Here is a 72,089-nt window from a genome sequence, read left to right as displayed (position 1 = left end):
TCTCTATCTCTGTTAAATAAATAAATAAAATCTTAAAAAAAAAACAACTATATAGCCTTTATTTTGACGTAGGATACTATGACCTCTGGAAAAAAAGGAGTTTATTCTAAATGTAAGAATAACTCTGGGACAGAATTTTCAATTATCCTTTTTGTTCCCCATCTGTTACTAGTTAAGGTAATTAATGCTAGTGGCCACAACAGAGAAACTACAAAGTCTTTGTACCATCACACAAAAAAGTATCCCACACTGCTTAGCAGAGAGTTCGTTTCCATTTGGTAACTCAAGGATCCAAGTTTCTTCCATTTTGTCCTGTCCCCTTATCATCATATGACTTCCAAGTTGGTTGTAGAGGGAAGAAAGTAGGAGGCCACTGACTCTTACGTGCTCTGAATGAGAAGTGACACATCACTTTTACTCACATTTTTCATATGCAAGAACTCACTTCTGTGTCTCCAGCCCAAATGCAAAGCAGGCTGGGAAGTGTGAATGAGCACAGTGACCCTTGCTGAGCACTATTGGTTCTTATATGCCATGCCAAACTTGCTCTACCCTCACTCCAAGCTGGCTAACTGATCTTCTGTCCTTTTATTTTTTCTGTTTCTTAGCCCCTGAAGTATCTCCACATGCATATATTCTCTCCCATTCCAGGAAAGAAAAAAATAAATATTTGTAGATTGAGATGTTTCTAGAGATACTTTTAGTTTAAAGTATTCACCCAAATTTCCTGTTTCTTAATGCCAGTATCATTCTTTATGTTTTCAAAGTGTCTGGTATTTCTCCTTTTCTCCACATGTCTTATTTGAAAGACATTATTGGAAAGACTTGAATCAAGAGAAAAAGTATGATAACAGTGGGAAAAAACAGTTATCTTTAAAACATCCAGCACCTCTCGCTTCTTGGCCTTTTCGCTAAGATCAAGGGTAAAACATCCAACACCTAAAGACATGCAAACAAATAAGTGAAGTAACTAAAAATAAATAATTATATTTTGTCTCTTGTAAAAGTTGAATGTAATGTGATAATTTTGGTCTTGTCATTAGAACAAAGTTTTAAATTTGCTCATTTCATAGCAGGTGACAAATCCATTTCACCAAGTATATTGGTTTCCTATTGTTGCTTTAACAAATTACCACAAACATAGTGGTTTAAAATAACAGAAATTTATTCTCTTATAAAGCAGAGAAGGTAAGAAGGTAAGAAGTCCAAAATGAGTTTTATGGGGCTAAAATCAAGGTGTTGGCAGGGCCGGTTCTTTCTGGAATTTCTAGGGGGAAAAAAAATCTGGTTTTTGCCTGTTGCAACTTGTAAAGACCTCCAGCATTCTTTGGGTGGTGGTCTCATCTCACTGATCTGTGCCTCTGCATTTATATCACTTTCACTGTCTTTGACCCTCCTGCCTCCCTCTCATAAAGACTCTTAAAAAAATATGGGCCCACCCTGATAGTTCAGGATAATCTTCCCAGTTTCAACATCCTTAATTTAACCACGTCTGTGAAGACCCTTTTAGCATGTAAGAGAACATATTCGCGGGTTCTAGGGATTAGGGTGTGAGTGTCTTTGAGGGGCCATTATTCAGCCTACCATACTAAGCCATGTAGAATCTTCCTTACATACCTTACACTCTGTCAGTAGCCCATGCTTGTTGATCAGCTAGGTGAAGATAGGGATATAATTCACAGTCATACAATGGATTGATTTTCATGAGACTGAATTCGACTGATGGAGTAGCAGAATCTTGAACATTAGCCAACTATGAATTGGTTTCTGAATATCCACTTAAAATTTGCATGAGCAAATTTGCATAAGTCAAGGAATCTTTTAGGAACAAAGAGATCAAGACCTCCACTGTTTCCCTCTTGGGGCTCAAAGTTCAATCATCCTTAATGGATTGTGGCAGCTAGACAATAGAAGTCCACAGGTAGGATAGGTTCCCCAGGGGCACCATATTCTAGGTGGTAATGTGTTAGGGACAATAAAAATAACTTATAGAGAAGGGATTGAATTTTTAATTTAAATCACAATACCTCTGTCCCTGATGACAGATTGGATAATCAAGAGGTGAAATTTTCATAAAATTATACAACCTCAGTAAGGTTAAGACTTTAGTAGACCTGATTTTTTTCCTGGACATTAATCTGATCTTTCCAAACATAGAAAGATTTTTCCTTGTAAGTGTTATCCACCGTGATATTTTCTATGATCTAATTGTTACCATTGTAGTAGTGTTGCTGTAGAACGACTCTGAAATCTTTTAACCAATGTAATGGAATTATAATGGCATTATAATGGGCTCCCCACAATTTCTTTTTACTATTGTAATGCTGTCATAATGGCATTGTAAGGGGTTCTCCATAAACATACCCTGAAATCATTTTGCCACCATCATGACAGTGAAATGAGTCCCCATAGAGTTTATTTGAAATTGTTTTGCTCTTCTAATGGCATTATTAATGCAGCCTTCATAGACTTAGAGGGAAATTGTTTGACCATTATAATGTGGTCTTCGTAGACTTACAATAAAATCGCTTACCAGTATAATGTGGTTTCCATTAACTTGCACTGAAATCATTTTCCTACCATAATGGCATTATAATAGGGTATCCATGAACTTGGACTACCAAAGTTTGGTTCTCTTGATGGCAGCATAGCAGCCTTGCTACAAAGACAGTTAAAGTGATGTTGATGCTCTGTTGTGTCATAAGCAAAGACTGTAAGTAATGCACATCTACTTTTCACACTTAAGTATCATGTGGTTTTTCCTTTAAAAATTATGTCCTTACCACAGTATACTTTATAAAGCAACAACAATCACTTCTCAAATAACTAGATGATAGAACCCTAGATTCTTGGGGCAGAAGATCTCATTTCAGTTACCCTGTGTATAAATTCTAATGGTTTTTGTTAATTTGTTTTTTAAAACTGTGATACATTCTTTTCTCCCTGGTCCTTCAAAACATAAAAATATTATTTCTATGAATTCTATTTTATACTATATGATTTTTATGAGATTGTATGAAGTATAATCATTATTTTCTAGTTTTTAGTATGAGCATTCTGAAGTGCACAATGTTTATATCAAGTTTTTCATTACCTTGGTCCCTTCTTTTTTTTTAAAAGATTTTGTTTTTATTTATTCGACAGAGATAGAGACAGCCAGCCAGAGAGGGAACACAAGCAGGGGGAGTGGGAGATGAAGAAGCAGGCTCATAGCAGAGGAGCCTGATGTGGGGCTCGATCCCATAATGCCGGGATCACGCCCTGAGCCGAAGGCAGACGCTTAACCGTTGTGCCACTCAGGCGCCCCTACCTTGGTCCCTTTTAAGTGAAAGAGACAACACAAACATAGAGAACTCACTGGCAACGAATGTATATAGTATAAAGATAGATTTAAAACATGTAATAAATAGAGTGGGTTAAATATTTAATGGATGCACAGACCCAGTGTTAGGTACATTATTACTATATGCAGGCATAGTAAAAGGTGTGATGTTGAGGGAGATTTATGTTTGCATAGAATACAGTCAGATTACCAGCAATGCAACTTCATAAAAAGCTTTTGTGGACCTATCTACTACAGATGGTTTTCCAGAGTGGAGAATTTTAATCAGTCCTTCTCTGAATTAGCAATAGCATAGTGAAGACATATATGATTTCAAAAGCCTGTGTTTTCACATAATGCTATTTACTATTAATAACAATAAATAATAACATTACTGTAGCAAGGATTTTTCTGTGTGTCTCATATAAATCTGCTCAAAACAACTTTTAGATACACATCTTGCCCATAGGAAAGTTGGGAGATTGACTTGACCAAGATCACACAGCTATTAAGTGGTTGACCCAGGGGTCAACTCAGGCAGTTTGACTCCAGGGTCTACCAATTTTTGTACTACAACGTTTTGGGATCCCAAGCTTGGGGCACCCTTGTCCTTGCATGCTCACACCATGGGATCTTACTTTCAGGGCTGAGATCCAAGATGATGGGAATAATTTCAGAACTGGGACTTAGGCTTGTAGTGGTTAAAGAAACATTTGGTAAATATACCTCCTGCCCTTTAGACCATGAGAAAGTATTGCCAGAATGCCAGTGATATCAGCAGCAGACAAATTTAGCATCCCAATATATGGGTCCACATGTGTTCTATAATGACAAATGTGGCTAAGAACAAGGTAATCGCATCAGAAACAGGGGAACTGTCTTCCATTGAACTAATAGATTTTCTAGTTCTTTTCTCAAAGTGTGAAGCAGAACTGATCACTTTGAGTGAGAAAGTCTCCAGAGTTCTGAAATATGTGGGGAGCTGGAGGTGTCCCAAGAGAGATACTTGAGTTTCTGCTAATGGGCGTGTAAAGGCTCTACAGATTAATTTGAATACTAGAAATAGAAATGACCTTATTTATATCACAAACTCATGAAACAGATTATTTTGCATATTCTGCAAAGACCTCTGGATTAATACATACCAGTCAGATTTCATAAAATAAAAATGCAACCAATGATTATCTCCGAATTACTTAATGAAAGCCACTGGCTTTTACTGCCAAGGTTCAGTTACAGACTTATGAATAAAGTAGAAAAACAAATCACAATGGTCAGAGGATGATAGCACAATAATATGGGGATAAAGTTAAGAAAATCACTGTCTAAATTATAATATGGATATCACATAACTGACACTAAAAATGTCAAAAACAAACACAGTCTTAGCATTCTATCATTTCACTTCTGTGAAAAGATTAACATCAATGCTAAGCACATCATCATTCCTCAAACGTTAACAAGAGATCTTGCAAGTCAGTGGAAAAAACATTCAACCTGGCTATCAGAGGATGTAATAGAACCTACCTTGTAGATTTACTGTGGGGATTAAATGAGATAATTCACCTACAGCATTTACTGTAGCACTTGACACATTGTGGGCATGCAACAGATGTTGGCTCTTAGTTTTTATTGTTGTGTTACTGTCTTCATCTGCCAGTGAAACATATGGCTTCAAACAAGTCACTTAATTTCTCTAGGTCTGAAGATGACCTTGAAGCCTTCTCTAGCTCTCTTAAGATGACTTTAAGATGACTTTGAAGCCCTTCTTAATATTCAGCTCATTTAAATATATAAATATATGCTGGTAGAATTCTGATCTGAGTATTTTCTTCAAGCTTTGTTAAGATAGCTCAAAATTATTTAGTCACTGGTATTAAATCATTAAATTTTGATGAACATACAAGTTTGAGTTATTTAAACCAGTTGCAAGAAAGGCACTTAGAGTGACCTGCTGCATAGCAGTCAAAGATGAGGACTCTGAGTTTAAGGGTTATTATGGACTTTAAGAAGAAAAAACCTGGTAGCTAAATAGGAAGAATTACTGCCAGATACTGGCTAATCGTGAAACAGTTTGCCCAGTAAGTTCTCTAAGACCCCAGAGTAGCACCATCATCAGCGGAATCCCCTTCAAATAAAAATATTTTTATGGCTAGTAATACCAGTTATATGATGAACTGTGGATGTCAGTAGTCTTTAAGAGGAAGTCTTTTGAGATATTTTGATATGAAAAGGAAATAGTTTGTCAGTCAGTCAACATGATTTACTGTGATTATTTGACCATAGAGCTGTCAAAGTGCTATGAAAGAGCAAAATGCGAGCTGTGTAAGATCAGACATCCAGATGAACATTAAGTAAGTTGAATCCATTGGAAGAGGAAAAGCAGGGCTAACTATTTTTATGGCTTTTAGGGGCAAAACATGAGATACAACAAGGTCTACTCATAGTTTTTGGACTTGACAACTGACCAAACCTTCTGGCTTATTATTTCCCAATTTTTAAAAAAGATTTATTTACTTATTTGAGATGTAGAGTGAGAGAGTAGGGGAGAGTGGGGCAGAGGGAAAGGGAGAGAGAGGGAATCTCCAGCAGACTCCCAGCTGAGTGGGGAGCCCAATACAGGGCTAGACCTCAGGACCCTGAGATCATGACCTGAGCTGAAATCAAGAGTCAGATGCTTAACCAACTGAACTACTCAGGTATCCCCATTATTACTTTCCTTTTTTTTTTTTTTAAAGATTTTATTTTTTATTTATGTGACAGAGAGACAGCCAGCGAGAGAGGGAACACAGCAGGGGAGTGGGAGAGGAAGAAGCAGGCTCCCAGTGGAGGAGCCCGATGTGGGGACTCGATCCCGGAATGCCGGGATCACGCCCTGAGCCGAAGGCAGACGCTCAACGACTGCACTACCCAGGCGCCCCCCCCATTATTACTTTCCTATTTTGATATGATCTTATTCTGAGAGGTAGGGCAAGTCTCCAACAAAAGTGGGATGAAAAAAATTGGTGTTTGTCTTTTTGACAAAATTGAAACCTTAGGCTTTGTTCATGAACTGTAAGAAGAGACCCTAAACCTGTGGGCGTGTTCTTCTCCATGTAGAGGTGCCTAAGAAAATTATGAAACATGGTGAGAGGGGATGGCAGTGTTAGTGACAACATCTCCCATCTTAACCCCTAAAATCCCTAGAATTGCTCTGTGTCTTATGTTTCCTTTTATTCTTTGAGCCATCTCAGAGATGGCTTAAGTTGTGAGTCAAGACAAAAATGCACTGACAGTACATCACCTGCCCATGCTGTCTTTCCTCTTAGTTCTTTGAGTCATCTGATCCTTTCCTTAACCAGCTCTTCTTATTCATCTCAACTAGTATAACTCATCTTAAGATTACATTTTCTGAACATAAGGAGCAAAGGTGAAAGAATACAAAATATTTTAAAGAGATGACTTTATTGCCCTTTGATGGATTATTATAACTCACAGTTTTAGTACTATGGGCATCTTTTGCTTCTGTAGGTTAAGTAAATAGCTATCCCTTTAATATGTCATTCAGTAGCCCTCATTTGTCCAACACTATTTTTATTGGAAAGATTACTGTACCTTTATGTTCAATGAGAATATATACAATTTATATTTTTAAATTGTTTTCAAGATAAATATTTTAGACACAGACCTTTAATTGAGGTGTAAATATACACAATGAGGGGGGGAAGTGTGTAGGCCTAAAGTGTACAGCTCAATTGATAGCCATGGTGTGTATTCTTGTGTATAGCTGGGAGTGGTTAAATGGACACATAACACATATACCATATAGATAGATAGATGAATAGATAGACACATGCATACATACCTACGTATATTTAAATACTACCCAGATTAGGATATAAAACATTTCATTACCCTGGAAGGTTCCCTATTTCGGTTCATAGCCAATACCAGCATTGATCCACATCTCACCACCACCCCCTGCCAAGGAGTAACCATTATTTTGATTTCTGTCATCACTGATTAATTTTGCCTGTTCTTAAACATCACATAAATGAAATCACATACAGTGGTTGTCTCTTGTGTCTGGCTTCATTCATTCATTATTATTTCTGTGATAGTCATCCAATTGTTGTATGAAGCAGCAATTTAGTTTTTATGGCTGTGTAGTATTCCATTATAGGAATATAACAAAATATATTGATTTAGCATCCTATTAGTGGACATTTGGGCTCTTTTTAGTTTTTGACTTTTATGAATAAAGTGACAGAAGCATTCATGTTCAAGTCTTTGTGCAAACATGCTTTCATTTATCTTATTAGGTTTATGTGTTGAAGTGGAATTTCTGGAATTATAGAGTGCTATATGTGTAGCTTTAGTGGGTACTGACAAATATTCTTATGAAGTGGTTGAGGCAGTTTACATTCCTACCAGTGTATAAGAATTCCAATTGCTTCAAGTCCTTCCCAAGTCTGTTTTTGTATTGTATTTTTTATTTTACCTATTTTGGGAAATGTGTAGTGTTATATATTCTTACGTGCATTTAATCTGAATTTCGGTGATTGATGATGGCGAATTCAAAAATCATAATTAAAATTTTATTTTTATAGAATAGGTTTCTAGCTTCTTTGGCAAATGTGGTACAGTTCTTTATAAAACAATACCAAATGTTTACCACATTAAATTTGTTGGGAATTAAGAGTTGGGTTTTAAATTTAGGTCTGCCAAGAAGCAATAGAGTGATTTGGACAATTTATTTTTCTTATCTGGCTCATTTGTATTGTTGTAAGTTTGTTTTTATTTCTCATCTATATGGTTTAATAAATAGTTTATTCTCTGTTGTAGTCTGAGTCTCTGGCTAGGGAAGGCCCCTGACTTTGTATTCAGTGGAGAAAAAACATATGTAGACAAAATAAGCATTGTACTCTAGGTTGTTTTTCAACCTGTTTTCGGATTTCTTTGGATTCATTTAGATTTTTAATCCTTGTCCTTAGCAGAAGGTGATAGGGCCTAATGGTCTAAGTTCCTACATATTCCTTGAAGCATTTCTTCCTATATGATTCCCAGAGAAATTCCTTCTCGGTCCTCTTGGCAGAGGGACCTTGCTTCAGAGCCACCAGGTTTCTCTCATTTGATGTTCTCCTGTCACATCAAATCTTAAAAAGGGTTATGCCCTTCCCAGAGTAAATGGCTTCCCATCTGCTTGAGGGAAAATCCATAAACGCAGGAGTGTTGGTGCATATCATGTGGTCACAATAACAAAAACAAATTCTTGTTACATGTAGTGAGGGCAATTGTAATCCAAATTAATGTCTTCACTCTTACCTGTGTTGGAGCAAGAGCTGAACAGAGGAACATTCTTTGTCCTTTTGGTCTAAACTTAAAGCCATGGTAATTGATGGCCTAAGCCATACATTTTGTTTTTCTTTTAATGTTTCCTTAATTTTACATAAATAAATGATTCCATTGGAAACTGAACTTTGTAGTGCCAACATTGCTACCAAGTGTAAAGTTAGCCTCTTGTAAAAGCTGCATTAACTCTTCAAAGCCATTCAATTTCTAGTTACTGTAGCAAAGCCATTATTTACATGAAAATGAACCTAGTGCATCGTTGATTTATGGACTTTGCAACATTAAACTGTGCCAGGCACTATGATATTCCTGAGAATACACTACTAAAAACAAAAGTCATCTTTCTCTGCCCTCATGGGCTTAGAATCTTGTAATGTCATTGTGCAAAGTTCTTAAATTTCTAGTCTTATAGATCCAAGAACCTGAACTGAGTGGCTTATAAAGATATCAGATTTTCAGAATGACTGGACATTCAAAAGGACCCTTCACTTACAGGTAGAAGGATTTTGTTCAAACATACCTTTATTCACAAATATATATATATATATATATTACTTCATTTGCTTTAACTGGCATTGTTCTAAGCCCTGAGGTGTCAGGAGTGTGACAGATGTGCCTCTCGTCTGCTGGAGTTTCTGAACTGTTGTTCTTAGATTCTGCTTGGAAAACTCTCTGTTTAATGGCTAAGAGCCTGGTCACTACTAAATTATTGACAACACAGTTTTAATCTTTGTGTAAATGATCTTGCTCATATGTATCCTCCTCTCAGGGAACCTAGGACATGGTTTTTCTTTCCCTTTTCAGCCTATAGACATGGAGTATGTATGTGCGTGCACACCCATGTGTGTGTACTTGAGAATATTTGGTTAGTTAAAAATTTTCACAGCTCGGAGGGAAAGGTAATGAGAGAATAATTCACACCTCTTCAAATATGCCTCTCAAGCTTGCACTTTAGTTACAACCTGCTTTCCTTTACCTCATGCAAACCAGTAAATGTTATATTTAGACTATTAGATTTAAAGTCTCAAATAAAGAAAACTCTAAGTTTGGATTCTGGCTCTGCCATTCAATTCCTGGGTGACCTTGGTCAATTTACATCTTGTCTCTGGGTTTCAGTAGTCTCATCTGTAAAATAAAGATGGTAATTCCCATTGTCTGCTTAATCAAATTTTAAAAAACGTATTGCACAGGAGATTCAGTATGATTTCTAAAATTATGTAACATGAGCTATTTTCTATGTAATGAAAGGAGCTAGTACTACAGTTACTTCTTACTGTCATGGCAATTGACAAAACAGGGAGGAGTGAGGAAGAAAGCGTGGTGCTTGCTCACAAAACCCCTATACACCATAACCTTCTCTGTTCTTTGCCTCTCATCATATGTTCAAAGCACTATTTTCCAGGGATCAAATCATCCTTTGAGCAAAAGTATATCAGGATTGCTAGGTACATGGGCATTCAGAATATACCTCCTTTCATAGAGGGAAGACTTTTACAAAGTTCTCTCAACCCGTGCTTCACTCCACCATGAAATATTTCCTTTCCCTATGGGTCAGTTATCCCATTTCATTAATGAGGCATGGATAAGCTAAATGATATCACTTAGGCACAAATGATAATTAGATGGCAGAGCCAGAATTAGAACCCATTAGACAGTTTTACTTCCAGGTCTGTTCTCATGTCATTGAACAAGTCTCGTGCTCCATTTCAGCTCAGATTTCTTATTTACAGTGATGTTTTGTTGTGTAAAATTTCACAGATTAGCACTTTGACCCCTTAAAAACAGGATTATGTGATTGTAGCACTCGTACCTCACTGCACTTTTATTTTTACTTAGTTCATCAAAACTTTCTGTTGTTAGCAGGAGAAAGAGACCAAAAACTTTCATGACAGCTCTAAGCACTCAGTTATTCATCAGAATTGGTAGTGTTTTATGGAAGCAAAATAGACACAACCAGAATTATCATGATATAGCAAGGAGCCACTCTAGATCTGACCATGAAAAGAATATGGCTGTTCCTACAAAAGCAAAAATATGGAATCTAATTTTATAATTCTGTTTTTCCCGTAAGAAATTTTATTTTCCACATGCACTTAGTTTGTCTTTTTATGTCTATATGAATTAGTACTGAATTCATCTGCTATAGCAGAAAATCCAAAAATAGTGGTGATTGAATACATGACCAAATTCATCCCCTCAGATAAAAGAAGTTCAGAAGTAGGCAGTCAAGGGTGATAATTGGAACCATGGAGTCACCAGAAATCCTTCCTTTCTTTTTCTTCTCTATTCGTCCTCACAGTGTCTTCCATCCTCAGTGTCACCCTGTGGTTCAGGGTCGCTGCTGGAGCTCCTGTCCTCACGTTGTTGTTCCATGCAGCAGGAAGAGGCATGATGGGAAAGGCAAAGAATGTACACAGGCTGCCTGATTTCCTTTTTAAGGAGCTCTGCAAGCCCTACACAACTTCGTTGTATGTCACTTTGGCTAGATTTGACTCTCATGACCGCCCTTAGTTGTGTGGAGATAAAAGCTTCTATTTTGTTTGGATTTTGTTTTGTTTTGTTTCATTCTGTTCTATTTAATTTTTAATTTCTGTTCTATTTTTTTTTAAGCTGGCTACTGTTCTAAGGTTTCATACAGTAAGGAAGAAGGCAAATGGTTATTGGATAGACAATTAGCAGTGTCTGTGACAGTGTTTGAACTATGCATAAATACCAAACATGAGAATTAGTTGACTATGAATGAGCTTCCAAATAATTCACATGAAAGATCAGTCCATATAAATTAACAGTCCTCCACAGTAACTGTAAGGAAGTCTTTGAATAGTTTTTTAATTACTACTTCACAATAAAGCAATGCATCGTTATTATAACAACATAGAAGTATGAAGAAAAACGTTAATAATTTCCCCCATTTCTCTTTGCCACTCGGTCTCCCTCCCTACCTCTCAGAAAACCAAGACTAGCAGTTAGGTGTATTTTCCCACATTTCTCTAGAATTATACAAATAAATGATACACATGTTGTTAGTAATCAAAATTGAATCACACTATATAAATTATTCTGCAGCTTAATTTTTAACTTCATCTAGGTTCATTAGATATACATGTTCCCATTCTTTTTAATAGCTGCTTAAAATTGGTGAGTGTGGTTATGTCATAACAATTTCACAAAGAAGACAACTTTAACTGATTAAGATATCCACAGGGGCAGCAAAATCTGCTTGATGAAGTACTGAAGACAGCTGAAAAAGCAAAGGCCTGAGTGGCTGAGAGCGAGTGACAGGGTGTAGGGTTGAGCCCAGTAAGTGGGTTATTGTGGCTAGCTAGGACACAGAGCATGCTCAGAGTGTGACTGCAGCATTTTCAGGACACCGGGGGCACTTTTTAGCATAGCTTCTTCTGCCACAAAATCCCTAAAGATGCCATTTATGCCATCTGGCTTTGTTGTTCCTCTCAATCAGCATCTTTAGACATTTCTACTATTCATTTTTTCCCTTTTCAAAACATCTCTCCAATCAAATCACCATCTAATTTCTAAATTCTGAAAAAAATTTTTAATTAAAAACTTTGCCCTTAAAGCACTTTTTCTAGTTATTAGTCCACCTGTTGATGGCATTTCTTTTCATTCTGAGTTTGCATTTATTTTTATTCTTTCTTTCATACATTTTTCTTGTCTATATTCTGTCTTCTTGTCCCTTTTTCTTCTTTTTCCATTATTATCCATCCCATCCTGTAATGTTCATCAGATAATTAATGAAACACAAAGCAGCATGTATACTTTAATCTTGAATTTGCATAAATATTTAAAATTTTATATTGAAAGGAGCTGTGTTAGAGTCTGAATCTCCAGGTTAGCTCTTCCTCCTTTCACAATTTCGGTCTCATGCCATGAACTGCTCTGCTTCCCAGCCTTGCCCTGCCTAGCTTGTGAGACCTGAATGTACAGGATGAATGTGATGGATAAGTATGGAAAGTAAGTTAAAAAGCAAAGGAAATTCTATGAAAGAGACTAAAGAAACACTTTTTCTGGAACACAAGCGTGTAGGTATCTTGGCATGCAAGGTAGACAGATAAGACCCAGGAACTCACGCCAAGCTGCTCAGATTCTTTTGGTTGAGCCAAGCTTGAGGGATTTTCTGGGGCAAGACTGGGTAAAAAAGGGTAGCAATGTAGATATTCATTGGGAAGGGCTCACGTACTCATCCATTCCTTCATCTATTTCCTCATATCCTCAATTTACAGTGAAGTTAATTGGAGATGCCCACAATTTGGCAAGCTAGTTCTAAAAGCATCCAACAGCCGACCTGCATATTTCCATTGGTCTTTTATGTCACTTTTACTAAGGAACATGATCTGTATTTACACAATAGTCAGTGACAGTATCAGTCAGAACATAGATCTCAGGCAATCTCATATATGGGAGTGGAACATGATCTGTATTTACACAATAGTCAGTGACAGTATCAGTCAGAACATAGATCTCAGGCAATCTCATATATGGGAGTAATTTGCATGTGAGGAATCCAAAGCAATAAAATGGTTTGTTGCAGGTTATGTTACTATTTTCAAAGCCAGAATTGAGCTCTCATCTGTTGAACAGGCTTCCTTCACTCTGTCCTTGGCCCGAGGCTGCTTCAGATATTGAGCCGATGGGTGTATAGTAAACCTTCCATTATTTCGAAGAGAAAAAGTCACCTAGTATTCTGTGGAATGCTGATCACATATCAGGCACCACTGTACAAATTTTTCTGTGCTTTCACTTTCTCCATGAATATTTTCCCAGAAACATTTTTATGCATCCTCTTTGTAGGCACTCTGGACAAACCAAAAGGGGTCTCTGCCTCATGGAGCTTAACCTCTGGATGTGTGTGTGTACAGAGGGTAAAGGTGGGACGTGAAAGAATAATAAGTCAACATATAAATATATAGGAAATTCTATATCTGATAGTTTCTATGTTAAATGAGCATCAGAGGTAGGATGAAAAACAATGCAGAAGATGAGGGAAGAAAGCTACTTTACATTATCTCATTTAATCCTAATATCAAGTCTGTGAGGTATGATTCCCATTATCCCTAATACAAAGATAAAAAAAATTAAGGTTCTCAGTAGCTTGGCAACTTCTTCAGGTTCACACACCTTGGGTGGGAAAGAGCTGGCATTAAAGAAAAAAAAAATTTGCTTGAAGTCATAGTCAGAGTAGGGATTGTTAAATGAGAAAATCCAGTTGGTAAGTGCTGATGATTAAGTATCTGGAACAGTGGAGCTGAGTCGTTTAATGATGTAAAGGCTCATGGCATCAGAACTTGAGTTATTTCATCTTGAGAATTGGCAGAAAAGAGGCCAAATAAAAATGCATTATTGGATTCATCTGGTTCCTATTTTCAAGGATCAAAGAATCAGCTAATAGGTACACAATTCTTGAAGCCATGCTGTTCAAAGCAAGGTCAGCACCTAATAAAGACATCTACTGTTTAATCATGGATCAGACCACTTGACTTTGCTTGTATCACTGATACCAGCCATTATTGGCTGAGAACCAGCGGAGTACTCAGTACAGCATGAAATAAGAGAGGTTTGGGGATCTGTTAATTGCATCTTGTCTCAGCTGTAGGAGGTACACTACTCCAAAATCAGTCCCTTCCAATTATTCCAGGTTGCAGCTGGCATGGTGAACCCTGGGTTGTTTTCGCCCAATGAAAGAGCCTAATTTTATCGCAGAATCACAGGACTGGCAAGACCTTGAGAGGTCAGCGGAGGCTTTCAGGCAAGACTGCGCTGAGTGAATATATCTAATCCTATTTTAAACCATTTCCAGAGGGGAGGTTCCATGATTTCTCTTGAAAGCCAATGCCAGCATTAAGCAACTTTTTCTGTAGCCAGTCTAACATCCCTTGTAATTGATTTTAAATTCATCTTTCACTGCATTCATATTATTAATTTATACTATCTCTATTTTCTCTGTTTACTTTAAAAAAAAGTATTGTTGAAAGTTAAAATAACTCTTATTTTTGGATAGAAGGATTAATAATTTGTAATTGTGGTTTACTGGGACATTATATTAATTATTTAGCTTAATGTGCCTGAATTGAGTACCTATTCCATAGTAGCTTTAAGAATTCCAAAGAAATAAAAATGAGTTGGCAGGACTTCCCACCTAGCTCTCATTTTCCCCACTGTTTCCCTGATTCCAGGCACGCTGACCATTTTATATCCTCAAATTTGCCGACCTTATTTACTTCTTACTCAGGGCTTTTGAACTTGCTATTTGATCCTGTGCTTATAACAGTCTTCCCTAAATCTTTGTGTGGAGGGGGCCTCCTACTAAGAAGTATCATCCCTCATCAACCTATTTAAAGTTTCCTCAAAGCACATATGAGTCTCTAAAATTACCTTATTTATTCCCCAATTGACATGTTGTTGTTTTTGCCTTCCATGGGAGAATGTAAGAACTATGTGAGAGCAGACCTCACCTGACTTTTTTTTTAAACCATTGCAATCTCAGTGTCTAAACAGGTGTGTGCTAGGGAATCAGTAAATATTTGGTCAACAAATGAACGAAAGGACAGTTGAGTAGCCATAGAGTAGGGTAGCATGTTCCGTAAGTCTCCGTTTCGTCAGAGATCTCCCAGTGGTGTGTTCAGAAAAGCTGTAGTGCATGCCTCCATGAACTTGAAAGTCAGACCAAGAGGCTTTGAGTCCCAGATCCAGCGTTTATTAGCTGTGAAACCTTGGTCAAGTTACATAATCTGTGAGTTTTAGTTTGTAATCTGTGACATGGTGACAATAAAACTGACCTCACTTGTCAGTTATTAGGACGAATGGATTATTTTCTAAAAATTTTCTAAAAATTATTTTACATAGTACATAATTCATTTACTTTTTAAAATGATATTTATCAAGCATCTGTTCTGTGCCAGGCACTGACCCAAAAACTAAGGATGAAGCAGTGACCAGGCAATAAAAATCTCTACCCTCAAAGTTTACGTTTCGGTGCACATATATACATGTTTTATAATCATTTTAAGAATAAGAACAGGCTTCTGATTTTAACCTTCAATGGGATTAAATTTGAACTCTGGTCAGCATGCTAGTGCTGGCTCTTCCTTCAGTAGTGAGCGCGTGTTTACTTTGTGCCTATTATGGACCCCTAGCATAAGTATTCAGTTAATTCAGTTAATTCAGTGTATTGAGAGGGTTCTTAGAGATGTCTATGTGTAAGAGGTTGTGGCCAGTCTTACCCTACAAATGGATTACTTGTATTTGCAACCTACAGTGCATAAGGAGATCTAGAAAGAGGTACAAAAAACATGTTTGCTTAATATTGATTATTTATTTTTTAGAAAAACTATCAGTGCCCAAACAAGTGCATGTTTCTTTGGACTCTTGATGAAAAAAGGCTTTTTTTTCCTGGAAATAAGGATGTTTCTTGATTTTAATCAGTGAACCAGGTGCATTGGTTAAAGAGTTGGGCCTTGATTTTTTTGAAAATCTTTTTCTACCAAGAGAAATTCTTACTAATGTATGAATAGGTTTAGGTAAAAATGTAATTCACATGTTTTTTAAACATAGTGAGTTTGTATTTCCAAGTTTTACCTTTGTATTTGCCGGTATGACATGACCATATTCTCTGTCACAAAATATAGATTGCCCATCATTTCTGAAAGCACTACAAGTTCTGTGTATGAATATATCACAATATATTTGTTCAATTCTTAGTTGTTGAACATTTAAATTGCTTCTGGTTGTTTTGCTCTTCTAAACAATATCGGTACAAATGTACTTGACCAAACATCTTTGTGCAGTTTGATTTCCTTGGGATACATTTGGAAAAAATTATACCAAGGAAGAAGGTATATATCAGTGTATTTGATTATATAAAACCTATTTTTTAAAAGATTTATTAATTTGAGAGAGAGAGGGAGAGAAAGCACAAACAGGGGGAAGGGCAGAGGGAGAGGGAGAAGCAGACTCCCAACTAAGCAGGGAGCCCAATGCAGGGCTCAGTTGCAGGACCCCGAGATCATGACCTGAGCTGAAGGCAGACGCTTAACTGACTGAGCCACCCAGGTGCCCCTGAAACCTAATTTTTCACATATGTAATAACAAACAAAATAAAATGGAAAATGTGAAGTTTGTGGAATATTTGTAAGACATATGTAGTATAAAAACATGATGGCTCGAACCAGCCTGCCTGAGTTTGAACTTCCTTACTCACTAGCTCTATGAGCTGGGGAAAGTACTCACTGTCTCTTGTGCTCAGACTTCCTCATCTGTAAAAATAGGGATAACAATAGTACCCATCTCTAGAAATGATTGTGAGGGACAAATATAAAATGCTCTGAACTGTGACACTGAGGAATGCATATGTAAAAATTTGTTTAAAATACGTCAGTGATGGGTAACACCCTAAATAGCTCACAAGTTTAGAGATCAGTAAGATTAGCACTAATACCTAAGTGATAAACTAAGCAGTATAATAAGAGTATTCACATAAGAATTAATACAAATAGCTAGTTAGTAAACTAAAAGATGGTTGTTATTTCTAAAATCAAAAATATGAATATTAAATCCATAAAATACATTTTGGCTTCTCTATATAATAACTCTTAAATAAAGTGAGACTAACTAATACTAATATGATCCCCTGAATTCAGATAGCAGTGTAAATTTGATTAACACATATGGAAAATAGCTTGGACAAACATATTTTTTAAAGATTTTATTTATTTGAGAGAAAGAGAGAGCACGGGGGGTGGGACAGAGGGAGCAGCAGACTCCCCACTGAGTAGGGAGGCCCAACGCGGCTCCATCGCAGGATCTTAGGACCCCAGGATCATGACCTGAGCCAAAGGCAGACGCTCAACCAGCTGAGCCACCCAGTCGCCCCCATTTGGACAAACATATTAAGAGCTTCAATAAGGATTCACACCTTTGACTCTCTTAATTCTATTACTGAGAATATACTGAAGGCTATCACCCAAAAAGTGCACAAAGTCTGTACCACAAAGATGCTGAACAACAGGACACATCTAATATGGGGCCAAAACAGCAAAGTGGTTAACAGGCAAGATTGGAAGTCAGATAAAACCTGTCTTAAAATCCTGCCTCCACCTTGAACTAGCATTTAGTTTGAGACAAATGTTGAACCTCTTTTAACTGAAATCTTTCATCTGAAATTGAAGATAATTTACCTAATATCATGGATTTGTTATAAAAAGGACATGGTAACTGACAGAGCAAACTCTCAAGAAACGATTGCAAATTGCTACTATCAATGAAAGCCCTAAATTTTAGATAAACTTAAATAATTGTAGAGATATAAATTATCTATTTTTTTCAGATGTCTTAAAGACATGTATAAGTAATGTCATTGAACATTCTAATGTATATAATATTTAGTTAAAAATGAGATTCAGAAGTGAATCTATTAGATAACCTTAGCTATGTGAAACTACACATTTATAAGGCAAATAATGTCAAGTGGTAGTTATTTCTGTATGGTAGAATGAAAATTTTATTATTTTATTCTCTCTCTGCATATACACACACACACACATATATATGTTGCAAATTTTTGTGATAGCTAAGTTTTCAGTAGTGTGTGTGTGGTAGTCTTAGAGAAAACAAGTATTTGTATTAATAATACAAATTAATTCCTAGCTAAAATATTTTTATAGTTATAATGGCATGCAAATGAGAACATAATAAATATAATTTCTTTAGTTAAGAATCTGGTTTTTCAGGGCACCTGGGTGGCACAGTGGTTAAGCGTCTGCCTTCGGCTCAGGGCGTGATCCCAGCGTTATGGGATCGAGCCCCATATCAGTCCTCCACTATGAGCCTGCTTCTTCCTCTCCCACTCCCCCCTGCTTGTGTTCCCTCTCTCACTGGCTGTCTCTATCTCTGTCGAATAAATAAATAAAATCTTTATAAAAAAAAAGAATCTGGTTTTTCCTCTTATTCTAACATCTTGCTGTCATCAAATATTTATTATATGTTCCCAGGCACTTAGTGCTTGCTAGAGGCGAGCCTGAATAAGTCCCTATCCTCAAGGTATTGACACATATGAGATCGTCTCCCCAATAACATCCCCTTAGGTATAAGAAATGTACACATATTCATGGCGACTTTTGAATAAATTCAAAATGACAGTAAATATTTCAGAGTAGATTTTTATGCCCACTGGTATACATAGACGAAATTTGTTAGAAGTTTAACATTTAAAAATGTTAACAGACTAGAAGCATTTTCTTCAAGAAAACAAAAAATCCAAAGTTTCAAGTTACTATAAAGTTTGTGTCATCAAGCTCAGAAGTGTATACACTGGGCAGAGCTAGAGGTTTTACTAGTTGTCAATATGTAAATAATTAGCAGTTCATATTTTCCACGAAATGAGAAGAATCACCAACTCCCCCTGTATCTAAAAATCTTCTTTCTGTGCTTGGCTTTGCTTATGAAGTCAGCTGGAGTGTGCTAAGCAAAACTTAAATGAGTTGACTACTTGAATTCTTATTAGGTATTAACCAAGATCTTTCCAGAAAATCAGCTAAGACATGAAAATGTAATATAACATGAAATTTTACCATCCTTAAAAAATAATAATAAAAAGCCAAGTGAAATGAAAGATCTGAATGATGTTCTGAAACAAAGTTGGGTCCTCTGCCCCTGTCTGTGCTTTAATCAGGTTAGGACCGTTTTGCTCTTGCTCAGTAATCTAGCCCTGTGTCCCTGATACATAGTGGGTTTTGCTTCAGAAAATATTAACACAAAGAATGAGAAGATGGCATTATAACGAGGCCCTAATATATAAATTACTAATATTAGTCACATTAACTTCCCATTTAAAACATTAATGACTGTGAAGGTATATAAGAAGCCTAAGTAGCCTGACATTCCCTGTCATATTCAAAATTTGATGAAGATGATTCTGGAGCCTTCATTTCGTCAGTCCTCATCCCTGCGTGTGTAGGACCCAGGCAGCCCCACAATCATATGGTGAAAGAAAGGAGTTACTCCTTGGAAGTAAGGTGACAGGGCATAGTCGTTTGTTGTAGGAGCAGACAAGTATTTATGAAAATAGAATGTTAGCATTTAAAATTCCTTCATATTAGTATTTCAAATATATAGGTAAGGCATACTCATTATAGAAAACCAGAACTTATGGAAATTCAAAGAGAAAATCTCACTTTTTCCAGCATGCATAGACAGACACTGGACTATTTGGTAAATTCTCTCTCCATTTTTCAGCAACCTCCCCTCCAACACACTTGCCCGAACATGCACAACGGTAGCTTTTCTCTATATTAAATAGATCTAAAAACCCACTGGTGTCTCTGCATTTCAGTCTCTTGATTTCTGAATTCCTTGCCTCGTACTCAGAAGAGTTTGATACACTTACATGAACACTCTGGTTCTTTTTCTCACGGCTCCTAATGAACATACAAGCTATGCCTCTCATCTGATAAGCAGGTGGAGATTATATTTAACTCCCAAAGTGGAAGTAGTCATAATGTACAATATTCTTTCAGTGGTTCTGTCCCATTCTAGGTAAGGGTCATCTGTTATCTTTAAAACGGGGGAAATAATAGTACCTCCGAACAAAGTTTTGTTATGAGAATTAAATGAATTGAAATAGGTGGAGGAATTAGAACAATGACAAGCGCGTAGTATAAGTTCAACAAACACCTGCTATTATTATTGGCATCATTGTTATTGTTATCTTTCGCAGGGTCCTGGGGTTTTACAGAAAGGAATAGGGCAAAGAAAGGAGAAAAATGGGGGCCACATCAATGTCAGCTGAAGCAAAGATGGCAAAGCTAAAGAGCTGTGTTTTTTCCATTATATTTTTACCACAGTATTTGGGAAAAGTCATTACATACGTGCATCAAGAAACAAACCCTGTTTGTGAGTATGCATGGCAAGATTGGGCTCTAAGACTACAAAATATTTAAAAATATTATGTAAATGCAATATAACAAATTATCATAATAATATTGTGAAACCTCTCAAGATAATTATTTCTCATGATCATTGTGTAACCAAAGCTAATATTTGCTATTCAACAGAAGAGTAAAATAAATAACTTCATGGAATTTGTAGTATCTTAATTAATCTAATTTCATCTATAAAATATGAGTCAACTTGGCGAGGATCAAATGCATTTTTATTTATCAGTTTAAAATTTAAAAATCCAGTTGACTATTTTTAAATTGTATAAAAGTAAAAAGAAACAAAAAAGGAATTATTGCTTTCAAAGGCATCCTTTTTCCTTTTCCTACTCAAAAATGGCTCTGATTAAAATTTTTAGCTTTGGCAAGCAGTTATCCAAAAATATGATCAAATGATAAATGGATGAGAGATTCATGAGTAAAACCCAGCTTTATGCTGTGCTTTCTAAGTAATATTTTTCAACCAAATTTGAGTAATTATTTTTACAATGCAGACTGATGTGACTAATATTTGAGCAGTCTGTTAAAAACATAAAGTGGGAGAAATGCTCCTATTAGAGGGATCAAATGTACAAAGATAAATTCACAATCAAATTCTGTTAAATGCCTTCTGCTTATCATACTGTCACAGGTTGGGTTTTTCAGAAAATGGACTCTGAGACAGAAGTTTAGGGGATGTTTATTGAGAAGGGCCCTTAAAATCAATACCTGTGAAAGGAAAGAAAGGGAGCAGAGGGAGAACTTGAACTATGTCATAAGCCTCATGTCAACCTTGGTTGACCCCCCTGGGAGCTCTGGAACTCGATTGGCCCTTCATTGTTGCCCCATCTTGACTCCAAAATGGCCAAGTCTTTGTACCCAGATGTCATGGTATGTTGGCCTCCCAGACAAGGTGTAGCCATAGATGAGGCTGCTCTGTCCAGATGAGACAATTTCTTGAAGGGCCTCCCAGCAAAAGTTTTATCTTCTAATAGCATGTCCAGTATGTGGACCACAAACTCCTCCTCCAAGGATGAACTGGGCAAAACGTCCACCTCATATTCTCTCATGTTTGTCTAGACAAGTAGTGTGAGTTCAGAATAAAGCTTGCAGGGAAAGTCGGTGGACCTTTTTCCCCCCACACCTCTCTCCCACTTGATTTCATCAAGTTAATTCATAACTGCCCTTGAGACAAAGCTTCTGCGTCACCTCCTTCAAGAAGCCTTCCCCACCGGAACACAAATGTGTTTATTACTACTCCCACATTTTGTTTTAGAATTGTCTTTTACTGTGTCAGTTTCCCTGAGGGAAGGAGAGTTCCTCTAAGGCAGAGATTATGTCTTAATCATCTTTCTGTGTTAACTTTCTACTACAGAATCTGCATTACAGTGGTTACTTGGTTGAGTATTTGTTGAATGGATGGATGGATGAATTTATCTTGTGTCCATTGGCTCTGTCATTTTAATCTCTCCTAATATTTCTCACATAGCTGAATTAACACAAGCTGAATTAACACAAGACGTTCTCCTTACCATAAATTGTAAGCTCTGTTGTTTTTTGTTTTTTGTTTTTAAAACTCCGTCTTTATCACCAGTGTATCACTGGGGACTGGCTTAAAAGACCTTAATAGTCATTGAGTGGGTGAATGTTGATTTAATAGTTCTGGAGGTGACAATAATGTAGTCTGTATACAAGGAACCACATGATTTAGAGATCCATTTTACTTAGTGTTGGAGGCTTCGGTAAATGTCAGAAAAAATTACCAAAAATTTTAATAATATTAAGTAAAAAATAAAGGATTTTATTACTTTAGAACATTTGTCACAAATCGTACCATATGATACTCTTGTTGATATTAATTTAGAAATGTCTGGATTCCTATCTCTATAGTCACAGGCAGTGCCTACACCCAGAGATAACAAGCCTTTTTTGAGATCCTAAAAGTTGTTTGGTTTCATTGTTATGTATCACTTAACCCGAGGCACCTGGGTGGCTCAGTCGTTAAGCATCTGCCTTCAGCTCAGGGCCTGATCCCAGGGTCCTGGGATTGAGCCCCGCATCAGGCTCCTCCGCTGTGAGCCTGCTTCTTTCTCTCCCACTCCCCCTGCTTGTGTTCCCTCTCTCGCTGGCTGTCTCTCTCTCTCTGTCAAATAAATAAATAAAATCTTTAAAAATATATATATGTATATCACTTAACCCTAGTAATTGCATAAAGCATATATTATTTTCATAATTTTCATATTATTTTCATTTTGTAGATGAAATTATTTTCATATTTTAATTTTGCAGATGAGAAAAAATTGAGGCTCCAGGGATTTTATAAAGTTCCCCAATGTTCACATCTAGTGAGTAGAAAAATGGATTCAAACTGATTTATCAGATTTCAAGAAAATATGGTTTAATAACCACAATCAACCAGCAGTGCTTTAGAAATCTATAGATATTTTCAGATTTTTAATAATATTTTTATTATATTTATATGCACATATTTTTATTTTCAGAAATTGTGTAAAGTTGGGCTTTAAAAAATGGAAGAACTGACTGTAATATTTTGTACAAAAAACTCGTTGCCCTTTGCATTTTCCACAGATGGCCGCAACTGTAGTCTATCCCACACGCTCCTCTGCAGTGTGACCTTACCACTCCCCATCAAGTTGTGGAGTCTTTTTCCCTACCTCTTGAATCTAGGCTGGCCTTAGTGACTCTTAAAACTAATCAAATGTGGCAGGAGGGAAACCACGTGACTTCTAAGGCTGTCAGAGGAGCCTTGCCGCTTTTTCGTTGGTCTTTAGACTACTCACTTTCTGGCTTTTCTTTCTCAGATACTGTCTTTTGGATCACCTGGTTTTCAGGCCTTCCGTGGCTGTTCTGGTTCTTTAACCTTCATCAGGCAGATCAAGGGAATTCTTGGTTTCCAAAATCAGTGAGCCAATTCCTATAATAAATAAATGATCTATTGGCTCTGTTTCTCTGGAGAACCTTGACAACATTTTCATAATTTCCTCTCAGAATTTTTCTTTGCTTACTGTATGATCGTTTTCCAGTCATATAGATGGTCCCTAAACCGATCAAGTCATAAACAATGCAGTCTAAGTTACACAAGTTAGTCATCCTCGACTAGAGTGAAATATAGATAGGCTTTAGTCCCCTTTTTACCCAAATTGATTTAGTAAAATATATGTATTGAGTTCTGGAGAAAGGGAAGAGGCCAAAATTTCTAGAAATAATTTTTAACAATTCAATTTCTATATATAATATTCCCTAAAATATATTTGGTTATAACTGTCTTTAACAGTGCTACCAACATTTAAGGACTGTGATTTTTTGTTGTTGTTGTTACATTTGATTAGCTCTTGGGTACCATCTGTCCATCCACATTCAAAATATGTTATGTGCTTATATACATGTATGTGTGTATATGTGTATACATATGTGTGTGGGTGTATGTATATGTGCAAATGTGTGTGAATAATTAAGCAAACCATATAGTACAGTAGGTAATTTATCTTTGTCTATTTTTAGAATTTCACAAAACACATTGAAATAAATATTAGAAATTAGAACAGGGAATAGTTAGCATTGATCTATTAAGATTAATTTTCATTCTTATTCTCTGTAAAGTGAATAGAACATTTGTTTGCATCAACTTTTAAAATCATTTAATTGCTTAGTGCAAAGCAAACGAATAACGTTACAAAGCAAATGAACAACGTTAAGTATATATTTCTTCAAATGGTAAAACCAATCATTAATTAAACATCATTCACCTTTGCTTTTTTGGGGTTCTCAGTTCTGAAGGCAGGCTAAATTGAAATTCTTGATGCAACTATTTCTATTTTTCTTTTACTGCAAGGAAGTCAGATAACAAGAGCCTTTAGCTGAGGGGAAATAAGTCAAGCCTTGGATGTAGTTAACATTTAAATTAAAAGAACAATTTGGCAATTGATCTGCCATTAGGAAAAAAAAAAAACAAAAACAAAAAACAAAAACAAAAACGGACAAATGAAAAACCCAGTGCCTGGAAACAAATTTGTCTTCCTTAAAAGCTCACTTTGAAGTGTGTCTGGTTTCTAGCCCAGTTTGTATCAAAAGGGATCAATTTTCCCCCCTTTCCCCTGTTCCACTTTTGCACTGGTATTGTTTGAATCCCAGAGTGAGCAGCAATACATCATCTTGCTTCAACATCTGCTAGAGCCCCCTCTCCTCCTAATCTGCCCAGATCCCCAAAGCCTTTTCCACCTGCTATAGCACCAAATGCTCATTATAGCATACAGCTACGCCCTTCACTGTCCTTCCTCCCAGATCCTCAAGGTTAACGTGGAACAATGACTATTATTAAGTGGGGGCTTTAGGAATATAAAAGCAGACTGGGCAAGGAGAAAGGGGGAGGGGCAGTGGAAGCACTGGGTAGAATGCCAGGATAGCTGGCAGGAAAGAGCTGCTAGAAAGCTGTGGCCAATTTTCCAGTCCAAACATGAGTCACTGAACAGAGATGCCCTAGAAATAAATAGCTTCCCTATTCATTGCCCAGTACAAGCAGAGACCACACCCTCCAATGGTTTTGTGTCAAAGTACTTTGGGGTATGGCTTTGAGCAGCTTACGGAGAGAGAAAGGGAGATAAAAATGGCCAGCGTAAGGAGGCTGGCAAGTCTAGAAGTTACATTTACTGCTCGGCCAACAGTAAATTGTAAGCAATTGGAAGTTGTTCTGCCTCCTCTTCTTTTTTCTTCAAACCACCAACCTATTCCTTCTTCTTTACATCATCGGACCAACCCCCACTGGAAAATTTGAGGTCCATTGGATTAGACTGCTTAGAAAATAGAGAAATTCCACAATCTTTCTGACACTCTGCATTCATCTTCTATTATCATGAGAACTGAAAAAAATATAAAAAGGAATCTAATCGGGGGGGATGGGGGAAAGCAGCTTTAATTTGAATTTCCTGTCTTTAGCAGCTGTGTACCTCGCTCCCAGATGCCATACTTGGTACAATTTCCTTTTAGTTTTGTACAGGATATTTTAAGAAGTGAAATGCTGCTTCCTCAGTGACAGTCATAGGGGTGATCCTGATACACCACATGAATGCCTGCTGGCCGCTGGCAGAGTTGGCCAGTTCTGTCCTAGACACTCTCAGCTCTCCTGCTAACAGACCACTGGGCAATGTCTCCAGCAGGATCAAGTCATTCCCTGTTGCTCCTCAACTCTTGGAAAAAGTATAAAACCACAGATTCCCCCAAAGGCCACCTAGTAAAATTTTACTTGCCTCCTCAATCTCCGGGCCCCAAGGAAATGTGCCACGATCCTACAGCCACACGATGTGCTGATCTAAATAAGGCACAGGCCACCTAGCTCAGTCACTGCTCTTGCCAAGAGATGAGGGGGGTTGAATGAACACTCATTAGTAAAAACAACTCAATGTAAAACTGCTGGGCTAGATAGAGTAGGAGCTTGTTCCTTGCTCTGTGAAATGACAGTGTACCAAACTGTAGACTTACACTTAGAAGATCATTGTATTTCCCTTTTCTTTTTTTAAAATCCAAGTTTGAATGTTACAGCTAATTTTGGATAGACAGCTTTTTAAAAACTTGCAATTAAGAGAGAAGAGACATTTTGAGGGTTAGAAGTTCTTCACTGTCACTTGGAATGATCAAGAAACTAGATCTTTGCTGAGGTTTTGTGTAGGATAAAAAAAATAAGAGTTTAGCTAAATAATGGATGTTTCAGAAAACAATTCCTAACAGCTTTATTGACATATACAAATTATATATATTTAAGGTATATAAATATACTTTGATAAATGTATATACCATATAATGATCACCCCACATGTATCAACATATCCATCACCTGTGGTGTTGTAGGTGTGATGAGATTTAAGTTAAGATCTATCTTCTTAGCAAATTTCAAGTATATCTATACTATTGTTGACTACCATCACCATGCAGTGTATTAGATCTCCAGAACTTTTCATCTATCACGACTGAAATTTTGTATGCTTTCACCAATATCTCACCAATATCTCCCCATTTCCCTTCCCCCCAACCCTGCCAACCACCATCCTGCGGTCTGCATCTATGCAGACCACATATAAGTGAGGTCATACAGTATTTGTCTTGCATAATGTCCTCCAGCTCCAGCTGTGTTGTCACAAGTGACAGGATCTTGTTCTTTTTTAAGGAGTAATATTCCATAATGGAGGGAGGGAAGGAGGGAATGTGGTAGATAGATATTTATATATATATATATATATATATATATATATTCATCTGTAGAAGGACATTTATGTTGTTTCCATATGTTGGTTACTGTGAATAATGCTGCAATGAACATGACCTTGAAAATCCAAAATCTAAACCTTGTTCTAGACATTTCATGTATATGTTAGTCTCTACCCCTGCTGCTTACTGTCTCCATTTTGAGACAGAGAGATAGTAAACAAATGCTAGCATGGAATATTTTTTATAAGTGTAGCTTTATATGAAAGTAAGAAAATGAAGGAAAATGATTTTTTTTAATTGAAGTAAATCTTCAAAGCATATGGATACTGTAGAAGGAAGATTCTAGCTCTTTTAATGGCATGTGGGTAATATTGGGCAAGTTTCATTTTAGTACCCTGGCTCTTTTTTCCCTTATGAAAAGTGGGTAGCAGTGGTGTGTTACCTACCTTAAAGGGTTCTCCTGAGGATTAAATGAGATGGTTTGGGAAGGCGCTAGAACACAGGAAAAGATCAAGTTCCGTTATTACTATTCTTAGCTATTTATTTGAGGACATTTGCAAGATGTTTAAAAATTTTCCAAATTACTCTGTTTCTTTGCTCCTTCCTTTCTTCCTTTCTTTCTTTTTTTTCTGCTTCTACTAAATTTCTCTTCAAACCTTACAAAGAGTAATTTTCTGTTTTGTTTTTAAAGTTTCATAATCTTAAATTAGATATTATACTTTAATTAAATATTATACTACAAATACCCTAAATTAGGGGTAAAAATCACTAACTGTGTCATAATTAACTCGGGCTGCCATAACAAAATTCCATAGACTGGGTGGCTTAAACAACAAACTTATTTCCCCACATTTCTGGAGGCTAGAGATCTGAGATCAGGGTGCCAGCATGATCAGTTTCTGGTGAGAGCTCTCTTCCTGACTTGTAAATGGTTACCTTCTCCTTATGTCTTCCCATGATGGGAAAGAGAGATCAGGCTCTCTGGTGTCTCTTCTTTTAAGGGCACTAATCCCACCATGAGAGCGCTACCCTTATGACCCTTAAGACCTAATTTAAACCTGATTATCTAATTAGCTCCCGTAGACTCCATCTTCAGATGCCATCACATTAGACTTAGGGCTTCAAAATCTGAATGGGGGGGGTGGTACCCAGTTCAGTCCTTAGCAGACTTGTTTCAAAATTCGAAACCTGATTTCATCAGATTGTTGGGAAAGTTTTCAGCAGAACCAATAAACATTGATCACAGAGATTCCACATTATAAGACATTTTGGCATTGTAACTGCAGATTTTATTTTGATTAGCTCTATATGTTAGTTTAATCAAAATCGCCTTTATTCCCTAAGAAGTCCCTGCACACTGCTCCAATTAACTGTTATGCACAATTACCAGTCTGATACAAATTCTGACCTTTTCTCTCCACTGTTTTTTTTTTAATCTTTCTTTAGCCAACTTTGACCTATCCTGTCTACCCATCTCCTCCCCACCTAGTGCTCATCTTATCCTACTCACGCTTAGTCAATATAGTCCCCAATTCTCCCTTTAGTAACTCTGAAAATCTTGCCTTGATTTAACCTTCTTATAATAACTTCTCTTCTCCGTTGCTTTTCCTCAGAACTCTGTGCATGAATCTGCCGGCAACATTTCAGATTTCTTGACCACTTCTCCTTTCTGCTCTTCAGGAAACTCAGCTTTCCTGATACTTTATCCCCAGATCCTCCTCCAATGCCTCTTAGCATGCCGTCTGTAATTTTTCCTGCTTCTTCTGCAGACCTAAATCTTAGTGTTTCCCCTAAGGCCACTTCCCTTTCCTCCCTGTTCCCTCTGCTTATAGTGATACCATCCACTTCCAAAAGTTTTAATTTTGCCTTTGTGAACATGACATCCCCCTCTTTTCTTTATTCTAACTTTGCAGCTCCAGACTAAGATTCAGACCATCAGCAGGAGCCGAGTCCTGGGAAAGGATCAGGCCTGAAAAGGGAGCATGTGAGCTTACAGGGCAGGGAGGAAGAAGACATGACGTTTCTGATTGATGACTGAGCGCTGAAATAATTAAGATGAGTCTCTTTGACAGCCTTCTTTTTTTTTTTTTTTAAAGATTTTATTTATTTATTTATTTTACAGAGATAGAGACAGCCAGCGAGAGAGGGAACAAGCAGGGGGAGTGGGAGAGGAAGAAGCAGGCTCATAGCAGAGGAAGCCTGATGTGGGGCTCGATCCCACAACGCCGGGATCATGCCCTGAGCTGAAGGCAGACGCTTAACCGCTGTGCCACCCAGGCTCCCCCTTTGACAGCCTTCTTAGCTGATTCATGATCTGACCACTTCATTTAACACTTTAAATTACTCTTTCAGGGTTAAAAAAAAAAAAACAAAAAAACAAAAAAACTCAGGCTTCCCTTCCTATCCTGTATCATAATCACACTGGTACAGTTGACTTACTTTTCAAGTTGCCATTTGGATATCTCCTAGAGAGTGTGTGTATAGAGTTGATTTCCCCCATCGGTCTTCTTTTGTAAGCACCCCCATGTTTAATGTTAGTAGTTTTATCTCCCTGCCCATAATCCAAACTCAGACCTCTTCAGCGTCCTCATATTCTCCCCAATTCACAATATCTATTGGTCATCACAACTCTGATCCTGTTGGAATTTCTCTTGTACCCTATCCTTCCATGTCATTTCTCTTTTCATTATTTTGTTCAGACTCTTGTTTTACATGGCCCACATTTGTGTTCCTCCTAAATGATGCCTCTGTTTCTGTTCATCCTCTCTTGCCAAGATCACCGTTGTCAGCCACTCCTTTTCTTTTTTATCTTTATCCCCGTGAATAAGTCCTCAGGGCCTATCAAACAAACCCTGGGCATCACTCTGGCTTTCAAGGCCTTCCGCAAATTAGGCTGTACCTCATTTTTATGATGCTCCACTTAGAAGTCCCCTTCAGTCACCCTGCGCTGTTACAGCTAAGTCAGAATTGACCGCTATTGAATGAATGTAGTTACAAACACCTTGGTGATGCTACTGCCTTCACATGGCTGAGATGCTTCCCCACTCTTCCCACTTGTTGACTTGTTCTTCCTTCAAAGGGCAGCCCAGACTTCAACCTCAGTTGAAATCTTCCCTGTTTCTACCTGCCCAAACGTTTGTCATCACATGTGCGTGTGCGCACATACACATTTTTAAACTTCAATGCCTTACCAGATTGAATCTTGTACTAAAGCTATTTATACCCCCTCCTTATCTCATCTAATATATTAGAAAGATCTCTGTGTCCAGAGTCAGGTCTTATTTATATCTTTCTCCTCCCCACCAAATAAAATTGCATGGCTCCATAAATATCTATTCAAATAATGCAGATTAAGTCTTGATAAATATATTTTGAATAAATATAAAAGAAAATAATTAAATTACTACTAAGAAAAATTCTTACTTCTTATCACTAGGTGTTATTTCTGACACGATAAACTATTTAAATAATTATTATACTGTTAATGGTTAGAGGAAGAAGCCTTTAGTTTTTTAAATTTATTTTGTTGGTAGGATGTGACATGGGCAGCTGCATCCTTCTGTTTTTTAAAAACCTCCATGTTTGCATGTAAAATGGGTAACTGTAATTTTGTTTGCATGAATGTATGTATCTGCATTAGGGGTAGAATTTTGAATAGAAAAATAATTTTAAAAAAATAGAATATGGATAATATTTGGTCATAGTTAATCTGTAATAGAATTATAGTCCAGTTAATGAGTGTCATAATATATGTAAAATGTATAGTTTATTCCATGAAGGCAATATAAGTTAAAGAGCCTATATTTAATAATTATTTTTGGCAAGAGATAAGATTATTTTAATAGAATAAACCTTTCTGCTACTTCTAAAAAGTAATTTAATAAGTTATACATAAGGCAGAGGTTTTTTTTCCTATTTAAAAATGGGGAATAACATTGTTATGCTCAAAACTGATTTTCTTAATAGAGGTTGCAAAGTCTTTCTTTTCCCTCAATTCCACTGAAGTCCAAGAAATTGCAAGTAGTGTAGAAAGCCCAAGGTTAAAAAAGGCCTTAAAACCTTGTCAGAGAAGCCAGTTATTTGAAGGTATACGGAAGATACATCCTCAGCAAAACACACATCATAAAAGCCTATATTTAGTAATTATTTAAAAGAGAGAAGAGACGCTGGCTGAGGTGATGGCAGCTGTGGGTGGCCATGCTTGGGAGATCCCATAAAAGGCCTCGGTTGGCTGCAAAAGGTTTCAGTATGGGTGACAGGATATTTCCATGTGTGTTTCCTTTCAGTTGATACCTTCTGGTAAAGCTTCCTGTGTGCTGCTGGAGCTCACCTACACCACCCACAGCACATTTCTTGATTTGAATTAGGGTTTCATGGAGTGTGGGTCTTAGGGGTTCGATTCAGTACCCAGACATCTGAGAATGTAGTGAAGCCCTGATTGTTGATTTCAAAGATTCTCATCACTGCCAAAAAAGTTTTCACACAGAGAAAATAAAAATCCACAGAACTTAAATGTATGACTTTCAATTCTTAAGTTGTAAGGGACATTTATTCTAACTTTGTGACTTTGTGGATAAGGAAACAGACTGAGAAAGGTAAGTAAGTTGCCCAAGGTAGAATCCCAAGATGAATATAGGTTTCCTGACTTCTAGTCTTTGGACTTCATAGGCTGACTTCTCTAAAGAAAATTACCACCTTGATATTAAGCAACGAATGTTGTATTTAATAGCGAAAATACCTTTTTCCCCTAGATCCTTTTTAAAAGAGCAGATTAAAAGTGCAGGAATGTATGTCAAATTAAAATGGACCATAATTATTTGTTTACATATGATTTAGGTCTTAGAACCCCAAAGAAAATTTATATAGATATAGATATAAATATTTTATATAATTAAATAATTTATATTTATATATTTTCATATAATTAGATAAATTTATATATATATACACACACACACATGCACATACACAATTTCTAAATGCTAAAATTACAAATGGTGGGATGAGATGGAATATGTTTGAATTGCCATTGGACGTTATTGCAATAAGCTTCACAACAATTATAAAATGTTCTCTAAAAATTGGCAGCTTTTTTTTATGTTATTTCCTTAATGAGTTCATGTGGGATGAAAAAGAGTTAGTGGAAATTATCTTTGTCATACACTTGAAAAGGCAGAGAGGCAAGTCAGAAAAAGGATAGATTTAAATTATCTTTAAATCTATCTCCTATGTGGCTCTGTTTAAACATCCTCAGGCCAGCTGAGATGAATCATTAAATAAATTCCTATATTAATACAAGGAAGGCAAAGTGATTTTAAACTTCAGTGTTACCTTAATTTGTTCATAAATATCCTTGACTCAAAGGAAATTTAAGAAGAACAGTAGAATCTGTAATTGAAATTCATTTCAGTAAGTAAAAACAAAACTGAGATGATCTTGCTAATAGTTTAGCTGTCCCATCATTGATGAGCAGTTGTTAAGTGGTGACCTTCTAGGTTATGATTGTATCTGGTCACCGTAATGATTACCTACTTGGGGTCTAAGCCTATGCTTAGGAAAAGGCATAGGACAAGGAAAAGAACCCAGAGTTGAAATATGATCACAACAAACTTGTGAAAAGTTGTAATCAGTTGTATTATTAGCCAGATTAGCTGGAATAGAGAGTTTTAGGAAAGCTATCCAATATGAACTGGACTAGACAAAAAGCAGGAAGTTAAATATCATTAGGGCAACGCATAAAATCCTGAGGATTGAGCCAATGGAAAAGAAGGAACAAAATAGCATTGCAAAAGAATGGTTAATAGAAGGTGGAGAACACAATGAATAAAAATCCAGTAAATGTAGGCATAGAAAATAATAAAGGTGAAGGTCTTTACGGTTAAGTGGCTAAAAATGGGTATTTTTGTGCCACAGTCCTTGCAGGATATTAGGGAATTAGATTTTGTTCTCAATATTGTAGTCTAAATGATGAAAAAAAAAAAGATACAGGACAGTTAGAGGTGTTTACAGTTGAGGTTCACAAGGTATCATTCAACTGATTCATAAAACTCAGTAATCCTCACGTACCTTCAGCTATGATTCCCTCATCCCTGTTCACACACACACACACACACACACCTTCTGCCACTAGCTTCATTGCAGGCATCCACAAGAGTAAATTAAATAACCAGAGCTTTTTGACATCTCGAGACAACTAAACTGTTCCCTAAGACATGTGAAATGACACTGTGAAGCATTACAAACCTTAAATATTGAACTCAATTTGACCCCCAAATTGAGCAAATTACATCTAATCAATTATATCTCCGTAATCTTGATAGGTAGGTAGATAGAAAGAAAGAAAATATTTCCGTAGAACGGATGATTTTTGCCTAGCTAATACTTACCCTTTCTGAGTAAAGTCCTATATCTTGAGCAAGGCAAGATTTTCACCCCACCTTCCTTTCAACCTAAGCAATATATGGGCTCATCAAAATATTTTTCTAAAGAAAAACAATTCTCCAAATACAGTATGATTGTAGCATTCATTGTGCTTAGGGATTACATTTGTTAAATTCAGAAGAAGAGGGGCGCTTGGCACTTGTGCATTATTGGAAATTCCCCAAACACAGACAACAAAAGCTCAGTCAGTTTAATCAAATTATCAGCTTTTCCTCAGTCTGTGTTTAGTCTGTGTTTGTCTAATGTCCGGGTGCATATTTTCTACTTAAGAAAATCAATAAATCTGCTGCTTTAAAAAAAGGCACATTTCAAATGCAGTATACAGCGTATTGCACTCTCTGATCCAGCAATCTGTCTGCCTCTGCCCCACAGAAGGAATGAACAAGAAATACGCCTGACAAGCTTATGAGATGGTTTCGAACCTCATGTAGGAAGGGGGGGAAACGATGCCATTGAGAAGTGCACACCATTCACTTCTGATGTAGAAGGATGGCATGAAATGTGTCCCCGAAACTTCTTTCTGCTCTTTTGAATGGTTTTAAGTATAAGGGGCAGGACTGATAGGATCTTAGCAATGAAGTAGCCAAAGGTGTTTTCTTAGGTAGAATATTTATTCTTGTAATATTCTTTCGTCAACATAGCTGTTACTTCTCCGTATATCTTGAGGTCTGACAGCATGTCCTCCTTTATTATTTGCTTTTGTTCTATAAATATTTGAATTCTCAGTCTATTGTATGATACTCAGTTTTTCCAACTGTGGGAAATGATAACGTTACTCCACAGTTTCTCATGTCCTTGTGGCTCTTAGGTCCTCCTTTGTTGTATCTTTATTTGCCATAATACTTCATACGTAAGCAAGCACAAACAAGCTGTTGACAAAAAATCTTCCTAAGTATTAATACTTCTGATAAATAACTATTTTATAAATGTATTCTATAAAAATCACCTTGCTAATAAAATTGAAGTTCAGGCTTTTCTTAGATGCAGACAGGAAAATTCAGAATTTTGATGATAAGAATTTGGCTCTTGTATTTCCATGGATTAATTCTGACTGTATTAAAATTAGAGCGTGTTCTTGCCTGGATGGCTGGATCTGTAGTAAATAAAATCTGAAACGATATAAAGAAGACAGACATTTTAGAAGTAAGGTCAGTTTTTTCCTATCGGTTGAGACATTTAAACTTAGCAGAAAATTGACGCTGCTTCTCCCCAATAACAATCAATAAATTATAGACTGCTACACACGTTATGTTAGAGCTTTCCAACCTAAAGATTTGCTCACCATTAATCCTCAGAAATGAGCTTGTCTTGATATAAGTCTTTAATCTCATTACCAGTACTGATGCCTCTAAATAAGTTGGTTTGAGCAATGACAGTACACTGAGATTGGTTGCTAGAGAAATGTTATTTACTCTTTCTCCTCCTGCGTTTTTTTGGTAGTGAGGAGATAGGGGGAAATTATGAAATTCACATTCCAATGAATTTGTCAAATGTTAATAATTGCCCAAGTAATTCACAACATTTTCATTGATGTGTGTGTTTATGCTCATAAGGGGACAATAAGTGAGCAAGTACCAGGGAAAGAAAAGAAAGACCATTTAGAGCAGTAACCTGAATTCATTCTCAGTAAAGAGAAATTTTGATTAGCTGACTTCCCTTTCCCCTACAACATTTGATGGCAAATGTTTGCTTTGTTTATTATAAAAATGCAAAAGTCATCAATGTCAAATAACTTTCTTACTTATTTCTAATAATTCTGGGGGAATATTTTCATTCTTGGTGTAAAGCTCCCTGGATTTGGTTTGCTGTTTTCCCCACTGTTGTTTATGTGAAGAATTTCTAGGCAGGGTAAAAAAGGTGTTGCTTGTGCAGAGAATCCGTTTAGTGGAGCAGGCTAATAGGCTGACCAGTCATTAACTAAAACACAGCTGGGAAGAGGCTATAATCCCCCAATTTCCTTCACAAATGCAGTAAATAAATATTCAAATGAAGCAGTGCACACATTTGCATATGTGTTAAACAAAAGCCCAGCTGAAAATCTGGTTTAAAAGCTCTCCCAATGTTCTTCCCTTTTCTACCTGCAGTTCCTCTACCTGAAGAGTTTGCATTTCACAAATGTCCCCACACTTCTTCCTTTTACTTCAAGAATTATCGTAGAAATCTTCTATCTTGCTGACCCTCATGAATTCCTTCATTGAACCCCATTTTAAGAGGAATGAAAGCCTGCTATCAAATTAAGTCTATTTCATACTCTTTGGATGATTTAAATTTGAGTATCCTTAATGTGTAAGAGGCCATCGTTACTCTCTGTGTTCTGCTGGTTTGTGAATAAAATTCTTTTTTTTTTTTTTTTGGACCCCAAGCAGTAAATACTTGGGAAATAAAACTTGGAGGCTTGATCACTGTTACAACTAATTTGTTAACCTCATGGCTGTAGGAAACTTATTCAGATGAGCTTCCTAAATTCTTCAGTCTGTCCTCTGAGATTTCAAGCAAGTGATGTAACATAGGATGCTGTTCGGTTAATTATTCCTCAGAATGAGCCTCAATATCATTAGAAATTCCCTCTTCTGCCTCTTCTTTCCCTCTCTTGCTCTTATTCCGTGATTGTAATTTCTAGAGTTAGATTCTAGGGCACACCTGACCTTAGGCTCTTCTGGGTTGCTTATCCTGAAGCAGTGTGAGTCCCTCCCAAGGTGAAGAAATATAATTAGAAGAAAAAGAGATCATTCAGTGAGGAGCCTAAGGTAGGACACAAGGGGTTACTTTCTAGGGGAAAAAATAGATTGCAAAAAAAATTTTTTAAGTGATTCTGAAAAGAAAAAGAAAAAAAAAAAAGAAAGCTCCTGCAGTTAAAGAAAAAAGCGTATGAAAAATTAGCAAGGTACTATTGACTCACACTTGTTTTCAACACTGCTTGTGATTTCAACAGATTTGTCCCACCCCTGGAGAAAGAAAAATAAAAGTAGCCAAAGACCCGCGGAGTTCCTAGGTTACAGTGAATTTGTGCTTTTTTTCCCTCCTAGTTGTAAGAAGCGCACTATAATTATTATCATATATGTAAAGACATATACAATGAGATAAATATATATAATCTGCATTTATACACATGTATTTGACTACTATATATAAATATGTTTGCATACATTTAGAAAACACTATTGACTCACAGCAAAATGAAATGCATAGACTTGAAATATGTGAATCTTAGAAGGAAATGGGCTAGTAATAGAAACACTACATCAGAATTTGGGCCTTCAGCATTATATTTTAAAATAAATAATAGAAATTATTTTTGCCAACCTGTACTTAAATGCATGCAAGGATCCTTATTAGTGCCTTGTTAGTTGCTTGCTCTACAACATCCTGACGTGTTGTAATTCTGCTATACTTAGGAGCAAGTGTGGCTTAAACAGTAAAGCTTTTGAGAGCTGAGATAATAAAAGATTTTTTTCTCCTTCTCATTCAATCACGTTTTCAAAGCATACTTGTGGGAGAAAGTCACTATCACATAAATGATAATGCTTTGTATTTTTTAACAAAACCATGTCGGTATGTTTTGTATTACCCATTTTTTACAAGTACATTTTTTCTCTGAAATAAGAAAATAAAAGCATTAATACTGGGAGGCTAGTTCAAACACAGGCTTTAACTGATATTCTCCAAGTACAAAAGGCACTTTTAAGAATCAAGTTGTGCAAATTGTGCTGGATATCTATGAGCATTATTTTGAAGAGGCTTCAAAGCTTTCAAAATGCATATAAAACATGGCAAAACAACAATAGAGATCTGTTTTTTTTTTNCTGGATATCTATGAGCATTATTTTGAAGAGGCTTCAAAGCTTTCAAAATGCATATAAAACATGGCAAAACAACAATAGAGATCTGGTTTTTTTTATCTAAGTTTTATCTTTTGCTTATTTCCTTAACAGGTTGTTAATTTTTCTCTTTTTTTCTGTTCGAGCCACATTGAACAAGACACTGAGTTACCTTACTTGTAACACAAACNCAATAGAGATCTGTGTTTTTTTAATCTAAGTTTTATCTTTTGCTTATTTCCTTAACAGGTTGTTAATTTTTCTCTTTTTTTCTGTTCGAGCCACATTGAACAAGACACCGAGTTACCTTACTTGATAACACAAAGNCTTGTAACACAAACGTTTGACAAGATGAAGGTACCCAAAGGACACCTGTTGAATTTAAATAGAGTTCTTGTTTGTTTGTTTGTTCTTCCATTTGAACTTTTCAGGAAAACTGGCATCTCCTCATTTTGTATTATTATCCTCAAAGCTGAAAGCTTACCTAAAGGGCTGTAGTAAAGTCTGAGATCGTATGCATTCATCCACGGCCACTTTAGGGTGGCTCCACCATGAAATCCTTTCCCGTTTGTATAGGAGATAAACTACAGTTTTCAAATAACTTGCCAGTGAATTATCTCTTTTGATTTGCACATGTTACTTTTTGTCGCTGTTGTATTTATTGCTTTAAGCATAGAAAGTTATTTTATAATGACCTTTCCCCCCTATTTTTTTCTTTTCTTGATTGTAAAAGCTCCACGTGACATGAGATTGTTATACATTGGGTTAGAGCTTCCTCATCAGCTATACATCAAAGATTCCTTTTTGTCGCTGTTGTATTTATTGCTTTAAGCATAGAAAGTTATTTTATAATGACCTTTCCCCCCTATTTTTTTCTTTTCTTGATTGTAAAAGCTCCACGTGACATGAGATTGTTATACATTGGGTTAGAGCTTCCTCATCAGCTATACATCAAAGATTCTGGAATTCATGCAAGTAACCGTAAGTTAGGAAGTGACAAGAACCAGCAGAGTGAGAATTTCAGTCATCAAGGCAGGGAGATTTTGATCAGTGATTCTGTCTGAGCAAATGCAGCATGTCCAGCAGTCCAGTCTGAGGTCATGGCTGTCCCAGAATTTGGGCGGTTGGAGATATTTTGGGATGCTTTCATTAGAAGGTACAGAGTACAGTTAAGAAACAGGCTTGGGGCGCCAGCATATGATTGTGGCAAGACGGGCTGACCACTGGTAAATTGCTGAGCCAACAGGCCGAGAGTCGGGTTGACCTCCCCTGGGGCCAAGTCCATAGAGAGCCACCTCCCAACACACCTTCTGAGGGGTAATCTGAAGCACTCAGTGTTCCACAAACTCATCTGAGCAACAGATGTTTTTGTAAGACAAAAGTATTGTACATTTTCAAAGGTTCTGTTTATAAATCCTCTTGCCTTTCTATTTTTAAAGGTGCTTGTATCCAAAAAATATCCCTTATATTTACTTTAGAATGATCCAGCATCCTTGATGCCCATTTCATTGGTAGTGGTGGTTGGTGGGTGTGTTGGGGGGGTGAAGTGGGGGGTGGCTGTTGCAGAGAAGCTCTAACCACAATGCAAGAGTCACTCACTTAGCAGGCTGCAAGTTACCAAGAGCTTGTTCAGAGAACCATTATATGAAGCAGGTATTTTTTAGACTTATGTTTAATGACATTTAATGCTTCTGGATAAAATCTTTCCACTTTCAATTTGTGGTTAACAAAATATTTCTTTCCTTCTGTGTTTCTTGCTTCTTATAGCACCCAAACTTGATGGGTTTTTTTTTTTTTTCTTGATTTTCAAGCAGCCTGTTTATACAAAGCACGAAAAAGAGTTAAAATGGGAGAGAATTTAGAGAAGGTGTCATTTGATAACCATGACAACTCAGAAGGCAATAAGAAATTTGGAATCTAATATTTGTTTTATGAGCATTAGAAAACCTGGCAATTGAAGCAACAGCCCTCTGTTACCTGGCATAGTCAGAGCATGGTTGAAATAGAATAAATCTGAAGAAAATGGGAAAATGTTAATTTGATAACTTGGAAAGAAAAAAATATGCAGTAAAAATCCACTAATGTCAGTTTTTAATCATCTCACAACATCTCACACAGTGTATTTGAAAAAAACAAAAAACAAAAAAACAAAAACAGTTTTACCCACTGCCGCCTCCTTGCCTGTCCGTTCTCCATCCTCACGTCCTCTCCCACTCCCAGTACACAGAAAACAACCCTTCCTGAGATTTGGATTGGGCAGTCATGTGTACATTTTCTTAAAATAACAGAAAAAAATGAAATAAAATGCAGAGCAGGATAAATTAATTACGATAGACTCAAATTGTGTTAAAGCATTGACTCTTAGGGTGTCGGGGATTTCAATTTAATTCAGTTTGATTTAAGTAAATCCCTTGAGCTTTTCTGAATCAAAATTTATATTTCAAGTTTGGATGCTATAAGAAGCAAAAGTGCAGTTATATATCAACTAAAACAGACTAAGCCCAAACCAGCAGTGACTATGATTGTCAGGTTTCTCCTAAAAAGACAACAAATCAACAATAATGAAAATTAAAGTTTCTACAGAAAAAGCAACTCTATAAAAAATCAGGTCCTACTCACCACTTTATAGTTTGCCTTCATTTGTGTGCATGTGCGTGTGCCCGTGTATGTGTGCCCGTGTGTGTGTGTGTGTGTACTTTTCCTGGCTACATATTTGCCTCTTCTCTAATTTATTTCCTCCCTTATTGTTTCTTTCCCTTTCCTCTTTTAAATATATCTTAAGGTCTTCTTCAGCAATTCTAGGCCATCTGTGCTCAGCGTACTAAATAAGCATTCATGGACACATGGCTGCCTCCTCCAGACTGACAAAGGCTCTTTAGTATAGCTAAGAGAAATGACCCAACAGCAGTGGTAAAGAGGCCTAAAAATATTTAAAGTAAAAAAAAAAAAAATAGCAAGACCCACCAACTTTCTCTTTGCTTGACTCCCCCATTTTTCTTAAGTTTATTTTATGTTTTACCATTGGAATCTGCCCTAACAGAATACATTTGCATAATTGCCTGCCAAATTGGATATAAGCTTATTTTTAAAGGTAAAGAATCCTTATATCAGAAAAAAGAAATTAATAAAGAAACAACCTCTAACTTCTTTTTAAGCCATGGCTGCATATATTGTCGGGTACTATAATTGTCAAACATTTAAAAGGCAAAAGGTGATTATGTTTCAGCAGCACTCCTGAAATTTCTGCTTGTATAGTAGATATGAAGGGGTTGGTGGATATATATTTTTTAGTAGTTTAATAAGAATGCACCCAGTAAGCAGATATGCTTTCAGATAACTTACATAAATTGTAAGGCATTAAGGACACACAGTTTTTTAATAAGTATTCAGTGGATTAAATTTTTATATGAAAGACTTGGGCTCTTAATTCTATTTTTAGTTGACCAATTTTGGATTTTTTTTCATGCTCTATAGAAAATTAACTTGTTTTATTTCCAATGAATTCTATTTTCTTATATGTTTGTTAGTTTATTAAAGCATTTTATCTAATGAAAAATATTTTAATTGGATGTAAATTATCACTTTATTTTTTCACAACAGATGCTGTGTGAATTACATGAACTTATATGAATTTCTGAGCTACTCATAAGTATTCAGAAAACTGCTAAAACCTGTTAACTGAATAGAAAATAAGATATTTCTATCCTCTTTATGGCCTAAACCTTGCTTATGTAAAAATTGCTAGGCTCTCCCCCCTCCCCAAAACGTAATAATGTATAAGCAAGTGGTTTTTTTTTTCATTCTTACACTATGTTATATGTGCTTATACCTACACTAAGTATAGCCCAAAGTGATATCTTCTGGAGTTTACATTACAAAATGGCTGAACACTACCTGTCATATATTTTATGTTAAAAGAAAAAACTTTGCTCAACACTGCTGTCATCTATAGTCCATCGTAAATCATTCCTTAGTGTGTTTCTGGCTTAATTCTGGTTATCACTAGTTAATTTGCTGAAAAAACTACATTTCTTTAAAAAGTCTACCATAAAAAATTTCGGCAAATTATATTTTTATAATTTCTAGAAAGAAGGGAATATTTTTTAAATGGTCCTTAAATTAGGAGGGCACAAACAGAGTGAATCATCTAGTTTGATGCCACAAAATGGAACACAGACATCAGAGAAACTATTAGCTCATCTATTTGAAACACAAACCAAGTTTTCCAGTTTTACAAACCCTCTTCGAAAAATGTATTTTATGGTGTAGATGCTGTTAAAAATGATCTTACGAGGGCTTTTGTGTGTGTGTAGAGGGGATAGAAGCAATGAAGTGGGGCAAGAAGGAACTGAATTTAGGTGGTGATGAATTTCATTAAGCACTAGGTGTTCATCAGTGTGTGTCTTACAGCAGTCAGTGTTTTTTTTATAGAATGTTTTCCCCCTTCAAAAAAAAAATCTAGGGGATGTTCAGTGGGTTCTTTTGTTGTTCAATCTGTTCATTAGAATTTTGCCACAAATCTTAGTGAGGAACAAAGTATTGCAGAAAGGCCTTATTTTAAAATTTAGAAGACGTGAATGCCAAAATCAAAGTCAGAATTATCAACATGAGTGGAAAGATACCAAAAGATTTTATGTGTTTGAAAATAAGAAGCACAGCACCCTCTCAATAACATAAAGTGGAATTAGTGAGATGTCCAGGATCTGATCTGAGAAGGAAGCAGGATCAAAGCAGCAGAACTCTGTATGGATAGTAGATAAAATGCCCATATATTTACATTTTCATTTCAATTGGCAGTGAGAGAGTAAATTACAGTTCTAACTCAGAGTTTTCCAAATCTGGGATAAATGGGTAGAGATCAAGGAACTGCTTCATCTCTAGTATACTAACCCGCCCCCCACCAAAGAAAGGGAAAAAAGAAAAGGAAAAAGAGAGAAAGGAAAGGAAGAAAAGAGATTGGAAAGAGAGACCACGGAGTAGAAACAGGGTCAGTCCAACCCTTCCTAAATAGGACGTAAGCTACAACTGTAAGGCATGACTTGTAAATTTTTTGGTCTTGTTAATGAAGTTTTCTTCAGTAATTCTTTCCAGTTCTGTCAAATTATCTTTTGTTGTTGGTGGTGTGTCAAATTCTTGATGAATATCAATGATGAAAAATTTGAACCATACATCTTTTTTATATTTTAAATTAATTTCATAGGAAAATAATTGGCCAAGTACTTATAGACACTGCATTTGAAAATAAGCCCTAAATTAGAGAAGCAGCAATTGCATTCTCTGGGAAGCAATGTAATGGAATGGAATAATACAGACATTATAATCAAAAGACCTAAATTATAAATTCTTACTCCATTTCTTACCAGGCATGTGGCCCCTGTCAAATTACGTACCTCCCTGAGCCTCAGCCTCCTCCTCTGTAATCAGGAGATAATAATTGCTTCATCATGGACTGATTATGAATACTAAACATGATAATATATGTAAAGTGCCCAAAAGAGGTTTGGGCCCATAGTGGGTGCTTAGAAAACGTCAAGTCCCCCACCCCTGCCTACCTCATCCTTTACTGTCTAATGGCGCGTGATCAGCTCGATCACCGGAAAAGTGATTGCTCAGAAATTTTCTGGAACAATGAGGCATTCTTTGGGATGTTTTTCATATTGAAGTCAACAGTCTACTTAATAAAGACTGTGATCAATGCGAAGTAGATTTTCATATTTTAAAGATGTATGTGGGTGACTCTCTTAGGGGAGTTTTCTTTGAAAAATCCCCTGTTGAAAGCCATAATTATCCTGAGTTATGAGTACACTAAAAAATTATCAAAATTATTAGTTTGCTAACAAATTCTCCTTAATTCATGTATATACATTCCAATCCATGATTCAGAGAACATGAATATGGAATGTGAGCCATTCAAATAATACTTAGAATTGTGTTATTGTCGTAGTCAAATAAATTTTATGAACCCACAGACTGTCTATTGGTGCATATACTGTAGGTGGAACTAACAACTAGTAAACCTTGTGCAAAACCACTGTTTTACAGAAAAATTGATAATTCTGCAAAGGAAAAGAATCTTTCTGGAAAAAATATACCATACCATAATGCTTCATTAACTTTTAATTAATTAATGCTTCATAATTTCTGAGGCCCAAGAAGAAGAATTTACTTCCAATCAGTAATGTAAATAATACACTTTTTCACTATTTAGATTTTTTTGGAAGTCCTCATGGCCTTCTGCCAAGTAAGTCCATAAGTGTGGAGTTTTATTGCAGTAATTCTGGAGAAAGAGTATGAGCAAATATGCTATCACTTGTCATAATTTAAAAATTTAGAAATGTCCATTTTAACTGATTATTCTTTTTTTTTTACTTTAAATATATGAGCATGTATGTACATACACTCCTTGATTTTATGCATTTAATTGTGCTCACAGAAATACTACTCAAGCTGTTGTTCTGGAATAATCTCACAAGTAAACAGAGAAATACAATAGGACTGCTGAAGAGTTACATGTGTTTTTATTTTACCCATATTACAAAGGACCCAAATATTTTTTGGAGTCTAGAAATACCGAATGGAACTGGTAATCCTAGCAAAGATTCCATAAGGCCAACATCTAACTTTGCTTTCCACTTACAGCAGAAACAGTTGAAATTATGTGAAAACAGAAGCACAAATACTTTGCCAGAATCTGTTATATAAAGTAGTAATAATCACTTTCTCTTGTTGTCAGACAGGAGAATACCATTTAAGTAAAGGAGAGAGAAAGAGGCTCTATGGAAAAAACGTAGGGTGTGAAGTTTACTATACGAAAAGAAAAGGCTAATAAAAAGGAAAATGAATGGGGTCTGGCTGAAAACTAGTATTATTTCATACAATTTTGGTTTGATTTACAAGACAGCAAGTTAAAGAAATTATTTCTGGTTAGTTTAGGCAGTGAAATGGTTCATCTGGATTGGGCCTAGTGTGCATTTGAGTTTCCGTCTGAAGAGCATACTTCGACTATAAATTCATGATCCTGCACTCTAGCCAGAACAGAAACAGTCTCTCTTATTCCAGTGAAAACAGTTGAAGGATTATCTTCATTATAGCCTCTGATTCTGTGAAAAGATAAAGAATGATGTTCTTTTTTTATTTTTTAACGTGTATTTATTTATAATTGAAACTTACGTTTATGCGGTACTGTATGTCCGATACCTTTCAACAAAGAATGGTATTCTTTAAATTTCTGCAAATAATACTGTGAGCATAACCAGGAGAGGCTGGCTTATACTGAGATAGCAACTCCAAAAGTGCAGTACGTCAGCACAACGTACGTGAGCTTCTCGCTCATACCAGGACACCTGGGAACACTGTTCTTCATCTTCTCACTCCAGGCAGATGATGTTTCTATCCTTTGGAAGGTTACTGGTTGCCCTGGGAGAAGGGAACAGCAAATTGAACTTTTTCTTTTAAAGATTCCATCTTGAGGTGACACCTGTCACTTCTCACATTTTATTAACCAGAGCGAGTCATAAGGATATAAAAGGGTTTCATGTCATGAGGACAGGGAAATGCAATTTTACCCTGTGACCCAAAGAAGAGTTACTAGTGGCCAGTCACAGTTAGACTAACCAGTGGGAAGGCCGAGTGGTCCATTTTGTCTGTTTTCATTGTTGTTTATAATTCTTCTCATCATAATGATTATGTGGAAACCCACATTGATTAACATGGTCAAAATTAATGAATAGTTTATTCTTTATAGTTTCGTTTCAGACAAAAAAAAAAAAAATAGTCCCCTACTTGCCAAGGTCCTTCTTCCTGACATGTTTCTTCCACACAAGAACAGCCACTAGAAGATTGTTGGCCTTTTAAAAACTTAATTATTACAATAAAGATCCAAGAGTCTCTGTCTATAAAGTCTCTGTATACTCCATATATCTGTGCTGGGGATACCGTCTTCTCGGTTTCTTTTACAGGCTTCCTTTCTGTCTCTCTGTATTGAAAGTCAAGACTCCTGTTTTATCCAAACATGTCTTGGGATTGACATCGCCATTATGGCTCCAGTTGTTATGCTGCACTGTTGCCAAGGCAGCCAAAATATAGACCTGGGTTCAAAGTAGTTGCTGGGTGTGGAAGAGGGTAGTCACTTCCACTTTCATGAATACAGCTGCTCTGAATGTGACAAATACCATTATCATCATGGGTCTTATTACCTCCAACCACAAGGTGCTATCTGAACAAATGCTTGGTTTTAGCTGTCAGACTCTTGACTATGTCACATTTTTCTTTGAATCTTTGGGTTATTGTAGCAGCTGTTTGTAAACATTGTAAAGCCTACCTTAGGTACAGAATGGGCAAGAATACTTTGACCCAAATGTCTGCCCTCTGAACCACTGTAAGGAATGCAGCATGTCTGCTGACACTTAAAGCAGTAGATTGAAATAGCAACTGGGATCAACTTCCAGCTGAGTAAGTCAATAGGCATTTTCGGTTTCGTACTCCATCTGGGTCCGTTTTCTTTCATCGGCTGTCCTGAGAGCGTCCCCGGGTATCGGACCATACTGGAACAAAGGGGCGGGGATGGCAAGTAGGTATTTCCACCAAGATCTTGTCTGAGCAGTACTTTCACTTAAAGTCTAATATATGCTCTTCGATAGTTCAAGTTAGCAGAGCTTGTCGAAAAGCATTCCTTTTCTTTAGAAACAGGGACACGAGCAACTCTAGAATTTGTCGTGCTCTGATCTCTTTCATTCTGTAAATACCCCATGCTATTTTATGTAGTGGTAATGAGTTAGATATTTCTAGTGCTTGCCTGGTAAGCAGTCATGAGGGCTGTTGTAATAAATAAATAGTAAGAGCACATTGCTCTGATAATAGCAACTTTCATTGAAGGATGTGAATGTGCCTTGCAAAAGAGTGATACAGAATCCTTAGAAAGGCTTTTATTAGCAGAAATGTAATACACCAATTTTTAAATGAAACAGTAAAGCAGAGTGGAGAGAGAATCTCTGACATTGTGTTTCTAGTGTCAGTTGTAATTTTGGACACCGAGGCTCCCAACCCAAGCAGTTGAGAAGCTAAGAAAAATTCTAGGATGAAAATGCACTTATAGCACATTGAATATTATGAGAAATACTGTCCTCAGGATTTCTAGATTTTATACATCTTCCAACAAATTATGTTAGACAGTCACCTTTGGAAGTAACCAAATGATGTATATCCAGTTGAAATTTTACTTAGGATTAAAAATAAGACTTTATACTAATAGTCTTATTCTTTTGTCTACTCTTTACAGGGTAATTAGATATATTGCAGCCATGACCCTCAAAAATTAAAAAAAGTTTTCCACTGAGCTTGCTTAAATGTAGTAAACTGTGTGCGTGTGTGTGTGTGTCCATAAACGACTACAACAACAGAAGTATAACTCATGTAGTTATCTCTAAAACAAGTACTTTCTTAAAGAAAATTTTATTTTAAAAATGTTTGGGTTGTAGTTAGGTTAGAATTAAATGCATAACTACCAAGATAAGTAACTTAGTGCTCGTTTGCACTGTGGATAAGAATTGGCTAAACGTGGGACATAAGATTACATTTAAAAGATGCAGGGAGTCCTTTTATTGTTTTCTTTTCATGTGATGGTTGAACAAATTGAGGTTGTTCTAGTCTCAACACACACACACACACACACACACACACACACACACGGAATCTCAAAATGAAACAGGCAAAGTTGTGTTCTGCTCTTTTACAGGGTGAGGATGTTTGTGAAGTTTGTCACTTTGTTCACATGTTGCCTTGAAATAAAGAAGGCACTTTAATTCGAGCATGTGTCCTGAATTTCTTTATAAAATTAAAATTGAAAATGGAGGCTAGGAATAGTGCCTGAGATCTCTTACATCTGTTTTGTCGTGAAAATTATTCTTTGTCAAAGCTGCCCCTATATAAGTGGTGGGAGGGAGTCAGTTTTTGTTCTATTGCCTTCTGCATCTCTTTTTATTATTCTAGTGTATATTCTAGTACATTTTTCTAGATTGTGTTCCCTCTCCAAAGCCCCAAGGAACCCACAGTTTATTGCCCCTAAGAATGTAGGTTTTTAGAAAGTGCCCTATTTATATATTTTGTTCATTCTTATTGATTGTTACAGTTTTCTTGACGAGTTCTGAGTGCCATGGACTGTAATGAAATGATACCAATCTCCTACACGTCCTACGTAACAAGCAAGCAAACATCCGCTCTATCAAGGGATTTTGTTCAGAGAATTAGCTACAGAAATAATGTTATAAATGGTTTCTGTGCTTCTAAATTCACAGAAAACAAATGAAACAAAATCTTGAACTTATATTTAACATTGAGTACCCCTGCTCCCCTCCTGGCCGCCCCTTCTCCCGATCAGAAATGTCAGTCTCCTAGAATAGGTGATCTCAGCTGTGTTGGTGGAAAACAGTCTGAGAGTACCAATTCCCACTCTTTCATGAAAGTGCGAATGACTGTTAATCCCTTAAACTCCCAAAGGTTGAGTGGTTAGAATAGTTGTTACCGAAATAAATCATGTATTTGTAGAACCGTAATACAACAGAAAAAAATACAGCTAAAAATGTTCAGATAATATGTAAGGATTTATTTTGCAGCCGCCAACACATGGGCAAATCATACCAGTCTAGACTTTTGCCTCTGGATCTTTCTGTCTATAATGCTCATGATTCAGGGACCTTTTTTCATTTTCAACTTCTTGCACCATAGAATCTGTAAAAAGTCCCGTTCGTCTGCATTGTGGTTCCCATTTCAGCAGCTGCAAGGGACTAGTGTGTGGGAAAAGTGTGGCAGGAAAGAAGGTATTGTGTACATTGATTTGAGGTAAATCAGAAACCCTGGGTATTTGCATTCAACTAGGGACTTTCTGGGGATAGTGACTTCACTGGAACGGTGAGGCGTTCAGGCTCTGTGGAAGGCAGTTGAGAAAATATCAAAGTCTCTCAAATCATACCATTTGTGTGGCCTTTAATTTCTGTATTTGTAATTCAAATATTCATTTTTGCTAATTTCTAAATGAAATACTGGTTTATAAATCATGAACCCCGCTTTCCAGCCATGGTCCTAGCAATCACTAGCCCTATGTTCTTAGGAAGATCACTTCATCTCTTTGGGTCTCAGAGACCCTCATGAGTCAGATGAGATGGTGATTCTAGCTTTGCCTCAAAAGATGGTGGAGATCCAATGAACTATTGGATACAAGCATGCTTAGACAAAGTTAGGAACATTATGCAAATTTAACCTATTTTAATTAAATACTATGAGATGGAACAAAATGCAACCTTAACATATTTTCTCTTCCTCTATATTAGAACTAATTTATTGTGGAAATGAAGTTCAATATATTTAGGGAAATTACAACGTCACTACTTTCTTGAAACTGAAATTAACTGCCGTTTCAGAGTTTATAAAGTAATTGTTGGGATACCTACATACAAATGCTTATTTCTGCCTTTTAGGATGCCAGGAAACTCAATACACTTCTAAGGATCCTTTAACACTTAAGACAATGTTGATTTATCTCCCTTTTATGGTCTGTGCCTTTTTCTTTTATTCGCGGGGTACCAAGTTTTATTCTAGGTACGGATTCGAAGATATTTGAACATATGTGAAAACTAAAATTAAACTAAACTAAAATTAAACTAAAACTGAACTAAAATTAAAAATAGGGTTTTAATTTTATATCATACAAAGCATTTATTAGAGTGCATGGTTTTATTTTGGAATCCAAGAAACAGCCTTTGGTAGCTTCAGGATGTAATTGAGGAAATATTTCAGAGGATTCGGTCCTCTGTTTAACAGATTGAAATGGAGACAAGAAAGAGTAAAGCTTTCTATATTATTGTCACTGAGGTCCATTTATACGCACAGTGCATGAAGCATTAGAAAATACAAGTTAAAATGAAGTATGTTCAGCCAGACATTTCCACTTTACCTAAAAGTGGTCTAGGGCAAAACCAAACACTCTATGACCCGTTTTCATAGATTGCAATTGTGTAGATTTAGGATTATGGCATGTGTCGTATATATGTCTAATTGATAGCTCTGCTTGATGAAAATCTGAATGAATTTCAACTATCAATACTAATATTCTAAAGTATTTCACAATGGGTCTTATTCTTTCTAAACTATGAAACATCGTACTATATACCGAATGTAAAAAATAAAACCAATTAGGAACAGATTTTAAATATATCTTTATAATACTTGTTTATTATATATTATATATTGATATATAAAAATACATATAAATATATGCATGTATAATTAACAATCTCAAATCTCCTCAACATTATTCTATCACAAAATCAGGTTTTTTCCTGGATTTATGTTAATATTATACTTTAAAATTATTCTTATCCTCTTTATCTTTGAAGGGCTCTGGTAACTCTATAAACTACGCAGACACTTAACATACAGTGATTTATTGAACATTAAGGTGACTTGAGGGCCAAAACCAGGTAGTTGGGAATTTAGCAGACTTAGGCTGCCTTTGAATCAGTGCACTGCTCACAGCTTCAGCAGAAAGCAGATTGGACCAGGTGGGTTCCATTATGTCCCTTGCTGAGTAACTTGGCCCAGGCAGTTGGAGAAGAATATCCCTTCACCTCTAAAATGAAAATAATGAAGGTGAAAGTGTGAGTCGGAAATTTGGGTATCACCTTGACTCCTGACTCTCCCTTGCCCCTACTTCTAATCAACGCCAGGTCTGTCTCTTAAACTTCTGTTACATTCATGAGTTTCTTTACCACATCCTCTCCAGTCGCCATTATGTTTCCCCTGAATCACTGAAACAGTTTCCTAAATGGTTTCTTTTGGTTGAGCTCCCCTGAAATTCTCCATATTGCAGTGAGTATATAATCATCCAAAAATTCAAATAATATCAAATCTACCCCCTATTGAAAAGTCTCATTCCACTTCCCTCAGTCCTGAGGGCAAATGCATCGGTTTGCTTGTTTGTTCATATTCGTTTTTTTTATGGTTGGTTTTCCTCAACTTTCTCAAGATTTTTGGCTGTGTAGTCACACTTACAAATGATGGACTGTATTGAATAGTAAAGGTAGCTGGCACATACTCTGTTTGCTTTTGTTTGGGACTCTTTCCCCATGAGGCCTCTCACCTCAGTGGGAATCAAGCTGACTGAAGGTTCTGCCTAAGTAGGGAAAGTCAGGGGAATGTTTTGACAGGCAGTCTCTTTCAAGTGCCCCTGGGGAAAAAGCAGGTGGCAGAACAGGAACCTCGCTCCAGGCCTAGTATATTCCACTCCCAAAAGGGAGCGCTTTCTGTCACTTTAAACCTGTAGTTCTCTGTGTCTGCCTGGCAGTCTAGAGGTGTGTGGAGGTCTCTCAACTTCCCTCTCAGACAGCAGGATCCTCACAAGAGAACTTTCTTAGGAACATTACCCACGTGCCTACTTGATTCTGAGAACAGCTCTTGGGCTTTCACTGCTAAGCAGAAGCCTTTGCTTTCAAACCATAGCTCTGTTTACACCTGTAGAGGTAGAGAGTTCAACTTCCTCAGCTGTTTGGAAAGCAGATTACTAAATAATGACCTCAGATTGGCCCCTGGCCTATCCCTGCCCACTGTGTTTGTTGATTCATCTTGGGAATCTCTCGTGACTTTTGTTAAATTTTATCTTTCATTTCTCCACCAGTCATATTTCATTTGTTTGCTGTCTTCCCAGAATTTTTATAAAATTTTGGTTCACTGATGGTACACATTTCTTGTTTCCCCGAGTGTCATGATGTCTTTCATTTAAATTTATCATTTCTCTTCAAAGAGAATTTGAGAGAAAGAAAACACAGATTTTAGTTGACCATTTTGAACGAGAAGATTGTTTACCTTTAATTTTTTTTTTGGAAAAATAGTTTGAATAAATTACAGTTAGAGCTAGGAGAACTCACTGTTTTAAACACCGTTAAGAATTTCACAACCTGTGTGTCTGTCAATGGATAAATGGATAAAGAAGTTGTGGTATACATATACAATGAAATATTCAGCCATTTGCAGAAACATGGATGGACCTTAAGGAAATTATGCTGAATGAAGTAAGTTAGAGACAAATACTATATGATCTCATACAGTATGTGGAATTTAAAAACAAACAAACAAACAAACAAAAACAGCCTTATAAAAGAAAAGGTCACAATTGTGGTTATCTGAACCTGGGAGGGTGGGGAGGGAGAATTGGATGAAGGTGGTAAAAAGATACAAAATTTTAGTTTTAAGATGATTAAGTACTAAAGATGTAATTGCGTAGAATGTGATGACTGAGTTAACACTGCTATATGGTATATTTGAAAATTAAGAGAGTAAATCCTAAGAGTTATCATCACAAGGAAAAAAAATTTTTTTTAATACCTATATGAGATGATGAATGCTAACTAAACTTATTGTGGTATTTACATAATATATGTAAGTCAAATCATTATGCTGTCTACATTAAATTTATACAGTGCTGTATATCAGTTATATATCAATAAAGCTGGGAAAAAAATTTCAAAAAAATTTCTATTTACATTTTTATTCATTCTTATTTGAGAAGATCTTTCAAGAATCAGTTTATGAAACAACTAACCATATCGAAATTAATAAAATTATCTTTATAAAGATTCTATTTTCCAGTTCAGATCTCATTTTAAGGAATTTTAAGTTGTTAATAATAAAATATCAATAATCAATGATAGGGAGATGAGTCAAACTGATGATTAGTGAATATACCATTTTGTTGCTAAAATGTAATAAATTATATTTAGGCCATTTTCAGTTATTTAAACAAAACCTTATTTATTATGCCAATCCTCAGCCAATCTTCTTGATGATTCTTTCCATCACAGTATAATTTTCAATTATCACATTTTCTTAAAGTCAATTGAAATTATAGTAATTAATGGAGATTAACTAAATTATATACCTTTTTGAACTCTCCTAACAACTAAAAGATTACTGACAAATGATTCAGTGAAGATTTAAAAACTATCATAATATACCCAAAGGAACTGGTTATTTTAAGAGATACATAATGGTAAAAAAAGGAGAAACAGAAAGAATCAAATTCATGGGGTCTTTCTTCTCAAAATGGCTACAGATATTATTGATGGACACCAAATATTAGTCCTCACTGGAATCTAGCATTAGAAATTAGTGTNTTAAGAGATACATAATGGTAAAAAAAGGAGAAACAGAAAGAATCAAATTCATGGGGTCTTTCTTCTCAAAATGGCTACAGATATTATTGATGGACACCAAATATTAGTCCTCACTGGAATCTAGCATTAGAAATTAGTCCAGGGGCGCCTGGGTGGCACAGCGGTTAAGCGTTTGCCTTCGGCTCAGGGCATGGTCCCGGCGTTATGGGATCGAGCCCCACATCAGGCTCCTGTGCTATGAGCCTGCTTCTTCCTCTCCCACTCCCCCTGCTTGTGTTCCCTCTCTCGCTGGCTGTCTCTATCTCTGTCAAGTAAATAAAATCTTTAAAAAAAAAAAAAAATTAGTCTGTGGGTTGTACATACATTTCACACAGAAATTGCATTAAATCTGTCTGAGGAGATAACCCATGGGACCAGCAAAAAATGGTTCTGTGGTACGAAATGACTTTTAACCAAAGGTTAAATAAAATTGTACTGGTGTTATTTTAAACTGATTGCTCAAGACAGTGATTTCCTTGGAATGGTCCTTAGTTCAATTTGCTCTTTACTTCTGTTTTTGTTGTTGTTGTTATTGTTTTTAAATCTTCAGTGTCCCTTTATTTCCCTGATAGTCACATTTTCATCTCCATCTGCTTCTGTCAGTCTCCCAAACCAGATCCTTCTGTCCAGGACCTATCAGTGGTTGTCTTATCCTTCGCAGAGGTCTGTGTGCATGGGAAACCTCCTTATTCTTTTACCCCTCTCTCCCATGATTATCTTTTGTTCCATCACCAGTCAGTATGAGAGGCAAGTATAAATTTGGTAGATGTTTCTATCATGGGTCTTAGCATTGTTGACTAAAATTCTAAATGGTGGATGACAAAACTGTGGTGATAATTTAACTACTCAAGACTAAAATATCTTAAAGGTAATGATTATTTCTATTACTGATCTGTCTAAAATATCTTACAAATTATACATATCATAATAGGCTATATCTTTTATCTTGAAGAGAAATATTTTTGTCTCAAAACAGTATAAAAGTAGTGCATAGGGGCGCCTGGGTGGCTCAGTTGGTTAAGTGTCAGACTCAGTTTTGGCTCAGCTCATGATCTCAGGGTGGTGAGATGGAGCCCCATGTCGGGCTCCATGCTGGGCGTGAAGCCTGCTTAGATTCCCCCTTCCCTCCGCTTGTGTGCATGCTCACTCTCTCTCTAAGGAAGGGAGGGAGGAAGGGAGGGAGGGAAAAGTGACCTATAAATACAAGTATTTAAATGTTTTCTAGCCACTCTATCTGTACAAATATCCATTTTAAATTTAGCATACACCCAATAATGCCTTTGCATTAGAGTTATAATTAAAGTACATTTTGAAACTTCAGCCATGAATATACGGATACTCAACTTTTTTCTTTATTAGTACTAATAGCAACAGTTCTCACAATTCTTACATTCCTAAAAGCCAAACTTGCTTCCTAAATTATGATTTTAGTCTATTCTAGAAAATCGTTTCAATAGTTAAGTAAGTACTTAGGTTAAATGAGTGTCTCTAACACACATACAAGTGTGTTTACATACAGAGGTTTAAAATTCAGTAGTAGGTAAATTTTAACAAGGTGCAGTGAAATAGATTGAAAGGAAGGTTTTAATTTCCGTTTTTTCAAATGGGATTCAAGAACTAAGGCACATTTTATATAAAAACTATCTAGCTTTACTTCATACTTTTTCATGAGAAGTTGACTATTAATGCTGGATGGAGTTCTCTGATTTGATCTCAGAGAGTTCACACAGCCCAGCTATTTCGGTTGCCTAAGAACCGGGAAAATGAAAGAGTATTCAAAGATATCAGATAACTGAAAAATAGAAATTTTGTTTAACATTAAAATAAAGAACTCATCAGGGCAATACTTTTAAAGAATTTTGAGAGTCATAGCCACAAGTTCAACAGCCAGTATTTGTGTATTTCTATTAAATAAAGGATTACATAAGGTTCTGGAGGAAGAGAGAAGCCAGGAAGAATCCTTCATTTGAAAAGATTAGATTTTAAAATGGAAGATAGAATGTCATAATATTGTTAATCAAAGAAGGGGCAGAGGTAAATTCTGTGGGGTTAAGAATTTTTGATATAAAACAAGTTTGTTTTAAACTGTTCTACAAGACAGCTTCCATTTCTTTAACTCCTATAACTATACAATGAAAGCCGTGGGTTATTTTCAAATCTTGTATGTAATCAAAACAGCTTTTTGCTTCCCACCTTGAGGTCAGTCTCAATATAGAATCACATCAGAAGGAACTAAGACCTGAGGAAAATGATTTTTAAAATAAATTAATGTCCATCATCTTTTAAGAACACAGTGAAGGTACAGCACATTGCACAAACACTATAAATCTCCTTTAAACTAACTCCATGTCCAGTGCTTTCCCCAGGGTCTCAGACATCAAACAATTGTTCATATTTTTCATCTTTTTAAAAAATACCAGGTGCTCTTCCTAATAAACCTTTCCATTTTGGAATAATTTTAGATTTTAGCAATATCGAAATAGGAACATAGAGTTCCCCTCTATTCCTCATGAAGTTTTCCCTGATGTTAACATCTTACATTGCCATGGTACATCCGTGAAAACTAAGAAGTCAACACTGGTACATTACTTTTAACTAAACTCAAGACTTAATTTAGATTTCACTTAATTTAGATTTATATCAATGTTCTTTTTCCTTGTCCTATGTTTGACTTTGGAATACCATCTTACATTCAGTCATCCTGCCTCCTTTAGTTTTCTCTGATCTGTAGCATTTTTTCCCATATTTCTTTGTTTTAAATGTTTTTAACTGTTTAGAGGATTACTGGTCAGGTATTTTTGTAGAATGTCCTTTGATGTGGTCTTCTCTGATATTTTTCTCATGTTTAGTTTGGGGTTCTGCATTTTAGAGTATAACACATGGGTGAATTTCCTTACTTAACATATTAAGGTGTACTTATTATCATACGATGTATCGGGGTGATGTTAACTCGATCATTTGGGTAAAGCCATGTTTGTCATATTTCTCCTCTGTAAATTACTTTGGTTTCTGTTTCCATACTCCATTCTTTGGATGAGTTACTAAATCCATCACATATTCAAGGTGTGTGTGTGGGTGGTGGGTTGGGGTGTGTGTGTGTGTGTGTGTGTGTGTGTGTGTGTGGTATGATGGTGGTGGAGGAGGTTGGGGAAATATGTTCCACCTCTTAAATAGGAGTATCTGCATGTATATTTGAAATTATTTTGCAAGTAGTGATTGCCTCTTCTCACCCATTTATTTATTTTATTTCATTATTTGTTTATGCCAGTATATATTCATATATATCTGTTTTATACCTTGGGTTCCAATTTTATATCATTGTACTGGGTTGAATAGTACCCCTTAAGGTTCCTGTCCACCCAGTTGTGTGAATGTAACTTTATTTGGCAATAGGGGCTTTGCATATTTAATCAAGTTAATATGAGGTCCTGCTGAATTAGGGTGGATTGTAAATCCAGTATCAGTCATGTCCTTCAAGAAGAGGGAAATTTGGCATACTGACAGGAGTGAACACCACGGCAGAGGTAGAGACTAGAATGATGTGGCCTTATAAACCATAATGCCAAGGATTGCTTGCAACCACTAGAAGCAAGAAAGAGGTGAGGAAAAATCCTCCCCTAGAACCTTCCGAGAGAGCATTGCTCTGCTAACACCTAGTTTTCAGATTTCTAGACTCCAGAACTGGCAGAAAATAAATTTCTGTTGTTTTAAGCACCCAGTTTGTGGTAATTTCTTATGGCAACCTACAAAGCCAATAAAACTATGCTGTTTATTTTGTTGCTCAAATTGTTCCAAGTTTGACCATTGAGAAATCATCCAGGTTGGCACTTACATCCCTTTGGCGTGTTCCATCCCATGCTGTATTTTTTTAAAGATTTTATTTATTTATTTGACAGAGATAGAGACAGCCAGTGAGAAGGGAACACAAGCAGGGGGAGTGGGAAAGGAAGAAGCAGGCTCATAACAGAGGAGCCTGATGAGGGGCTCGATCCCATAACGCCGGGATCATGCCCTGAGCCGAAGGCAGACGCTTAACCGCTGTGCCACCCAGGCACCCCCCANCTGTATTTTTATACTCAGTTTCTCTCCTCTTTTTTATCAAGTTTCTCTGACTTCTTCTTGTGTGTCATTTTTTTCTCTCTTCCAGATGTTACCTTTTCCTTTGTNATGCTGTATTTTTATACTCAGTTTCTCTTCTCCTGTTTATCAAGTTTCTCTGACTTCTTCTTGTGTGTCATTTTTTTCTCTCTTCCAGATGTTACCTTTTCCTTTGTAGGTAGCAGAAGACTGAACTTTCCCCCAGTCTTTCTATTGTCCTCTCTACCTGTCACCCAGGGACCTCTTAACTCACCAGTTAAGTCAACTTCCTATTCAGAAGAACATGAAAGAGGGGCAGTAAGAAGATGCTATAAGTGATGTGTCTTTTAGTAGCTTTTCTCTATATCTGCCACATAATAGGCAGGCCCCATATTTAACTGGTTATCTTTCTGATTACTAAATATTTAATATTTACTGACTTAGTACTTTAATGCTCAATCACACATCCAGACTTCTCACTCTTTCCAAAATACCATAAATATTAAAAACAAGTGCAAGATTTGGTGGCTTACAGATTTTAAAATTATTACACATATTTAAAAAATTATTATGCATCCTAAAATGAAACAACACAAGCATGTAGCAGAATTTTCTATGGAACACAACATAGAGTTAGCAAGGAGAAATCAAACAAAGTAAAATGTTCTCTTTCTACTTGACCATTATCTCATTCAAGAATTCCAACCAATAATTTCTCATGAAATTTTATTAGTGCAATTATCCTGTAGCAAAATGGATAGACAAAATATTTACTTCTTTTTGTATTGCTGTCCAATTAACAACACAACAGATAGATTTCATTCAGTCTGTAGGAAATTAGCAAATTAAGCACCAGGGGAATAATCCACAAACTAGATAATTACATAAATTGATTAAAAAGTCCTCCATCCTGAGATTCTTCTTGATAAATGGAAAAGTAAACAATTCAAATCTCACCATCCTGATATAGGAAGGTAATGTAATGATAGCATTTTACTCATATTTCATGTACATGTCATCCCTATTGTATGACTTGTAGCAGGATCAGCATAGCGAAGATAAAGGACTGAAAAACAGGGGAAAATGTCATGGGAACAAAATTGCAAATTAGAGTAAAGAAAATGTTTAATTTTTCATGAGTCAGTGCAAGCCCTGTATTTAGTCATTATCCCTATTTTTTATACACTTTTTTTGCTCCAATGAGCTCACTGTAGAGTATTCTAACCCACGCTGAGGTTTGTCTAATGCATAACTATACTATCAGAAGCTCAGAGGGTCCAATTTCTATTTAATTTCTTATATATGAATAGCTAAACTTGAAAGTAAAAATCAAATATTCAGTAAAAACTCATGAAAACTTATTAAATTCTTCAGAATTTTTAGTTTCTAGCTATTCTGAATTGGTTATCTACCCTGAACTTCAAAGTAATGTACTTATTTGGAGACTTTACATGTGGTATAATAGCATTGTCTCAAATCCATGTTCATGATATTATGATAAATTAACATCTGTAAAGAATATTTTATGGATCATTGCATACAAATATATATAAAGTATGACACTCAGTTAACCTGGAAATATAGGTGAATCTAGTATATTGGTAGTATGTGTTATGCCTACCCAGTGTACCCACTGGAAGCCATGCACACAGAGAAAAAGGGTTGAAAAATCATATTTGAACCACTTTAATATCAGGAAATGAAGAAGCATGCACCAGAGCAGTTGCCAGGATGAACTACAAGAAAATGCCTTATATATGGTTTGTAAGTGCCTGGAAAGTTTAGATTGTGATCCAGTAATCTAAGTAAAGATATGCACATAAGTAATAATGAAAATAACTCCATAGTGCTTAAAAGCTGTCATTCATTCTATTATAGATGATTACCTGATGTCATATATAATCTGAGCCCATATGATACCAAATATTCCAAGTACTCTAAGATAAGGCTGAGCATACAAAATATTTTCCTGAAATGATGAATTCTGTATGAGAAGGAGGGATGAATCATAAGGGTTAGTATATTTGAGATCTATGATATATTTTATTATTGCTGTCAATTATCCACTCTTTCCCTTTAACAAATGTAATTTACCCCCACTGTTACCATGCCTTTCTGTAGGTAGACACTTCCCTACCTCATTGTCAGGATTAGCCATGTGACTTGTTTTCACCAATGAATGTGACATATACCCTCTCAGCTGAAGCTTTAAATGTGCGTGCATGGTTTGGTTGGGTTCTTGCTTCTGTCCTCTGCCAAAAGAACAGCATATCCCAGATAGAGGCTGCCTTCAGCCTAGGTTCATAGAATAAGAAGACACATGGAGTAAAGCTGAGCTAACCTGCAAATCTGCATGTTAAAAAATTAATGTCTGTTCTTGTAAGTGATTAAAATTTCAGAGTTACTTATTAAAGCACCATTAGTTGACTAATATGCAAGAGATATTTTTACACTCAGTATTCATTTTCTAATCATCCAGGACCCTCCATCAACTTACTATCCCTCTGAGTAAATACAAATTAACGAAGGTGGCTGCTCAAAAGTTTAAAATGGTCATACCTCCTGACTCTCACCCATGGATTCACCTGTTAGACTCCACTGCCTAGGGTTACTTTGGCTTTTAAACCATTTAAGATTTTACACTTCCATTGGGCCATTCCCTATAAGATGTTTTGAGATGTGCGGTCTCTAGGCTGAAATGCTTTGTTTTGGACTTTTTATTTGAGTCTGTCTTTATTTATAGACTATTCTGAAGGAGTCAATGTCACCACAACTGACATTGAAATGTGGCAAATCTCTCTTCCTGCCAGATGTAAAACCAGAGTTCTACCTGGACCTTTGTTTTTCTCTTACTAAAAGTACAGGAGGGTCACTTGGACTGTAGAGGAGAACATCTACCAAATCCAAGTTTGAGGTGGATTCCAAAGGCTGTATACATCAAGCTAAGGAGGTCTATGTGCAAAAGGCAGTTCAGTAAAGGTTTTATGGGAGGGAAGGATATAATTGTTTCTAGTTTATAGATGGGTAACTCTAGTCGCAAAATGGTACAAAAAGTGGTGAAGCAGGAAAACTGTGGCAGGAAAATAGGAAGCTTTTCCAGAATCTGTAGTGCAGGCAAGTTGAATTTTCTGATGGCATGGAGTACAATAGTAGTGAAGATAGAAAGACAAACACACATTTGGGATATTTTAATGTTATCTTGTCAACCAGAATAAATTGAATGTGGTGGTGGTAGTATTTTTGCTTTAATTAAATATATCACACATTTGACAATGTAACAAATGAAAAGTGACTTGCGAAATACAGTATATGTGAGATGATGTTATTAATTAACCATGTAATAGTGTGTGTGAAGTGAGCAGAGAGAGGATAGTCTAAGTAACTCCAACCTTTTATTTATTTTTTTTAAATATTTTATTTATTTATTTGACAGAGACAGCCAGCGACAGAGGGAACACAAGCAGGGGGAGTGGGAGAGGAACAAGCAGGCTCATAGCGGAGGAGCCTGACGTGGGGCTCGATCCCATAATGCTGGGATCACGCCCTGAGCCGAAGGCAGACGCTTAACCGCCGTGCCACCAAGGCACCCCAACTCCAACCTTTTAGGAAGAGAAAATACAAAAAAGCAAAAGAAGAGGTGGCTTGAAAAGTGACTAAGGTTGCTAAATAACAGATTATATGATTGGATGCAGTTCTCCATGAGATACTATTGTTGCAAAAATTGGAAATGTCAGATTATGTCTCCTTCACTCATAAAAGAATTTACTCAATTTGGCTTATTTATTATTACCACTGCAAAAAATAAGTTCATCTCTATAAATTTCATTGTGGCACTTTGACTAAACAAAATTGTTATTACCAACATTTTATTACTGAATAGTTAAACATTTACAAGTTAGTCCAGTAACTCAGGCAACCGATGTTAGTAGCATTTGGATAAGAATGTTCTTATTTCTCTTTCGAGGCCCACAGGTCTAGAGAAACTGGTATTGAAGTCTTTCAGGCCAGGGTAAAATACTTTGGGTTCAACATTTGTGATACGAATACTAGTAATGATTAAGACGTTAAGGATGAGAAAATAGTGAGTCAGAATGGAGAGATTCCAAACTAATAATCACAGTCAGCAAAATCTAACATCCTGATTCTCTGCTTAAGGGAGATGATGACTCAATTATACAGAGCAACTCTGAATACAGTTTTCACACATTTCTGTATTCTAACTCATTTTGCCCCTCCCTAAGGGAGAAATGAACACAAAATGTGGAGTTAAAACTTTCTTAAGAAAGGAAGGAAGATAGGAAGGAAGGAAGAGAGGGAGGGAGGAAGGAAGGATGGATGGAAGGGGAGGAGGGAGAGAGGACAGAGGAGAGAAACCTTCCACTTACACATTGCATTGTAAATATACTAGTCCCAGTGTTAAATAATCTTATTCTGAAGGTAGCCTTTTGATCACTTTATTAGTGATAAAGTGATAATTATTTTCTTTCATTTTTTAAAATCAAAATGAAAATCTCAAGTTTAGTTAGGAAATAAGAGAACTATATTTTATGCCAAATGAGGATGATATTCAGAATTGTATTCTAGGCACTGTTTCCAATTAATTCTTTTTTTGATAATTCTGATCCATGCCCTGAAAAAAAGAGGTAACATTTATCACAGAAAGAGCTATCTTGACTTTATGAAACTCCTGGTGTTCTCAGGGGTTTCTCACCACAGCAGCCTATGTTGGTGTAGGACAAAGTCATTTTCTAGTATGACTGCCTGGAAGGAGGGCAGTTTTGCCAAACTAAGGTGGGGAATACAAAAGTAATATTCAAGTATTAGATAATCTGCATTCTTATGTAAAGGTAAAATAATTACAGTGGGTGCATATTAAGAAATAAATAGCTTTTTATAAATAAATACAACGTTCTTCTTACACGATACAAATATAAAAAAATACCCCTTTTCTTCTATTTCTCTAATATATCCATGAAATTATCTAAAAGAGAAAAATAATCCTTAACTATTTTGAAGAATGATAGAAACCAAATTTCCAAAACTTACAAGAATTTCTAGATTCTCTCACCTAATAGATAGATAGGGTAGAACCCAAAAAAAGTGTCTTCTGTCATTCAGATCCCTAGGCAGTCTTTCTGAAAAGGCGTGCTGCCAGGGGTCAGGTGTTGCAAACAAGAGAGGTATGAACTGCTGCCACTACAGTTACAGCTTGGATTTCTGGAACCTGGCTTAGTAGGATCAATCTCCTGGGTGCTGTATAGGGAATATAATATTGAGGATGGCCTCAACATTTCAGCCCCTAGTACGACCAATTATGTCAGGCCTGGAAGAAGAAAATAGTAGATGCGAGAATTGGCTTGCATATGTATAGTCAACAATACAGTATTGTGCACTTCAAAGTTTGTTAAGAGGGTCCACCTCATTGTAAGTGTTCTTATCTAGAAAACAAAACAAATGGACACAAGGAAACTTTTGGAAGTGATGATTATGTTTATTACCTTAATTGTGGTTATACTATCGAAGGTGTATGCATATGTCTGCACTCGTAAGTTCTTTACATTAAAAATGTGCAGTTTTTATGTATCAATTATACTGCAGTAAACCTGAAAAAAAAATTGGCCTGAACCCTAAATCCAATTCTCAGAAAAAGAGCAGGAATGAAATGCTCATCTCCAGTTGACACATTCCTACTTTTTAAATATAGGAGATACACTCTGCTACTAAGAAGGGCCAACCTTTACTGCACAGAGTATAGGAAGGGGAATAAAACTTCTCGTCAAGATAGTGTGCTTTTCATTCCCAAGTCCGTGTGATACATCATGCCAATAATTCTTCAATGAATATAAAGCCAATACACAAGAACAGAAGTTTTAGCATCAAAGAAATAAATCTCCTTTGTTCCCTCTTTAAATCATTTCTTGAGTTTATAGCTGGATCTTGGAATTTGTCTTCTAGCAATGACACCAGGAGGACTTCACCCAGTATGAAATAGAACCATAAACTGAGGAACCGGCACTGTACCACAAATCTGTTTGCTCTTAGACACGGTCTCCAAGTTTTAGCCAAATAATCATCAGGGAAGTTGAGGAACAATAATAATAACTGAAATAATCAAGTTTTAAAGAACCAAGTAAAAGAGAAAAAGGTGAGGGAAATAACATCTATCCCATCCCTGATAAAGAACAACACAAATGTGAATTTTGAAAACAGCTGCTTTTCTTTTATAAGGAATAAAAGACAGCAGAGTAGCTGGGAAACAAAACCTGAACTGATTAAACCTTATTAAAGAACAATTCAAGTCATTTTTGAAAATAATTAGTGAAAAGTAAATGGTCTGGCCATCAGTTCATAAAACAGGAAATAGAATTAAGAAACATGTGAAATGTGGAAGATATCATAAATTATGAGATAAAATGACAGACATAGAAGACAGTGGAAGAATATCACCATTTTTTAAATGTCTAATGAAACCGTTTCTGGGTGGTGATTACCAGTGCCAATTAATATCACAAATTGAGATACCTGGAAATTTTATACATTATGAAGGAAGTATACAACACCAGTTGTGGAGAATTTTTGCCAAAAACTCAAACTCGAATCTCATTGAGCCTAATGATCTAATCCCAATGTGCAGGGTACAGAGGAACATATAAAAATGCAGTAAGAAATATCTGATTGTGGGAAATTCTGTGAAATAAGCAGTGCAATGTCTTTGACAGATCCATTGGAGAGAAAAAAAGAAAATAGAGAGTAAATTAGAAAAGACTTGAGAGGCTTAACCAAATGTAAATCTAAACTGAATCTAAAGTTGGTATCAAGTCAATGCCAGAATATAAGGGAAGGCTAATCTCAGAATGCTTAAAGCAAGACAGTAATACATAAACGCCATGCAAAACTGAGTTGTCATTAATTTATGGCTGGAATTAAGGAGTGAGGGAGTGGGGGGACGGGAACCTTCTTTCTCCTCTGTAGGTTGGGGTTCTGTCCGCCTAACACTCCTGGCCTCTTTCCATTTCCCAAATTACACAAAGGCAGGAGCAGCTGAGGCAGAGATTTAATTGTGGGGGAGGCAAGCAGGGTCACAGAGAGCAAGCTTCTTGAGTCTTTATAGCAATGGGTTAAAAACAGTATCACTGCTTTTAAATTGACTAACAAATGTGTTTCGTGACCTAGTGAAATTCTAATTTAAATTGTGAGCTCCATCCCTAAGCAGATCGTTCTAGATCAGCTAACTCAAATCCACTTTACATTCAGTATCAGGAAGGAAAAAGTAAGGAGAGTAATCTAAAATTAATGTAGCCTTTTGCATAAGGCTCAAGAATTACCTTCCACCATGTGATTACACATTTGTTCCGAATTGGTTAATTACATATGAGAAGGAAAACTTCCTTCACAAGTGTATTTAGTAGGATGCCTGGGCAATTCCATAAGAGGCAGTGGAAATAATCTCGGTGCCAGAGATCTGAAAATGCCTGCTTAGAAGTAGGCTGTGGTCTTTGTGGGTGAAAAGTCAGTGCAGTTCTGCAGAGCAGAAAATAAGGGACTGGAGGGAAACGGGAATTCAGTTGCTTTGTGTAGGAAAGAAAGAACTTTGTAAAAGACCTCACAATGGGGATGCTACCAAGTCATATTCTGCCATACAAACATATGGAAGAATGTAATGATGGCTCAAATGGAACTCTGAGAGGAGGAATTATGAATAAGTGGATTACAAACCCCACCATATGCTAAATGCATAATGCCAAAATTAACCTTTCGTTGGGAGAGTTCTTCCAACTGGGTTTCTTCACTTTAATTTCTTTGAACTTTATCTCATAAGGGCAGTGTAATTTAATGCATACTTTTTGTCTTATTCCAGAGCCTCTGGGTGAGTGAGTATGCCTAATTCGGAGGTTCAGCATTAGGAAGCATACTAGAATACTAGTCTTCCTTGAATAGTTGCTATTGAAATATTATTTTAGTTGCCATCTCTATCTTTCTCCTTATATTATTTCTCAGTTGGTTTATGAATATGGCAGGGAATATGCAGATGCTAATTGTTCATGTCCTCAAATACTAACCTATGTGAAGGCAAAAGAAAGATTTTCTCATCAAAAACTAATGATGTACTATACAGTGGCTAACTGAACATTAAAAAAAAAAGTATACTTTCAGGTAACTGACCACACCAAAATTAACTGTTCCTACAGGACCATTAAGAGCATTGTCTGGATATTTTTCAACAAAGGTACTTTTGAAAGAGAATGCTGCTGTAGAAAATAACCAGTAATTACTAGTGAAACCAACCAAAAAAAAATCAAAGATAAGAAATAATAAAAAGAATTAGGGGATGCTTAGTTTATAATAAAGCTTTATTCATTAAACAAATATTTTTGATACATGCCACGCTAAGCTGAGGAAATTCAATGTTGAACAGACATAGCGATACCTGCTTCCACAGCATTTAAATTTTTGCTAGACAGAAGTACTAAAACAAAATAAAAATTAAATAAAAATGCCAAGAGCGAATACCATAGTCTTCTGCATATCTGAACTGGGAAACAGAAACACTGTCAAACTACTTGGAACAAAAAGGGTAATGTGTTGAAGGAATAGGGGGAGGAATTGCTCTCTGTCTACTGAAGTTACATGCTATTTAAGCTCTGCGATTTTCTGGAGAGGAATTTTTTTTCCCTCTTTTCTCTCTCCGGACTGTCCCTAATTCAATACGCATATGGTAGACAATGAATGCCCCAGCCTTGGTTCTGAGCTCCAGCATCCAACACAGATTAAATATTCTCTTTGAATCACAGTTTCCAGTTGACAAATAGGAAAATCTGTTTTACTCAAAGTTAGGGGTCCAGTCCACCACACAACAAATCAGCAGTGACTGGGGGTTGGGTAGGGGGACAGAATCCTGTGATACTGACATGGAAATAGTCCCCTTGGCAGACTTTGCTACTTGCCTATGCAGGATCTGTTTTTTACATCTTTATTTTTATAATAGAATCCTGATTTTGCATGGGACAACATGTTAGAAGTCATATATCTTTTGTCTTTGGTTTTAATATTCTTCTTCCCCAAAACTCAGATAAACGCTGGTGGTATCTAGCCATTTCACGTGTTGGAATGATAAGCCCAATGCCAAAAGATCATTCTAAACTCACCAGAGTAGAAAGCCTAAAGGAGACCACATCATTAATGTCATAGAAAACCTGGCAAAAGAGCCCTGGACTTCTCCCCTTCAGAATATGGTGATGTGACAAAAATAAACTTTTGGTTTATTTAAGCCACTGTGAATTGAGTTTTTAGCCACACGTAGCCACATGTAGCCAGGTGACTTAAGTAGTGCCCCTTCATGATCAGTTTGCGATGTAACAGAGAAGTGGATCTTGACTGGTTGAGCAATCCAAAGAAGACTTACTTTTAACAAATGGTAGGGATAGTGATAGTAATAAGAATACAAAAAGAAAAGAATCAGTGTCAAATATACAGATAAAATCAGTGAAAAATTAAAAGAGCAGGGAAAGAGGTTGTACAAAAGCACAGTGTTCTTTATGCTCCATAAAAGTTTAGACCAGTATATGTAGTGAGCGTAAGGATATTTGTATAATGTCTTATGGCAGTCAACGTAATATAAACAACGTAATCTAAAACCAATGGTAGAAAAGGAAGCATCAGTTAAACCTAACTAATAAAATCATGCAGAAGATGACAAAGAGCAAACCTTATATAAAGATGAGTGGAAATGAAGTACAAACAAAATAAAAAATATCAGATTGAATAGAAAAAACAAATGCTAGCTATGTGTAAGAAATGGACCCAGAGCAAAAAGAATCCACATAGCTAGAATAATGACAAATATTTATGAATAAGTTTTGTATAAATCTGTCATATGAGTTTTAGTATTATCAAATAAATTCGAAATTAATGAAAAAAACTAAAGTTTATTATTTATTATTTAGGTTTGAAAAAATTGTAAAGACCAAACATTAATAAATACCCATGCAGCAAACGATATAGCACCCAAAAGAATTAAGCAAAATATTTAGAAATACGGTATTTGTAAAAAAAAAATAAAGCAAGTTTTATTGTCATAGACTGTGGCAAATTCACTATGCAAAATTAATAGAACCTCTAGAGAAAATTAATAAGTTAGGATGAAGAAAGATTATGTTGTGGTATAGGTCTCATTTTGAATCCTGGACCCAGGTCAAATGCTATGAAGTTCTGAAGCCTCAAAAATTTCTGTTTTTGAAATTAAGGAAGAATAAGGAATAGGAGAAAGGAAAATGAGATGAAGAGAAGCAGATGAAGGAGAAGGGTTGGTGGAGAGACAGAGAGGGAAGAGAAGGAGGAAGAGGAAGAGAAGAACCTAATCCAGGTCCTGTGTTATGACCCTTATGTATATTATTTCATCATATCCCCCCATGCACACATTCCTATTTAACAGAAGAATGAACACGCTTTCGGAGGTAATTAATTTGTCAAAGATCATACAGAGTGTTTGTTTGGTTTTGAATGTCATCGTGGTTTTTTTTTATGATACTTGAAATTTATTTTTGGGAGGCTACACTAGTTTGAAAAAATCAAGACAAGTAATTCCGTACTTTGAGAAAACAAAATATTAAGGTGGGAATGTGATAAGCTTCTTGACTCGAGAGACAAAAGTGGTGTATTATCATTTGCTTTAAACTCGATAGATATTAATGGTTTGCATTTTAATAGCTTTTCACTTAAATGTGAGTGTTTTGAGAGAAACTATTTCTAGGATTATTTGCTTTTGTTTTCTAACCTCATAAGCATTAAATACAGAGAGGAAATTAGCTTTAAGTAAATAAAAAGTTGTTCAGTTTATACAAAAATTGTATAATCCAGGCTAAAATATATCTGACATAGGAATCTTTTCACTTTCATAAAAGTAACTATTTGAAATCTTTTGAAGCATTATTCTCTTCAAACATTTTGAAACAAAAAATTTGCCTTTTGATAGGAACTATGTGTTTCATTATAAAGATGGAACATGATGTTCTGGCTTACATATTCTCTGCAGAAGGAGGTCCTTTTTTGTACTGAATTTTTAGCATATAGTAAAGATCCAGATTGTAAAAAATTAATTTCAGGCATGACAGACTGGAAGTATATATTGAACAGATCTGGGAACAGAAATGATGCAAATGCCTTTCTTCCAGCTTCTGAAAATTATGTAATGGACCAGAATTTCAGGATAGACTTCTGTTTGAGTGAAGCGTGGACTCTTAATCAAAGAAGAGTACCAAAAATGACTTTTGGAAAGCAAAAGTATAAGGCAGTTTCCCACAAATGGTAGTTCCACTGCCATTGTCTCTGGAAATATTGTAGCTAAGCATTAGGATATTCACAGATATTTTAATTATTAGTGATGGTAGCAGAACTATGACAGAAAAAATTTTCCTGAATGAGCAAGAGTAGTAAAGGAAATTGACTCATGAGAGGAAGAAGACCAGTGATGCATTAAGAGCTAGAAATAAAAATCAATGAAATTGTTTTAACTCTTCACTATGTTGCTATTACGTTTTCAAGTATTACACACCTGTTGGGGTAGTCATGATGGTAACATTTACATTGCCTATACAGTGATTTATATAATATTTAGTGTTTCTACCTCAAAACAAATGAGAATATGGATAAATAGGCTGATACGAAGTACTTGAAAGATTTGTGCCTTGCTATCATTAAACCATTTAAAATATGACAGTTGCATAGAGTGCAATGAATAGTGCTAGATGCTTGTTAGTATGAAAGTTATACCATAACGTTGTTGATGAATGACAGGCCTATCCTCAGAAAAACTAATGAAAAATTAGTAATTCTAATACATGAAGTGATGAGCTTATTTATATCTGTATATCTATAACTAGAATTAGGAAGATAGTGCATAACTGCTATCAATAGAGCAGATAAATGGGCTTTTAGAAAGGTACTATTTAATCATTCAGCTTACAAGTTGTCTACAAATTTCGTTCATTTCAGTGCAACTCAACAAATGTTTATCAAGATCCTATTCTATGCCAGTTTTTCTCACAAAGTGTTTCTAGGAAGGGAAGGAATACCGCACCCCCACACCAAAAAAAAAAAAAAAAAAAAAAAAAAAAAANCCATCATTCAAAAAGTATAAACAAAATGCTATGGGAATTTACAGGGATCTAAAATGTCTGAAGCATCAGGAAAGACTTCCTGGCAGGGCTGGCATTTGGAATGGTACTATTAAAAATGTCAAGAATTCAACATGGAAAGTTATGGTGGCAGCGGGGGGCGGTGCAGGGGCATAACTAAAGGATGAAAGCCAGTATAAGTCTACTCACGTAAAACTGCTTATAATAAAACTCAATAAAGTCATTAGCTCACTTTGACTCAGTAAGTAGAAGTCAAATGATCTGTAAGAGAGAGGAAGTGATATTAAGTTATACACTCAGGAGACCAACCCTAAGTAGCCAGAGCTCATGAATGAGCAGCTTGTACAAAATGGATTTTTCATTTCCACCTCTATCTCTAATCCATTTCCATCATCTATTTTTTCTATCAATTCCTATTTTCAACTATTATATATGTGTAAAATATCTCCTACCTAATTGTGTCTATGATAGAATAGAGAGTTACAAATATGTATGTGTGTGTGTTTTACAGAAGTCTGTTCTCAAAATACCACCCCCAGATGTCATGCCAGAGCATTTGTAATGCTTCAGAGCTCTCTGTGAAATGCTTACATAGAAATTTTTCAGAGTGACCCTGCCTAAACTCATGTTTTTAAGATAATTTATAGGTGAAATTCTATGCCACAAAGACTCCCAATTTAAATATAAATTCAAATCTCTCTTATCTGAAAGCAGTCACCCCAAAGGATAAGATTTGTGTTAATGGAAAAACCAATTTAAAAGAAGAAACATAAATAAGCATAAATGTGAAATATTTGTTTAAAAAAGAGAAAGGGAGGGGTGAGGGCAGGGTAGTGTGTGTAATGAGTTTATTCTAGGATCCAGTTAAAACCAAAATATTTTCATATTTTTAATCACAGAAACGTATTTTTTAAATTTAAACTTATGGATGATGCCTTAAATTCCTATTTCTTCCTCACCTTCCCTAAACTTTCCTGAATAAGTAACATATCTTCCTCACTAATTATGTTTTAATTTCTCTCATGTACTTTAAGTAGATCTACGCTGACATCTTTATTTCATTGTAAACGTAATTTCTTTTTTTTAAAAAAACCCTCTTTTCAGCCTTAGAATTTTATTTCACGTGGAACAGTAAATTGTCATATACTACTTGGTGGTGGAAGAAGTTCATACCTGTTCCTAAATGACTTTCTCCTTCTCTCCTTACAATATATTCATATTAACTTTTTTAAAATGGAACTAGTTCATATTCCCATCTCTTAATGCTTGCTTATACACTGCCTCCTCCAAGAAGTCTCCCAAAAGAAAACAAAATAATAACTATAGCTCTCTTTTGCTTTCATATGGCAGACACTGAGCTAAATTCTTTGCATCTCTTATTTGTCTTAATACTTTAAAAAAATCCTCTGTGGCAGTATTGTCAATCCCAATCATAGATGAAAAAATTGAGGCTCAACATTTCTCACAGAACATTCAAGTATGTCAGATTCTGTAGAGGATGCTCTTTGTGTGCTTTTTTTAACTCATCCTTTTACTTGTGTGTACATGCAAATATGGGTACACAAACATACACATATCGTATAAATGTGCATATGTATGTCCAGATATGTATATATGTTTATGTATAAATGCATATATGTGCTTTGCATTTCCTTTATTAATACAATATGTGGTACATAGTAGTTACTCAATAAATTATTGGTTGAATAAATAAAACATCACTAAATTTGTGCGGAGAACTGCACCGAACACACTTACACAAATACCTTAGAGCCTTATAATATTTTCATTCACCAGTGTCCTCATGGTTGCTCTTCACTAGGATTAATATTTTCTATTTATTCATTATCCCCCTCTATATTTTTAAGTTTGTTTTAAGGAAATTTGCCTATTACTAAGAATAATATGTTCTGAAAGTATCATATTTGATCTTGAGTAGCAAAAATGATTACAGATTAACAATTTTATCACAAATCACCTTTTATATTAGGGAAAGTAAGTAAGAAATATCTTTAGGGATCTTCTTTTTCAGTTGATACTAATTAGATTTCTTTAAACCAAGTTTAAAGCTCACACTGTTCTGGCTTGATAGTGCCAAGTGATAATCCAATGTGACATACATTTCCTATAGCAATAACATTTTGGCAGATAAACTCCCCAATGAGAAACAACCATTTCTATGCTTAGATGAATTTTGTGATAAAACGCAAATGCAAAAAAAAAAAAGTAACAGAATTTAAAAAGAAATACTCCACAGTATAATGAATCTCCTTTCCATGTTTACTAAAAGTGCCTAAATCCATGGAGGGTCAAAACATTGAGTATATAATAGCCAACACATCATAGATACCTCATTGTCCATGAGAAGTTGATAAAATAACTGATTATTATTTACCCTGAAATTCATTCCTAGAAATCTTGTAACCTTTCCCTTCATTATGCAATGCTGTCTTGGACCTGGGAATCTAGAAATGTGGAAATTATAACACTTTGACATACCATGTAAATGAGGTATCACTGTAACATGCTATTTAAATAAAGTTTGGAACAAACATTCAGTAGGGAAGTTTGGAAAACTTATAACGAGATTACCTCCTAACTTTTTTTATGAGAGTATTCTTGTATTCCCCCCCCCAGCCATCTTTTAATTCCAACAAGAACGTACAGTGTGCCAATTTAGCTCTCTAGCAGCAAAGCCACACATTGTCTTATTGTGGCAATTAGTCAGGAGCTGAGCTTGTCGTTTGAGCCTGTCCTTCTTTTCTTCATGTAGATAATATTTGACTTGGAGGAGCTTTGTCTTTCTGATGGAAATACCTGAATTGGATATTATCAGTCTTCATCAACAAGATATTTCCCATCATCAATTCTAAAATCGAGGCTAGTGTAGGAGGGGTAGTAAAGTTTACACGTTCGTCTACATGCTTTGTTTATTTTCTACATGTTATTTTCATGATTAATTGCAAAACCTGGACAACTGGATTGTCTGGAAAGCTTTAGGATAAATCCGATTTAAAGGTTTCTTTTTAAAATGTAAGCTTATTTTTAAAACATCATGGCCGTCGCAGCACAAACTGGCCACAGTTAGGGATGTGGCCTGGAAAAAAAAAGAGAACAAAATGAAACTATCTCATCTTTGGAAATGAAGTCAGTATCTTTAGAACTATATTGTTCTTAGGGTAATGTATTTGCTAAGGAGTTAGAGACAAAAACTCTTTAAAAATAAGTAAGATGTAGGTTAGAAGTGTAATTAAAAATTCTAACTCCCTTATTTTATAATCTCTGCCAGACAGACCAGATCTCACCCAAGGGATGTATTTATTAAAATACATGTTCATCTTTTACAATTTAGCAGCTGTCAGAAGGTGTCGTGGAGACCTTTTCTGGCATCCAACAGAGTGTCCAGTTGGCGGCACCCTAAACTCCATATTTTCTTCACTTTATAAACTTTTTGAATTCTAATCACTCTCCCCATCCCTTTTCTTCAGGTTTTCCCTTTTGCTTCTTTTTCCAAATTTCTTACTATAAATGAGTGTTGACTGTGAAATCTCTTTTCTGTAAAAAATAAATTATGTAAATCTAATGGAATAAATAAAGTTCCACCAGGCTAAAGACCAGAG

This window comes from Ailuropoda melanoleuca, chromosome 3 (genome assembly GCF_002007445.2).
Source record: "Ailuropoda melanoleuca isolate Jingjing chromosome 3, ASM200744v2, whole genome shotgun sequence".
Taxonomy (NCBI): Eukaryota; Metazoa; Chordata; class Mammalia; order Carnivora; family Ursidae; genus Ailuropoda; species Ailuropoda melanoleuca.
This window is presented reverse-complemented; position numbering follows the sequence as displayed.